Raw genomic sequence first — 71,577 nt, 5'->3', positions numbered from 1 at the left:
ATTTCATGCCACTGGCATCCTCTAGGACAAAAACAAAGTTACTGCTCAGAACCAGCATTTATCTCCTGAAATAAAATGCCCACCGCACAGCACATGGTCCTCCAAGGAAAACCACAAGGTACTTAAATTCTGGACATTTAAGTAGCCAGTCACTTAGCAGGGGAAAGAAAACCAGTTCCCATTTTCACTGGGCCAGGGCATTGTTGTGAGCCAGAAATCAGCAGAGGAAAAATATTTAAGATACTCAAGGAAAGAACATTTGAGCCAAACCAACCTTTAAGTGTAAAGACCGTAGACAGAATGTTATAAACAACCAAGAACGCAGACTATTACTCTCAAGAGCTTCCACTAAACAAGCAGCAGAGAATCAGCATCAGACAAGTAGAGCAATGAGGAAGGCGTCAACATAGGGCCCAGAGGCAGCAGGACGCCAGGGCAAAGCGGTTATTAGATGGGGTGCCCTAGAGAAGGTGAGGGCCATTCCCTGCTGCAGAAAACACTCCATTCTCTAAAGGAAGGAAAGAGAGAGAATTGCCAAAGGCAGATTTAGGTTCCGGAAAGACAGTGCAGCTGATTAAGCACTTGCCTTAGATGCAGACAACCCTAATATAATCACAGCCACTACCACCTGTGATCCCGGAGCACAGAGCCAAGAGTAAACCTGAACATTGCCAGGTATGGCCCAAACCCCTCCTCACAAAATGTCCAATGAGTTCACCTTGTTTGTTTGTATTGTTAGCACTGTTATTTGTGATATTGTGGGGTGTTATTGTGGGGGAGGGCACAACCAATGACACTCAGGGGTTACTCCTGGCTATGTGCTCAGAAATCGCTCCTGGCTTGGGGACCATATGGGACGCTGGGGATCGAACCCAGGTCCATCCTGGGTCAGCTGCTTGCAAGGCAAACACCCTACCGCTGTACTATCGTTCCAGTCTCTGTAAATTATAATATTATTAATTATAGGGCTTCATGAACAAACCATCACAGCACCACATCCTCCACCAAAGTGTTTATTTCTTTCTATCGTGGTCTAAGCATCCTTCCCTTTCTCCTCCTCAGTCCCTACTTCCTCAGACCTCCATAAGCTCAGTTCTGTACATCAGTTATCAGGTTCTATTACCTTTGATCATTTGTTATTACCATGTTCTGGTTCTATATATCCCAGGTAGGAGAGATCATTTTGGATGTCCCTCTTCTGAATTCCCTGTTCTCTGGATAAGAACAGTAAGTTAAGCTGGTACTTCTTTAAATGCAAGGACAAGGGGAGGACATTTTCTAGCTCATTTTGGTATTTTATGTTGCAGGAAACAAACAGGCAAAACTAGGAAACTGAAAGTATTATGTGACTGTCTGAGAGTAAAAATACTTATCAGACAACAAACCAGACCTAAATCTATTTAAGTACCAAACCCAGGGAAATGTAACAGCATTCACTTTGAGATGTGGACATAATAAAACAATCTGACAGGTCTTAAGGCAAAACTCTGCAGCCTATCAATAAGTGTAATTGGACTTAGCTCAGCTCTTTTTAATTATAGTATTTGGTCATTGGACCATACCCAGTTGTACTCAGAGTTTGCTCCTTGCCCTGTACTCTGGGATCAGTTCTGGCAGTCCAGGGGGTGGGAGGAGTGGAATGGAGTGGGAGATTGAACCTAGGTTCAAAGTACTCTACCTTTTGTGTTATTGCTTCAGCCTTACTCAGCATTGCTAATTGGGATCCTCAAGACCACAACAGAATGTTTGGACTCCCATCACCACAATCAGCTATGTGCAAGTACAAAAAAATAAATAATGATTGTGGAACCATCCATCATTATAGTAACAACTACAGAGACAAATGAGAAAAATAATAGATAACTAATGGTGATACATTGAAAACAAATAAATGAAGGGGACAAGAATATGGCTCAAACAGATGGAGCACATGCCTGGCATGTAAGGCTCAAAATTCAATCCCTGACACCTCAGCACCCCCAAGCATCAATCACTATATGTAATCCTGACAGCCCCTGGCTCTGCCAGGCCCCAAGCTTTGCAATGCCAGTCTGAGCACTGAGCCATCAGGCTAAACCACCAGACAGTGTCACAGTGCGAATCCCCAGACATTCCAACCCCAGCACACTGGGGACGGTTTATTGGGGGAACAAGGGTGTTGGTCCACACTCAGCAGTGCTCAGGGTTATTCCTGGCTTTTTACTCAGGAATTACCTGTGACAGTTTCAGAGATGAGATGCCAGGGATCCAACCATGTCAGCCACATGCAAGACAATCACCCTACCCTCTGTACTATCACTTCGACTCAGCGCTCCCTTCTTTGCAGAAGTTGGTGGCGCAACGTGTGCAGCTCTTTGTGACAAATTTCAAAGAAAGTTGATCAAGTGCTACTCTGCACTCAGGGCTCACTTTTGGCCAGGCTCAGAGGACTGTACGGGATGCGAGAGATCCAACTTGGGTAAGTCGTATGCAAAATAAGCATCTTACCCACTGTACTTTCTCTCCGGCCCCAAGTAGAGGCCCTACTTCAATTGAAAAAAAAAATGAAATTACATTTTGGCTTAAAAGGCAGAATTTAACGTAATGCTATATGGCAGAGATATTCCTAATACAAAGATTCAGGAAGGTTATGAAGAAAGGATAGAAAAATTGTTTAAAAATAGATAAGATAATGACTGAAACCCAACTACAATCGTATTTGTAATCAAGCTGTTTAAATAAAGATATATATTAAAAAATAGGTAAGACCAGTAAATTGATGTAAAATAAGAAACATGAGTGATCATTCCAATTCCCAGTGTGGTAAAACTGAGGCTGGAGAGCAGAAAGAGGAAGAAGAACACTGCAGTCTGCTATGCAGAGAGACAAATTAATGCTTTAACTCTGGTGCTATTTCTGCCGGCAGTGACTCAGCAGCAATGGCCATAAAGCAGAGACCGTAGAAGATTCCAGGGGGAACTCACAGAAACAAGCTTGTTTGAAAAACAAAAAGATTAACAGAAGTATCTCAAACCTCAAACTAGCATAAGACTTCGAGTGCAAGGAAGATAGAAGCAATGAAAGGGGCAAGAGGGTTTCCATGGAGAAAACGGTAAACTGAGTTAATCATGATGGTGGGTTATTGGACAACCAAAGGCAAAAGCAAGGGACACTGATGGACCCCTGCCCCCAGAGTTTCTTTCCACGCCATTTTATTTCCCCACTTCCAGCATGTACCCCAGAGCAGCCTTCACAGGGTTTATTTGCCTCACACCCAGCACAACCCTGTACCCTCCAACCCACCATGCCCTGCACCTTCCCAACCCTCAGCTCCTCAGCATTTTTGGCTGGATCTTCTCTGAAATGCTCATCTTACCCTTATTCACTCCCATGCCTTCCTGAGTCTATCCACAGATGGTTCTTTGGTGAAATTGTTGGTCCTGCATGCTTGTCTCTACCTCAATCAACTACCAGGGAACTCAACTCATGGCAAAAGCATATGAGAAACAGTGAGCTGTGGACACATAGAGCAGGAATTAAGGAGTCTGCCCTACATGGAGCCCATCCCAGGCACCACATGTTCCCCAGCATTATCAGATATACCCTGGAGACTCCTGAGACATGCCACTGGGGAGCCCCAAAGTATTCCTGGTTCCACAAGATCTGAGCAGCACCTCATCTTTAGGCCCTTGTCCTGGCTGCTTCCTGAATCTCACCACAAAATATTATGAGATATATGAGCCTCACCTATCAGAGAGGGCTTAAAGCCAAAAGTGAGTTGGGGACTCTGCTGGCAACTGGAAACAACTTGCTGCCCAGCCAGACTCAAAACCATCTTGCAGCAGTCTCTGGGCATTGATCTTTGGAATTGATCCTCGGGGGTGACCAGATGGCCACAGCAGGCTACCTGCTTTTCTTCAGCTTTGTACACACAGGGCACTGGAAACAAATGAGGAGCAATCAGGCACCCAGTTAGCAAACAGAGGCTGGTTGAGAAGTAAATGTGAGTCAGCGTCATGAGAATATCCAAGGACACCAACAAGAGTGGGCAGGCCCTCCCACTCCTAGCAGGTAGGATGGTGCCATCAGGACCCCTGTGATAGGTACGATCTGTCACTCAGCTATGTTACTCATGTGGCTATGCACTCATATGAAAAGAGGGATCAGGACCCTCTTCAAATTATTGTGGAATGTTCCCAGGGAAAGAACCTGTGGAAAGGGCCTGGAGAGATAGCACAGTGGCATTTGCCTTGCAAGCAGCCTATCCAGGACCAAAGGTGGTTGGTTCAAATCCCGGTGTCCCATATGGTCCCCTGAGCCTGCCAGGAGCTATTTCTGAGCAGACAGCCAGGAGTAACCCCTGAGCATGGCTGGGTGTGGCCCAAAACAAAAAAAAAAAAAAGAAGAACCTGTGGAAAAGGCAGAGAAAAATAAGCATGAAACCCTCCATTTACATAAGAAAATCAGGAAGACAGATGGAAAAATGGATAGACAGAAGTGTTTTCCTACATGTATACATATGTATATACATGAAGCACATACTTATATACTACTGCTTACTTAAAAACAACAACAACAATGAAAGGACAGAAATAACTTTGTGGTTATCCCTGGAGAGAAAAGGAATAGGTCAGCAGAGACAGGGAGAGAAGTTAGAGTTCTCTGAATATACCTTGCTTTGCAAATTTCAGCTTTAGAATTTAGAATTTAGCTTTAGCAAAAATGAGGCCTGCACATGAAAAGTGAAATTATACAAATGGACCATAATTGTGTAACATAACCACCAGTTGGTATATAACCAACCAAGAAGAAATTATTCCAAGTAACTTAAGCACAGTAATTCCAGTATAGATCCCTAGTGGGATATGCTCCAGGAAAAAAGAAATTTTGAAAACAAGGCAAGCTATTCTGTAATCAAACTGTTAGCTGTAGCAATCTGTATTGTTATTCCAGGGACTGTTGTATGTGCTTATTATGGGACAAAGCAAATGAATAATTATGTTGATACCACTCAGTCAGAATTTTCAGTGTAAAGATAAGGCAATCCATGAGGTCAAATGAAAACTATAGTTCTGAATTTGAATAGGTAGAATTAAAGCCCCCAGAAGTACCAAGAACTCTGTCCAGTCTTGCAGCAATAAGAACCCTCTCTATAAATAACATTTCTCATTTAAAAGAACCAGGACTCACAGGAGAAAAGGATATTTCCAAGAACTGAGAATGTACAAAATAATTTGGTTTGGAGCATCATGTGAAATCATAAAAACAAGAAAGCTATTCAGTGACCAGAACCATGCCAAAAATCACTCAGCTACTGACTTGATTACCTTCCTACCAGCCAGAGATGAAAAACACAAAAGTCAATAGGGTGTAAGTTGGGGGGAGGTAGAAACTCTTCTTTCCTTTCAGGAGCCTATGTATAATAAAAGGAAACTCATTGGGGCCAGAGATATACAGCATGTAGGACACTTGCCTTACACACCCAGGTTTAGTTCCTGGCATCCCATATGGTCTTCTGAGCCCTCCAAGAGTAACTCCTTAGTGAAGAGCCAGGAGAAACCCCTGAGTACTTCCAGATGTGCCCTCCCCCACCCCCAAAAAAAAAAAGAAGAAAAATTCACTCTTCACTAGAGACCCATGCTAAAAAACTTATTTGGATTTATGTTTAGTTTGAATCATTTATTTTTCCATCTTTATTAAACAAAGGTTGACCCAAACCACTGCATACACTTAAAATGTATCATGTGTGGGGCCAGAGTGATGGAACACAGTAGGGCATTTGCCTTGCATGCAAGTGACCCAAGATGGACCTCCGTTCAATCCCCCAGTATCCCATATGGTCCCCCAAGCCAGGAGCGATTTCTGAGCGCATAGCCAGGAGTAACCCCTGAGTGTCACCAGGTGTGGCCAAAAATCCAAAATAAAATAATAAAATGTAGCATGTGGTGGTTCGATGTTGAATGATGATCTCAAACTGGGATTAGCTAACACCTCTACCACCTCACATAATTTGTTTCTTATTTATAATGAGAACATTTGATTTGTTTTTGTTTGTTTTTGTTTTGTTTTGGGGCCACATCCATTGATGATCAGGGGTTACTCCTGGCTATGCGCTCAAAAATCGCTCCTGGCTTGGGAGGACCATATGGGATGCCAGGGGATTAAACCGCAGTCTGTTCTAAGCTAGTGCTTGCGAGGCAGATGCCTTACCTCTTACACCACTTCTCCGACCCCATGAGATCATTTGAGATTGATTATCTTAGCAACTTTCAAATATATAACACAGTATCATTAGAGCCAGCCATGTGACTCAAGGGTAAAACACATGCCTTGCATGCAATGAGAACAGAATTTGATCCCCAATTTTTTAATAAAGTATTATTGGATCCGAGCAATAGTACAGTTGGTAGGACACTTGCCTTGCAGGCATCTGAACTTGGCTCAATTCCCAGCACCTTATAGAGTCCCCTGAGCCCTGCCAGAAGTGATCTCTGAATATAGAGCCAGGAATAAGCCCTGAGAACAGTTCTGAGTGTGGTCCCAAACAAAATACAGTATCACACCTCTCCATAGAATCTGCTGCATATCACAAGTGCCACTAACCCACCCATACTCCTCCATGATTGCCCCTTGCTCTCCATCCCCTTCTGCAATGTCCCCTCCATCCCCTCTGCAACCTTACCTCTGCATTCAGAACTCATGGATCCATTTTTTTTTATTTGGTCTGTCCCTTGGTTTTGCTTCTTTATATCCCACCTCTGAGAGGCTCATCAGTATTTGTCTTTCTCCTCCTAACTTACTTGGTTGACATGACATCCCTTTCAAGTTTCATCCATGTTATCACAGAAGGCGAGATTTCCTCTCTTCCTGGAGTGGAATTTTTTCCATCCCAAATAAAAACCACATCATCCTAGCCACAAATGAGTATCTGTGGTTAGGCACTTAGGTTGGGTGGTGTCCAGATCTTGGCTGTTGTATATAGTGTCATAATGAGCACAGAACAGTATCTTTTAGGAAAAAATAACTCATTTTGATTAAGCAGAGAATGCAGAGGAAAGGTACAAGAGATGACATAACTTCCCTGTATGAACTGTAGCTCTAGTTTGCCAAAGAACTACTGAGAGTCAGGTATAAAATAGGCCCAAGGGCCTTAGTCAGAGTACAGCAAGAATGGCATTTGCCTTGCACGCACCAACCTGGGTTTAATCACAAACATCCCATATGATCCCCCAAGCACTGCCAGGATTGATTCCTGAGTTCAGAGCCAGGAGTAAACCCTGAACACAGCTGGGTGAGGCTCAGAAACAAAAGAAAAAAATTAAAAGTCAATTTAAAAGGACTAGTTAATAGATTTAAAAAAAAAGACTGAGTACATGCTTTGCATGTGGGAGGCCTTGCTTTGACCCCAGGAACTACATGGTCCAGAAGCACTACCAGGAGTGACCTCTGTGGCCCATCCTTGCCCTGGGCAGGGGAGGAGAGAAAAGGTTTTCCCTTCTTTTGTTTTTGGGGTCATAGCCAGAAATGTCAAGGTTTATTCCTGGCTCTGTACTCAGGAATTACTTCTGTTGGTGCTCAGGGGACCATCTGAAATCCTGAGGATCAAACCTACATCAACCACTGGCAAGGTAAGTGCCCTACCCACTGTGTTATCACTCCAGTCTGGAAAAACAACCATAAGACCCAGGGGGAGATGGTCTAATGGATTGGAGCATCTGTTTTTGCATTTAGGAGGCCCAGGTTTGACTCCCAGCACCACAAGGTTCCCCTGAGTACTGAGAGCAAACTTCCAAACCTTAATCAGGAGTAACCCTGAAGACTACTACACATTGTCCTAAAACCAAAATATTTTTAATATTTTGGAAAGTATACTTGATTTGAAACATCACCATCACACATCTTCTAGTGAATAAAGAGGGTTTGGGTTTGGGGCTGGAGTACATGCTGAGCTATACTCAGACCTTACTTCCAACTCTGTACTCAGGGATCAGTCCTGATGGGTTCTAGGGACAACATATAGTACTACGGATAAGCCTGAGCCAGCAGCATGCAAGATAAGTGCTTTACCCATTGTATGATTTTTCTGTCCCCAAGAATGAATAGGTTTGAGCCCGGAGCAGTAGTACAACAGTTAGTGTGTTTGGGGAATTTCCCTTGCACTCTGCTGATCCAGATTTGATTCTCAGCATCCCATATGGCCCCCTGAGCACCACTAAGAGTAATTCCTGTGTGCAGAACCAGAAATAAACTCTGGTCATAGCCAAGTGGGCTCCCTCCCCACCAAAACATGAGTCGTAAGTCCTTACTGGCCACTAAGATGACCAAAGGAAAGTTTATGCTCCTTCTGATAGAGACTAACACCGTACCAGCTGGGAATAATCCTGTAAAATCCTACAGGAAATCAATCCTGTATTTGATAAAGTCTCTGGATTTAACTGCTAACACAGAAGTAATGCACATGGCAAACGAGATATGGTGTAACCAGCCATTCTGAACTGCTCAGGAAAGACTAGTCAATTAGTCAACCTAATGTTAAATTCCTGTACGACAGTCAGTGGGTAGGGTATTTGCCTTGCACATGACTGACACAAGTTCGATTCTCCACATTTCATATCATCCCCCAAGCATCTCCAGGTGTAATTCCTCAGCATAGAATGAGGAGTAACTCCTGAGCACTGCAAGGTATGGCCCAAAAATCAAAACTAAGGGGCCAGAGCAGTGGCGCAAACTGTAGGGCTTTTGCCTTGCACACACTAACCTAAGATGAACTGCAGTTCAATCCCCCGGGGTCCTATATGGTCCCCAAAGCCAGGAGTGGTTTCTGAGCGCATAGCCAGCCCTGAGAGTCACAGGTGTGGCCCAAAAACCAAAAAATAAATAAATAATAGATTACTATATAAGGATAAAATCGGTAAACTCCAGCTTTGGAAATTCTAAAAGAACAGCCTAAATTTTTCCTCTGAGATCAGAAAGGGAATGTAGATTAAACTCAGAAAATTAAAGGGGTATAAAAGTTCCCACTCCCAACTGCAAAATCATCATACTTTGGTCTAACCTGATTTCTGATACAAATAAAAAAAATTAATTTCAAGAATGAATGAAACTGAGTCAGAACAATAGTACAGGGGTGGCGGGCTTATCTTACAGATGACCAACCCAGGTTCTATTCCCAGTATCCCATATGCTCCCCTGAACCCTTCCAAGAATGACTCCTGGACATAAAACCAGGAGCAAGCCCTGAGCATAGCCAGCTGTGAGCTAAAAACAAAAAACAAAACAGGGGCCGGAGAGATAGCATGGGGGTAAAGCGTTTGCCTTTCATGCAGGAGGTCATCGGTTCGAATCCCGGCATCCCATATGGTCCCCCGTGCCTGCCAGGAGCAATTTCTGAGCCTGGAGCCAGGAATAACCCCTGAGCACTGCCGGGTGTGACCCAAAAACCACAAAAAAAAAAAAAAACACAAAAATAATGTATTAAACTGCTGCAAAAGTTTTATCACCAGGTAGAAACTTGATTATATTAGGAATTGTTTCATCTTAGGTTTGAGAATGCTATTTTTTTTTTCAAGAGTCCTCAGCTTGAAGGAACACTGTAGTTGAGATTATGCAGGTAAGGCACTTGCCCTTCATTTATCTAATTCAGGTTCAATTCCTGGCATCACATATGGGGTTATGAGTCACATCTGGGAGAACTAGGGGCCAGGGACCTAGCTGCTGCCAATTCCGGACCAGTCACTTGTTCTTGTGTGACCTTGGGTGAGCCTGGTGAAGAGAACAGATATCTGAGAATAGGGTTCCATCCCCACCGGCTCCAAGGCATTCACAGCCATAGCAGGAGACAGACTAACACACCCTCTGCTTCCTTTTGTCAGAGGTGGAAAATGCCAGCTCTCAACAGCACCCTCAAAATAACCGGGCTCGAGCAGGCCAATTTCACTATTTCTAATCCTTCACACAGGCTTTGAAGTTCTACTTTAAAACACAAAAGGAAGTTCTACTTTAAAACACAATATGACTCAATAATAGAGCATAATCTTTCTGTGTGGGTTGATCTGATACACACACAACACACATTCACACACACAATATACTTCACTCATTCACACCCAAAATACACACTAATGCACTTATTCAATTTACACATTAACTTCACACACACCACTCATTTTCACACACAAAACGAATCTGTCTCCTTGATTTGGCCCACACTTGTGCAAGTCCAATTTTGTGGGTACTGAATCTTTGTACCAACTTTGTACCAACAGTGACATGTAACCCTGCAGGAGAGGTCTTAGGAGGTGAGGCTTGGGGAGACAATGAAATCCTGGGGCAGAGCCTTATACAGGTGCCCCAAGTTTCACCTCAGCTCTCTTGATAGGTAAGGTCAATCTGCGCCAGATAGAGCCTCTGCCAGGAACCAAAATAGCCCTTTGTGCTGATTCTGAGGGCCATGGCAATACAAGGAAGGAAGGAAGGAAGGAAGGAAGGAAGGAAGGAAGGAAGGAAGGAAGGAAGGAAGGAAGGAAGGAAGGAAGGAAGGAAGGAAGGAAGGAAGGAAGGAAGGAAGGAAGGAAGGAAGGAAGGAAGGAAGGAAGGAAGGAAGGAAGGAAGGAAGGAAGGAAGGAAGGAAGGAAGGAAGGAAGGAAGGAAGGAAGGAAGGAAGGAAGGAAGGAAGGAAGGAAGGAAGGAAGGAAGGAAGGAAGGAAGGAAGGAAGGAAGGAAGGAAGGAAGGAAGGAAGGAAGGAAGGAAGGAAGGAAGGAAGGAAGGAAGGAAGGAAGGAAGGGAGGGAGGAAGGGAGGAAGGGAGGAAGGGAGGGAGGAAGGGAGGGAGGGAGGGAGGGAGGGAGGGAGGGAGGGAGGGAGGGAGGGAAGAAAGATGGGAGGAAGGGAGGGAGGGAGGAAAGAGGGAGGGAGGGAGGAAGAGAGGGAGGGAGGGAGGGAGGGAGGAGGGAAGGGAGGAAGGAGGGAAGGGAGGAAGGGAGGGAGGGAGGGAGGGAGGGAGGGAGGGAGGGAGGGAGGGAGGGAAGAAGGATGCGAGGAAGGAAGGGAGGGAGGAAGGGAGGAAGGAAGGATGGGAGGAAGGAAGGAAGGAGGGAAGGGAGGAAAGAAGGGAGGAAGGAAGGGAGGAAAGAAGGGAGGAAGGGAGGAAAGAAGGGAGGAAGAAAGGAAGAAAGGAAGGAGGGAAGGGAGAAAGGAAGGGAGGGAGGGAGGGAGGGAAGAAGGATGGAAGGAAGGGAGGGAGGGAGGAAGGATGGGAGGAAGGAAGGAAGGAGGGAAGGGAGGAAAGAAGGGAGGAAAGAACGGAGGAAGGGAGGAAAGAAGGGAGGAAGAAAGGAAGGAGGGAAGGGAGAAAGGAAGGGCGGAAGGAATGGAGGAAGTGAGGAAGTGAGAAAGTGAGGAAGGAAGGAAGGAAGGAAGGAAGGAAGGAAGGAAGGAAGGAAGGAAGGAAGGAAGGAAGGAAGGAAGGAAGGAAGGAAGGAAGGAAGGAAGGAAGGAAGGGAGAAGAGGAAAGAAAGAAACAAGGGAGAATCAATGCAATCTCCCATTCCTTCAGCCTAAATCTGGACAACAGAGCCTGAAAGGATCAGAGCAGACAGCTCTGAGTAAGGATGGCTGAGAGCCCTCTGGAGAGACAGGTGTGCCACCCAAAATGAAATGGGAAGCCCAGGAATAGAGAACTGAGGAGGCCATTAGGGTCTAGAGGAAGATGAGAGCAGCCTCTGAGCATGTCCCTGAGAGGTCTGGGGCTCGGGTATATGAGGTCAGCACTGTTTTCTGGGCTGTGCCAAGTGCCAAGGACAGCTGCCAGCACTCCCACTCACGATGACCCTGACCATCCACTCATCATGGAGGAGGAGGACAGAGTGTACAGCCTGATTCTCAGCCACTCAGCCTGACTCACCGCCGCTCGGATGGGGCATGTCTGCCATCAGAGCAGCCAGAGCAGCACCTGGAACAGAAGCTTCAGCCTCGCATCACCAAAATGGTAGGGGAAGGGGGCTCCCCTCTGAGGGATGTGGTTGCAACCCCAGTTCCAAAGGCCCAGAGGAAGGAAGGGCTGTGGTGCCCCAAATTCACAGCAGGAGTTTCTGCATGGAGCCTCAGGCAGCCCTGTGGTCCTGTGTGCTCAGCTCTCAGGGGGCACTTGAGGCTAAGTAAAGTGACATCCTCACCGTGATTTTCCCAGCTGCAGCTGAGAAGTTGTGAGTGCAGCTTCCTCGACCTTCCATCATCCCAGTCTTGTAGGTCGCTGTGACTCCACTGGTACAGGGCACAGAGCAGCCAAGCTTCTCTGTGTCTCTGGGCTGGCCCTGCAGGCTGTTTTTCTAATGACATCTGGCTGGGCTTTCTCGCCAGTTCTAGCCCTGTCTTTTGCAGCCAGACCTTATGCTACTGCTAATTTTAAAGTAATGTAAGGCAGACCTTCTGCTCTGGTTTCACAGCAAAGGCTCGTCAACTTAGTTCCAGCGTGACTATAAAATAATGAAGCCAATTATTTTAACAAATGTTTCAGAGAGCCGGAGTGATAGCATAGCAGTAGGGCATTTGCCTTGCACGAGGCTGACCCAAGATGAACCTGGTTTAATCCCCTGTATCCCATATGGTCCCCCAAGCCAGGAGCGAATTCTAAGCAACCTCTGAGCACCTCTGGGTGTGGCCAAAACAAGCAAACAAAATGCTCCAGAATATGTTCTCCAAAAAAATGAAAATAGTGTTGGAACAATAGTACAGGAGGGAGGGCAATTTTTCTGCATGTAGTCGACACAGATTCTATCCCAGCACCCCGTAGGGTTTCCTAAGTCCCTCCAGGAATGATCTCTGAGCCAGGAATCAGCCCTGAACAATGCCAGGTGTGGCTCCCAAAACCAAAAAAAATGTTTTTTAATTAATAAAAATAAAATAAAAGTCTCTTGAAAACCCACAACCCCAAATGCATTTGGATTTTGGGAACAGAGAGCGGCATGGGGTCACCTCACACATAGCTGTTCACTTCCCCAGGGCCTCTCCCACTTGGTGACAAATGGAACTGAGAAACCCTGTGGGACTCATTTTGAGGAGAGACCATCAAAGGACACAAGCAGCCAGCATAGAGGAGCCCAGCCAAGCAAGAAGCCAGCACTCAGCCTGTCCCCCTACCGAGGACAAAAGAGGGAAAATTTAGAAAAAATGCAGGGCTGGGGCTCCAACAAAGAAGATTTGAGTCCCTGAGACCTGCAGGCAAATCCGTAGGGAAGGCACTTATACTGCCAGAAATAGGGAGACAGAATAGAAAAGGCAGAGGCAGTAGAACAGGGAAAGAACCTTGTGTCTGGAGCTGGGGGGGTGGGGGCCTGGAAAGGAAAGGGGAACCCCACAGTGAACATGTCCTAAGAATCTTGCTGCTCCGTGCATCTGTTTAAGCACCAGAGCAGGTGTCAAGAGAAAGAAGCACAGAATTCCTTTCCCAGGCAGCAGGACACCACCTGAGTCTGGATGGCCCATTTAGAAGACCACTCATACACGCATTCGGGCGTTCACTCACCAGTGGCAACTATGAGCAGGCACATGGCCAGGCTCTCAGCATGCTGCCTCCATGCCCCTGAAGCTGAAATGGTGACTCCTGGGGTCTCACGTGTTTTCTTGGATGACAAGCATTTGCAGGTACCCCCTGCAGGCCCAAACCCCCCCCCCAGCATCTTTATGCCTTTGTGGGGTTGTTAGAGGATGTACACTCACGAATCCAGGGAGCAGCAGTCCCTCCCAGTCCCCAGGACTCTCCACACCCTGGCCCCAACGTTGTGGGTGGCAGGGCATCCCTGTGTCCCCACTGCCCTGGCCACTCAGCCCTCCCCCAGCTGGCACTGGGCTGCCTCCAAGCCTCATGGTGTCCGTGTCCTGCCCCCAGGTGGAGAGCTTGATGGTGTGTCTTCATGTCCCCAGAATCCTGTGCTAACCCCAAGTGTAGGCATCCCACAGGGACCCAAGCCTGCCAGGAAGGTCTGTGAGAGAGCACCCACACTGTGCTCAAGGGGACGCTCTCACACAGACTGCACACCTCACTCCACCCCTGGCCTCGTTTTCCTTTCTCTGAACTCACTGGCCCCTCCAGACACAGGCACAATGAGCTCATGTATGTCTCTCCTATGGGCACAGCAAGGACCATCAAGGATTGGATTCTGTCCTGCAAGGTCTGAACAGATAATCCACTGCTCTTCTTTGTTGTACAGGAAAATAGAAGTGGAGCCACAATCACTGGTTCTTGGGAGTATCCCAAACCTGTTCTGGATCATCCCATCAGTGTCATCCCCACCAGTGCTCGGGAGCTTGCAATGTTGGGAACCAAACCCAGCAACCTGCTCGCAAAGCTGTGCTCAGCCCCTTCAGCTGCCTCTTTAAAACAAGTCGGGGGGGGGGGGGGGGAAACAATAGTACAGTGGATAGGTCATCTGCCTTGCACGCGGGTGACCCAGGTTTGATCCCCAGCAACCTATATGATTCCCTGAGTCCACCAACAGCAATTCCTGAGCTCAGACAGGAATAAGCCCTGAGCATCACCAGGAATGCCCCCCCTCCAAAAAAAAGGAAAGGAAAAAAAAGGGGGGGACCAGAGCAGTGGTGCAAGTGGTAGGGAGTTTGCCTTGCACGTGCTGACCTAGGACAAACCACAGTTCAATCCCTGATGTCCCAAATGGTCCCCCAAGCCAGAAGCGATTTCTGAGCGCATAGCCAGGAGTAATCCCTGAGCATCACCGGGTGTGGCCCAAAAACAAAAACAAAAACAAAAACAAAAATTCAGAGATGCTGCCAGGGATGAATTTCACCCCAGCACAGCAAGCAATTGCAGCCACTGCAGCCAGAGACAGGGTCTCCTGGGCATGCACACAACACCAGTGCAGGGTTCGCACAGACAGGCGCTTATGCATGGGCATGGAAGCATGTGCATTTGCCCAAATATACTTGTAAATGCACCAATGTGCATGAATACATGGTCTATATGTGCACAAGCATGCATAGAAGGGCACATGCATACATGAATGTATAGGTGTGTGTACATATACATGCATTACTACGTATTACATATTACATACATATGTGTGCTGGCATGGGCAGGTGTACAGGGCACTTGTGTCTATACAGATGTATCAACACACAAACTCACAGAAACCACGTAGGTGAGCAGCTCAGGTGAGAGGTCGCTAAAGCACTAGTCAGCTATAGGTGGGGCGTAGGTTTTCTCACTCCAGGTCTGGGTTAATGGTCTTGGTTTTGGTTTTATTTTTTTGAGGGGTCACACCTGGCAGTGCTCAGGGGTTACTCTGTGCTCAGAAATCACTCCTGGTGATGCTCAGGTATACTGGAGATTGAACTTGGGGTCAGTCATGTGCAAGCCTTCCCATTGTACTGTGGCTCCGGTTTAAGACTGGGTTAAAAGAAATGAGGGAAGGGCAAAGCAGCTGGACCCAGGTAAGTGGAGTACGTGGACAGACTGTGGACAGACACTCACTGTGGACCCAGCTTTAGGATCTAACAGTTCCCCAGCAAAGCTGTGTGACCAGAAGGAACTGGTGCCAGGCTGATACCTCTACAATCATGACCATCCAGGTGGTCTTTGCATCCCAGGATCAGGGTCATGAGGAAGCAGTAACCTGGGGGCATCCTAGAGGTGACCAGCAGCACGGTAAAACCAGAAGAATGGGGGCTACCCTGTGGGCCCATAGCAGACACCCCACTGCCTGCAGCACCCAAACACACTGACATGTGTGACTATGAGCCCAGGAACAGCTGCACAACCAGCATTACTGTAGTCTTGTCAGGATAATGATTTATTATTCATAGTCATCAGCATCTTCAGTAATTATTCATATGATCCTTAATTATTATCCTTAACAATAAGAGCAGTAAATAGCAGAAAAGTCCTTGAGGTGCACTAAGGCCCAGGGCCGGCTGCCTCCGGGCAGTTAGACCAGCTAATGCCCCCTGGGCAGTGAAGGGCCACAGACCCCCAACCACTGCCCGGCCCCACCCCACCCCTTCTGGGAGGCACCAGAGGAGATGGTACCCAGGCCAGGTGGTCAGCGCCGTGCCTTCCTGTTCCTCTCTGTTCCGAAGCCACGGCCTCCTGGGCAGAGCCTCCTGGGCAGGGCCCCAGCCATGTGCTGAGCCCTGGATGAGCCACGCATCCACACCAGGCGATGCCACTAACTGCCGGGATCTGAGCCGTGTCTGTGCAAGGGCTGGGAGGTGAGGGCTCCCAGCTGACCCGGCAGGGAGAGGCGTCTCGTGGGGCCATCTTGGGGGAGCTCTGGGGCCCCAGGGGGGTGCTCTTCACACGCCATGAACTGGGAAACCTGCAGAGAGTGTAGAACTGAGCAGACTGCACCCAGAGAGGGGGAGTAGCTGCAGAGAGTGCGGGAACACAGAGGGCCTTGCAGGGCAGCAGCAGGACACAGGCCCCAAAGGGTGGACAGAGACAGTGTTCAGCAGGCAAGAGACAAACGGGGGCATGTTTGGAGTCTAGGGGGTGTGGGGGGGGCACTGAAAGACACAGTGAAGACCACTGCTGCTTCCTTCCTCTGGAATGTACCCTCCAGCACCCACATACAATAGGGGCCCCCCAGGACAGGCACAGGGACAGATGGGAGGGGTTTGCGGGTGCTGCTGGCTGCTGAGATGCTGTGGGGGTGGCTGAGAAGGGAGACTGGCACATCGCTGACGTGGGCTCTGGTGTGTGCAAACAGGAGCCCTCAGAGGCATATGGGAGGGAGAGCAGATGCCAGAGAAGGGGGGCAGAGCCCAGGCCACCTCTGAGAATTAGAGGATCCTCTTATTAGAGGGGGAGGGGAGGGGACCCAAGCTCCTGCCCCTTTCTTCTGCAGCGAGGTCACCCGCAGTCTCCTTCGCAGCAGAAGAGAGAGGGGTCGCCCAGATGTGCCACCCTGAGAGTCAGCCAGGGGTTAATCAGAAAGACAATTCTAGAGCAGCTGGGGAGGCTGGGGTGGGTATGGAACAGCTGCAGCGAGGACTGAGGGACCAGTCTTGAACACAATGACAGTGTCCCCAAGGCAGGCTGTAGACCACAACATGGGCACCAGGAGCAGGTGACACCCTGAATGGGGCACGGGGTGTGGTTAGCCTGCCGTGTCCAGCATGACCAGTGCTGGGTACTTGGGTAGCTCTAGAGTGGGACAACCCGGGGCAAAAACAGCAGGAAGAAGGGCTGAGTATAGTCCAGTGAGTAGGGTCCTTGTTTTGCATTGAATCCAGATTCAATCTCCCATATTCCCATACAGTGCCCTGCCATCAGCAGAAGTGATTCTTCAGTGCTCAGGGCCTGACACCACACACCTGAACACCACAGGGTGTGGCCCAAAACCAAAAACCAAAACAAACAAAAGAAACTTCAAGAATGGGGGTGCAGCGGCCATACCTGAGAAAGTGAGTCCAGAGTGAGAGTGGGGACGGGGCTGCCGGGCAGCAGAGGGGAGGTGGAGGCAGGGCCAGGGCCCGGGGTGGTCACAGCACTGTAGGCGGGCGGACCCAGTGCCATCTGCCTCTGCAGCAGCTGCAGGACTGTGGCCATGTCTGCACTCAGCCGGCTCTCCAGCCTGGGCAAGAAAAAGAGAGGAAGCTCTGAGGTTGTGGGGTAGACCTGGACCATCCCCCACCAGCCTTCTTCAATCCAAGGGCCTCAGTAGACAGGCTGACAGAAACCCCAGAAATGCGGCACATGCGTCCACACACACTCATTGTCCACCCCTCCCTGGCACAGGGGCAGTAGCCATACCTATTGAGCTGCCGTTGCAGGGCATCCAGCCTGGTCTCCACATCCCCCCATGACCTCCGGCCTGGACTGGCAAGGGGAATGCTGAGCAGGCTGGGGGTAGGTGCAGGGCATCGCGGCAGCTCCTGGTATTGGCGACCACGACTGTCCCCCCAGAAGCTGAATATGTTGGACACTCCTGAAAAGGCCCCTGGAGTAGAAAGGTAGGGTGAAGCCAGGCAGGTGGCGACCCACACCCACCCCACCCCACCCCCGGGCCCCGACATACCTGACAGTGGGTTACAGGTATCTCGGCTCTTCTCACCCTCCTCAGCAAGGGGCTCCCCGCCCAGGGGCTGTCCAGAGGGCCGGGGGCTAGAGAAGGGTACCAGGTGCAGTGGGCTGGCACTGCGGCCGGGGTCCTCATCCTCACTGGTTTCGGGGCTGGAGGGGCCACTGGAAAGGCTCACTCCCCATGGGCCCCCTGGCCGGCCCTGGCCACAGAGCCCTGGCCCTGCCCGGCCTGGGCCCAAAGCTGACATCTCCCCTGGATGTTCTGGGTCTGTGGGAAACAGAGACAAGCCTGAGAGAGGTGAGGAAGGGGAAACGGAGGAGGGAAAAGGGGAAAAGGAGGCTGGTCTGGGGGCCAGAACAGAGTTCCTGGACATCTTAGAAAAGTGGGGCCAAGCTGCAGTCTCTTTGGGAACCCTGAGCCCTCAGCCTCTTCCCTAACCAGCTCAGAACAAGGCCCATCAAGAACCCTGCAAGGGCCCAAGAAGGTCAGGCAGGGCACTGGAGGACACTAAGAGGGCTTCCTGAATTTGAGTGTACCTAAAAGAACAACTGGACTGGGGCAGGGCCAAGAATAAATGTGGAGCCCTGCCCCCTGCCGGGGCTCACCTGGCCTCTTCTGCCTCCTCATCCTTTCTTCTGGAACTCTGCCCTCTTCCTTCACTCCAACCCCTCCTTCTCACCTGGCCACTTCAACTCCTCTATTTCTAGCACCTCCTTGCCTTATGCCCATCTCTCCCCTCACCTAGCCCCGCCTCCTAGCCTAGCCATGCCCTCTCTCTGCCCACCCCTCACCATTGGCATGCACTCACCCTTGTCTGTGCGCCTTCGGAAAGACAGCTTGCGTTTGCGTTGCTGGTTGAAACCGCCCTGGAGATCCGTGCTGCCAGGAGAGCCAGGGATCATGTTGGTCTGCAACCAAGAGTAGCGTCAGGGTCCCTGCATCTCCTATCCCCCCCACGCCCACCCACAGCTCCTGCCTGCCATGGTCAGATCCAACCAATTGGGGTCACAGATAGGACCTATGCAGTAGGTACTCCCTTTCCTCTGCCCCTGTAGCCTGTCCCCAATGGGGCGTCCACACTGCAAGCAGGACAGAGCAGGTTCCATCTGATACATGGACCACTTACGTCTCGCAGGTTGAAAGTAATTTCCAGACTAGACCAGAAGTGGTCGGAGAACTCCGGATACATGTCCAACACCTCCAGTAGATCATCACGATGGATTTTGTGCAGGTCGCAGTAGGTGAGGGCCCGCACGTCACCATTGGACTTGCCAGGCCGTGCATAGAGGTTTAGAGGCTCCCCAAAGATGTCATTCTTCCCTGGAGGTGGCAGAAGGAAGAAAACTCACAGGGGGCACTAGGCAGGACACCTCACTTCAGGACCTAGCGAGCATCCATCTGTCTGCTCAACTCCTAACCAGCCTCCAGCTCATAGACCAAGAAAGAGCCATTGTCCCCAAGGCTTCAAGGAAGGCAGGACATAGGGCAGGTGGGCAGCTGCACCTAGGATACACTTAAGAGTATCCCAACCCTGGGATGGGCCAGCAGATCAGCCTGCTGTTCAAGATCCCTCATAAACAGTGCTCCTTAGGCCATCCATCTCACAGCATTAATGAATGGAGACCAGTGTTTTGTTGACCCCAAGTAATCAGGGAGAGAACACCACAAAACTGCAGATTTTATTGTGTTTGGGGATTGTGAAAAAGGGGCAAATGTATGTGTATGTTTCTACTAAGATGAGAAATAAAAAAGTTAACCCAGCCTCAGGAAGCATCACAGGGCCCAGGGCATCAAAGGCACATGAGTATAGGTGCCCCTGAACAGGCCTGGCAGGGAGCAGGGGTAGAGAAAGAGGACCAAGCCCTGGGTTCTGGAGATAGCCAGGGCTGGGTACAGGGACTACAGGCAACTTCCATAATGAAGCACCCTGGTTTGGTCCAGTTTTAAGGGAGCCAGATTTGCTTGTGGGGAAACTCCAGAAAGAAGCAATATGGAGGGCTCTACATGCAGCAGCTCTGCTGACCCCACGGAGAACCTAAGGTTCCTGGCCCACCACTCTAGACAGTGTCCCCAAGTCAACAGAGGCACTTGGGGGGGGGGGGCCACATACCCAGAATGGCCACAACAACATCACCCCGCAGGATCTCGATGGAGCCCCGGGAGATGAAGTAGAGGGCGGTGAGCAGATCCCCAGCGTGCACCAGCGTGTCCCCTGGAGGCGCATGTGTGGTCTTGAACTTCATGGCGAGGGCCCGCAGGCAGCCCTTGGTGGCTGCCCGGAAGGGCTTGCAGTGCTGCAGCAGTGAGCGATTCAGGTGCAGACAGATGTCAGCCTGTAGGCACTCGGGGAAGCCCTTCAGCACCTGCAAATGTGAAAGGAGCTCAGTGTATCCTCTCCTGGAGGCTCAGCGCACCCCCACTCCAGAGAGGTGGGGGCAGAAGGGAGGAGCCTATGAGGGCCACACCCTCCTTGTGGGATGAAGCATTTTCTGAAGGTGATGAGCAGGCTGGTACCAGGCTCACTGGCCCAGAAGTCCCTTGGTAAGGGCAAGTTCTGCCCCAGGAGCTCTCAGGAAGAATCCCAGGAGGGAGACAAAGGGAAGTGGACTCAATGGAGCCAATTATTTCTGAGGGGAGTCCCCGAAGTCTATGGCCCCGGGACTTACTGCATTCATATCGATGCCATTGGTGTAGGACCAGGCGTGCTGGAAATACTCCTCCAGGCGCTGGCGTAGCGGGTTGGGGATCTGGTGGAAGCGGATAAACTCCCGCACGCGCAACATCTGAGTGTGATAGCGCGCAGTGCCCGAGTAGAGCCGCTGGATGATGGCTGACACGTTGCCGAAGATGCTGGCGTACATAAGGGCTGGGGCAGGGCGAGGGGAGCATCAATGGCAGAGAACTGATCAGAACCCGATCAGCTGCACATGCCATCGCATCCCCGAGTACAGAGGTACAAGACGCGTGAGATGCACCAACACAGGAGCATCAGCACTTCCAACCAAAGGACCTGCCTGGGTAGATGTCCAGGCCCCCTCTCCCACTCCAGCTCTAGTCTCTCAGAGTCTCTAGTCTCAGGGACACCCTCTGGCCTCCCCTCCTCCCTCTCCAGCCCTCTCCAGCTCACTCACAGCCGATGAGCATGACGCAGATGGAGAAGATCTTTTCTGAGTTGGTATTAGGGGACACATTGCCAAAGCCCACGCTGGTGAGGCTACTGAAGGTGAAGTAGAGCGCCGTGACGTACTTGTCCTTAATGGACGGGCCCCCCAGGCCACTGCTGTTATAGGGCTTGCCGATCTGGTCGCCCAAGTTATGCAGCCAGCCGATGCGTGAGTCCATATGTGGCTGCTCCATGTTGCCAATAGCATACCAGATGCAGGCCAGCCAGTGAGCGATGAGTGCAAAGGTGCACATGAGCAGGAAGAGCACAGCCGCACCGTACTCAGAGTAGCGGTCCAGCTTCCGGGCCACACGCACCAACCGCAGCAGCCGCGCAGTCTTCAGCAACCCGATCAACTGAGGGGTGTGGGACGGGAAGACTCAACAGGAGTGACGGAGCATCCCCTACTTTCCCAAGCCTCCACTTTCTGACTGAAGTGCTTCCCAGGCACATCATCTCTATCACCCTGATGCCACTTTATAGACACTGGGCTCCTGCCCCCTACCTTCCCTCCCCTCTCTGGGTGCAACCATGGCACCGAAAGATGTGACGCCTAGCTGAGCCTGAGGTCCCAGCCCAGAGCTGCACTCTGGCTGCCAGGGCACGTTCTGCTAGTGGAACGGCAGTGGTATGTTCAAATGAGCAAGGAGAGAGGCAGCAGTTGGGAAGAGCTACTACTGAAGTAGGTAGTTGTGGCTTAGCAGAAATATCAGCAGCCTTCCTCCCTTCCCACACCCCCTGCCTCCTCTAGGCACACCCCTGGCCAATCCCCTAATCCTCTGGACATGCCCACATTTCCGTCTCCTGGTGCCAGACCTATATCTCCTCTGGCCATACCCTCTCTGATCCTCTCCCACCTCTGGCCACACCCCCACACCTGGCCACTCCTATGACCTCTCTGCAGACCCACCTCCTCAGAGCCTGAGCCAAAGATGAGCAAATCAAAGGGGATGGCGGCCACCATGTCGATGAGGAACCAGCCTTTGAAGTAGTGCACGGCAATGCGGCCCGGATGGCTCACCACCTCCTCGTTGGCGTTGACGTAAGTGGTGCGGAAGTTGATAAGGATGTCCACAATGAACATGATGTCCACGATGAGGTCCACCACAGCCAGAGGCTGGCAGGTGTAGCCGCAGTCGGCATTCACCGCAACCTCTTCTGTCTCCTTCAGCAGGAAGGCAGCCGAGTAGGGCGTGAAGACAGCCGTGTAGATGACCAGAAGTAGGATGAGCCAGTCCCACACTGCCTTGAAGGGGCTATAGTGCAGGATGGTCCAGCGGTGGATGCGTGGTGCCTGCAGCTTGTACTCGGGCAGCACATCAGCACCCAGGGATAGGACCTGGCCAGGAGGGCAAGAATGAGGGACTTCTAGGTTGGTTACCTCCAGAGAACAGGGCCATAGAGTGAGGGGCAGATCCAGGTTTTCACAAGAAGGCCCAGCCTCAGCCACTGGCCATCTCCTCTCAGCACAGGGACCTACCAGCTACACCTAGGGCCAGGCACCAGGCAGTGAGATACTCCCTCCCCACTAGCCCTGTCCCCCTTCCCCACCTGTGAACTTCCCTGCATCCTGATCTCAAATACACACACTTCAAACCTCTCATGCACACACATGAGACAGCCTACATGTAGCATGCTACCTACATACATATCACACATATGCCAATCTACACAACAGACCACATGCTGCATTCAGACCATCCATACACATGTCATGTGCATATGGCACACCACACACAATATACATGACACAAACCATGTCTCAGACCCAAAGATGCTCCCCCTGGGCTCCAGCTCTTGTGGGGCCAGACACTGGCAGGGAGGTAGGTGGAGGCATAGCGCATGCGCACACATACACATCACCCTTCTGGGTGGTTGGAAACTGAGACACATGGGTCCTTTATGCTCCTGGTCCCAGGATCAGAGTTCCCAGCCCAGGGCAGCCCCTGGTCCTCACCTGTACCCCACAGTGGCACACAGAGAACCTATACCCCAGTCCTACCCATGCCTATACACTCAGGGCACCACACAGGCTCCCTTTACCTCAGCCCCCCACAACTCAGCTTTAACCAGGTGCTGCCCAAGGTTTGCCCACCCATGTGAGAGCCAATGCTTGGCCCTGCTCCCAGTACTGAGCCAGGGTCCCCTAGTTTCAGTCCTGGGGTGAGCCCCAGAGCTCCCCCTTACACTCAAGCCAGGCTCCCTAGAACCCTATCTATGGAACAGTCCTCAGAAGAGTTCCTAGGAGTTAAAGTGGGGGCTCTAGAGGCAGCTGGTGGGGCAGGAGGAGCAGCAGGAGCAGACGGGGCACTCCAGGCCCCAGATACACACTGCTGTCAGCCCAAGCAATCAAGTGCCAACAGCCAAGCCTGGACAAAGACATTTTATGGGCAAAAGTTTAAAGTGGAACTTGCCAGAACCCCCACAGAAGACAAGGGGCTCACTAGGGAGCATGCCCAAAGGGGCCGGGTCCCACAGCGGCTGAGCAGCCCCACCCCACCCCCAGCTGCCAGAGCAGAACAGCACTCAGGAAGGACATAGGGATGCACCCCCACCCCAAAATTTATGTGGAACAGACCCAGGCCAAGCACCCAAAATTCATCGCAAAGGAGTCAGCCCCTCGCTGAGTGAGCTACTGCCTCAGAGAGATAGACCCCAGTCCTCCACAGTACCCCTCACCTGCCCGCTAGAACGAGGTGAAGGGCAATGCATTAGCCTCTCTAGCCACCCCTGCATTGCCCCAAACCAGGCACTAACCGCAGCAGGGGGTGGAAAGTGGGTGCTGGAGGTGCCACTGGACCCATCCATACCTGACCCCTGCCCTCCCCAGATGGCAGCAGCAAGGCAGCCCACATACTAGGGGGTCCAACCTGGGGCATGGAGTATATTTTGTTGCCTTCTGGTGAAGCTTCCCTGAGCCAGCCTTTGAGGACTGGGGGTCAGTGGCCCCCCCTCTCCTCTTCTCTTTCCACCTGGCCCCTTCTTATTGCCCCTTTCCCTCCCTTTGCCTTGAGACCTTGCAGAGAGAGATGGTTAGGAGACACCATCCACAGAGCCTGTGGCCCAGAAAAGGGTGCACGGGACCTCGAGTGGGACGGACGAGTGGTGCTCCCCAAACTATCTGGGACACCTCCAAGCAGCTGCCCAGCCCTGGTCACCTACCTCCTGGGCCACCAGGCTGGAGATGCGCACAGCCCGCCGCACCCGGCCCTTCTGGGCCCGGGCCTGCAGCGCCTGGGACCGGCTCGCCTTCCCCGTTAGGATGGTCATGGCCTTGGTGCCCCCCAGCATGCCCCTTCTGGGGCCCGCGGGTCTGGCCAGCGCCTCACCTGCGCCCCAGCAGCAGTCCCAGCCAGGACTGCGCCCCAGAAGCCAGCGGCTGGGCGGCCAGAGCTGCCTCTGGCAGGCAGCCAGGGTCCCGGGGAGCCGAGGCCCGGGTTGGGGTCACCCTGGCAGTGAGCCTGGGCCGAGGCCCGCCGGCCACTGGCTGCCCATGGCCCACTGGTGCGGGGCCCCCCGCTGCCAGGGTGCTGAGCTCTGCCCGCTGCCCGGCCAGCAGCAGCGCCACTCGGAGCCTGGGCTCTTCCAGCCGGCCCCTCCTCCTACTGGGTCCCCACCCCCAACGCCACCCGGGCTCCCCCCACTCCCGCCTGGCCTGGCCCGCCCCGGCCTGGCCCGCTCCTGCTGGGGCGACGGCAGCAGCCTCCGCTCCGCAGCCCGTGCCCTTCCCCCTCCAGGCAGCCCGGCCTGTCTCCGCAGATTAATGGTCTCCCCGACACCCCCGCCCCGCCAGGCCAGTCCCCAGCCTGCCAGAGTCAGACACCCAGAGATGGAGAACCCGTCCGCCCGCCCGCTGGCAGAGCCAGGAACACGCGCGCACTCGGATCCCGCAGCGCCTGGCCCTGGGGCTCCCTCGGGCCGCCAGGCGCAGGGCCAGCCCCGAACCCCACTGCTCCAGGTGGGAGGCAGCGGGGTGCTCCCACTCCCGGCCCCCACCCCTACCCGGGACAGCCAGATAAGGGGACTGGGGAGAGAGGGAGCATTCTGCAGTCAAGGCCAAGGGGCTAGAGGCCTGGCAGAGCCCCAGAGAGACTGAGAGAAGGGCCAGCGGCAGGCGGGAGCATGTGAGGGATGTCAGGAGCCCCAAGGTGGCTGCTGTGCAGGGAACATGCTGTGCAGGGGGCTGGCTCTACCTTCTCTGGGTTGATCGCCCACTGCAGGACTTGCTGCTACTGAGCCGCCTCCCCCTCACCCCCATATGGGATCAGATGGGAGGGGAGGAAAGGAGAGAAGAAAGAAAGGGGAGAGGAGAAGTAGGGAAGGAAAGTCAAGGGGAGGGGAGGGGAGGGGAGAGGAGCAGAACGGAGGGGAGGGGAGAAGGTAAAGGTATGGAAGGGAAGGGGGAAAGGAAGGAAAGGGAAAGAGGGAAGGGAAGGGAAGGGAAGAGTAGAGAAGGGAAGGGAAGGGAAAGGTAGAGAAAGGAAGGAAGGAAGGAAGGAAGGAAGGAAGGAAGGAAGGAAGGAAGGAAGGAAGGAAGGAAGGAAGGAAGGAAGGAAGGAAGGAAGGAAGGAAGGAAGGAAGGAAGGAAGGAAGGAAGGAAGGGTAGGGAAGGGAAGGGAAGGGAAGGAAAGGAAAGGTAGGGAAGGGAAGGGAAGGAGGAAAAGGAAGGGAAAGCAAGGAGGGTAAAGAAGGGAAGCAAGGGGAGGGGAGGGAAGAAGGAAAGTAGGGAAAGGAAGGGGAGGGGAGGAGAGGGAAGAAGGGAAAGGTAGGGAAGGGCAGGAGGGAAAGGAAGGGAAAAGGGAGGGAGAGGGAAGAAGGAAAGTAGGGAAAGGAAGGGAAGGAGGGTAAGGAAGAGAAGCAAGGGGAGGGAAGGGAAAAAAGAAAGTAGGGAAAGGGAGGGGGAGGAAAGAAGGGAAAGGTAGGGAAGGGAAGAAGAAAAAAGAAGGGAAGTGGAGGAAAGGAAAGGGAGAAGTACCACACCAGACCTCTGGACACCACTAACACCCTACATGCAGGGCAGAGCCCAGAGACTGAAGACATTTGGTCCACCACCAAATTTCTCTTCCTAGTTTGATATCAGGCCCCTCCATCCCTCATGCTCAAGGCAGACCCCCATCCTCCACCTCTCATCACCTGGGCCAAGGAAGGATAGCAGACCATCTGTGTGACCCTGTGGGTTCCCCTAACCAAGACATCTTTTGCCTAAACCTCGGCCTCTCTCAGCACCCCAATGAGCAATCATCATCACATGAGGGGTGCCTTCTTCCCCTACCCTGACCCTCAGGACCTCCACGCCCTTCTGCACTTGACTGATCTGGGGTACCCCCACACTGTGTATGGGGCCCTGAGAGGTGTCTCTGATGGGGCCCTCCCACTCTCCACCCACTCCTAGGAGAGCCATGACTGGGAGCTGGACCCTTACCTGAGTGACCTTCTCAGTGACATTGTGGGTCCGTTCCTTTATCTTGGGGGCTATGATCTCCCGGTCGCTGGTGGGTGACGCCAAGAAGGGGTCACCTTTGAGGTCCACGAAGTTGAGGGTGATTTGGGGTATCTTGCTAATGGTGCGGTAGCGTACGAGGTCCGAGTCGGATGTAGAGTTAAGCAAGCCACTGCGCAGAGGGTGCATGGCCCCTACAAGGAGGTGAAAAGGGGGGGAGGTCAAGACAGCAAAACGGGGGGGGGGGAGGGCAGGGGGCACAGCGCCTGGGGGGGTGCAGATGACAGAGAGGCATGAAGGCAGCAGGCAGGCTAAGGAGGAGATAGTTGGCAGAGCCAAGGCAGGACCTCCAGGGAACTTATCTCTTCACCTACTGGGAGGCCAAGATGACACCTCTGCCTCTCCCACCCCATGGACACTCATGCTCAGGGCAGCTCCAGGTCCCATCCACATGGAAGTAAGCAGTGCTTAGCCTGGGCCTAATGGCATTAAGAGGACTGGTCACCCGGCCCCCTCACCGGTGCTGGCGTGGCGAGGCGGCGGGGGCAGCGGCCCAGCACGCATGGCCTCGATGTCATCGGCCGACGAGGCTCTGCGCACGCTGGCACAGCTCTCCCGGGATCGCGTCCGCGCCAGGCTGCAGCTGGAACCCGAAGCTTCGGGGTTGAGACTGTGCGCACGCGGCGAGGGGTGCGGGCCGAGCGCACCCGCTACCACGGCAGCCAGGGATGGAGAGCCGGGTCCGGGCCGCGCGCAGCGCTCCTCCGCCGGCCCGGAGCCCGCCACGTGGTTGTCGAGGGCCGTCACCTCGTCCAGAGCCAGCGAGTCGCTGCTGGGCGCTGTGGGCGTCAGGTCCACGTCCACCACCACGGCCCCCGCGCCGCTGCCGCCCGTGCCGCTGGGACGCACAGGCGCCTCCCGCGCCGTCAAGGCCAGCAGCGCGGGCAGCTTCAGGCGAAAGGTCTTGGCGCGGCCTACACGGTAGAGGGCAGTGCTGTGGAACTGGGAGCCACACTTGGGGAGCTCTCCGCGCGCCCCGACCTCTCCAACTCCCCTGGTTCTCCACATTGTTCCTCACCCTCAACTGAGGCCACTTCTGGACCTCAGCATTGTCATCAGCCCCAAGAAAACCAGTAGCAACAGAGGCCGGTACCGCCCCAGCAATGAAAGAGGGCACTAAGGTACTGCCGCCCTCCTGCATGCCCCCTACTCTGCTCAACAGGTGTTAGGAAACGGGGGTTAGAGACAGAGCAGAGCTGGAAGGGTCCCGGAGGCCTGGTCATGGGGGCGAAGGAAAGTGGTTCCAGGTCTCCCACAGGCCCTCAACTCTTCTCAAGGAGTTCTGGCTGCTACTGGGAGAGCACGGAGATGGGGTGCAGGAAAAACAGATAAGGTCTTATCCCCCCAAGACTGACTCACACACACACACACACACACACAACACACACACACACACACACACACACACACACACACACACACACACACCGCCATGTCCTGGGTTCTCCCTGAACTCTAGAAGACCCCAACTCCCTTCCTTCCCTTCCTGCCAAGTATCGGCCTTGGAGAGATCTTGGTGTTCCCGGCCTGACCTTATGCACACACCACAGCTGTACATACCTGGGGCCAGCCAGCTGGTGGGGGGGGCTGCGGTGATTGGTGTCTCGGGCCGGGGACCCCACCAGGTCCTTCTCCATCACCACCTCAAAGTTCAGGATGAACATGATGACGGCACCGTCTTCATTCTTCACGGGCACCACGTCCACCAGGCACAGAAAGCAGCTTCCTGCCAGCAGGAGGGAAAACTTGAGGGGCACTGGAGCCCCAGCAGTAAGCAGAACAGAGAGCCCCGACTTGTAAGGGGTGCCCCCCTCTCTGCCTCTTTTAGTGGGCACCTGCAATGTTGGGCCTCTCCCCCACCTCCCTTCTCCTCATCTCCTCCTTGGAGCCCCTGCTCCCACTTCTGCGTGTGTGTGTGTGTGTGTGTGTGTGTGTGTGTGTGTGTGTGTGTGTGTGTGTGTGTAAGAGAGAGAGAGAAGAGAGATAGAGAGATATATATGCTGTTTGGGGACTGCAACAGGGATGTTCATGAGTCACTCCTGGCTCTGAGCTCGGGAGTCACAATAGAACCTCGCGCTGGGAACTCCAGGGTGAGCATCAGCCAGAGTGCCCCATGCCCGAGGGTTATAAGCTGTGGCCAGCTGGGAAACCCTTGTGCTACAAGGGATTCTGGGAATGCGGCCACTCTCATAGGGAATGTGGCAGGGAAATACCCTTGGTTTCTTATTTCTCAGTGTTGTCTGCCTCTCCTAGTGCCTCAGCAATTCGTTCACTACTGTGTGCTTTGGGGCAAATGCGGCTATGCAGGACTGAGGGCTACAGTGGCTTTGGGCCCCACACACTCAGTATGTGTCCCCTTGGGGTGTGCACAGTCCTCTCTCCAGTCTCCACAGTCTCTCTCCAGCTTAGATCCCAATTGCTGTCAGTCCCAAAGATAACTCAGGAGCAGGAGCCAGAGACTCCACCATGTGCCATCATAGTGAGTTCCCAAAGCCCAGGACTAAAGCAAATTGTCCTTGCCAGAACAGCTGCTACAATTATCCCCATCTATTGGATTTGTGGCTATCTGTACTCAGGGATGACTCCTAGCTCTGCGTTCCAAGATCTGTGCTCAGAGATGATGCCTGACTCTGTGTTCAGGCATCTGTGTTCAGGTCTGATTCCCAGCAGGGCCCAGAGAACCCTGTGTGGTGCTGGGAATAGACCCAGGGTCAACCATGAGCAGGCAGGTACCCTGTCCCCTGAATTTTTCCTTCCACTCACCCTCCCTGGCCCCCAGAGCCCACCTAGCAGGTGAGATCAGTTCCCTTGGCTAGATAGGACCATCTTTGCTCCTGGCAGGCAGAAACTTCTGTCTTCCTTTACTGATTTCTGAGCTCAAGCCTTTCCTAGATGCCCATGAAGAATTAAAACTTTGTTCTTGCCCTGGGCCTAAAGCAGGTGGGGAGGGTGAGGAGTGAGGGGCACACACACAGATACAACATGCCTACCACATACTATATACACAGTACACATATCACCTACCATATGCACATGGATCACATGCCAATATGCGTATGCATGGACCACATATGCCACATTCCATGACACAATACATGTGCCACATGCTATCCATATACAGGCCACGCATGCCACTTACCATACATGCACTATATGCTATATGCCATCCAATGTGGATACCACATAGCATACATAAATGACATATATGTCATGTGTATACATACATACAATGCTATGTGCTATATACACAAATTCACTGTGCATGCCACATACCATCCATGTGCACCACACATCCCACCTATACATACCATATGCCACATAGAAAACATGTACCACAGACACACCACACATGTCACATACAATATACATGTGCGAACGCAGGTCGTGCCACACACCAAATACATACATCATGCATATCACATGCATGCGTGAATGTACCACACATACCATATACCTGCCGACTTACACTGTGACCTACATGCACTGTGCACATGTACCACATATATGTGTGTGGTATATATGGTCTGCATGTACATGTGTGTAGTGTACATTTACATATGGAGTATACATATACAAACCCAACACACCACACATATCATGCAGCACACTACCTATATGCACATATATATGCAACACAACACCATACACATACTATATACATGTATCACATGTGCCACACATATACACAAGCACCATATAGACCACATAGCACATACGTGTGGGGCAGATGTGGGGCAGAGGCTGGGGTGTCTCTAAGAGCTGCAACACTAATTGTGGGGGCAGATCCTCTGAGATCAATCTCACCATCCAACCCATGTGGCTCTGCCTCTGGGACCTGAACAGCACTCACTCCCCACAGCAGCCACTCTTTAACTCTGACCTGTGGCCTCTGACACAGTGCTGCGGAGCATAGCTGTAGGCTAGGAGTTGCAGGGGGCTGGGCCCAGCTGGATCGTCTGGCACCCGGACAGGCCTGAGAGTTTCTGTCCTAATATGGTGATGGGCAACAGGGCCTGAGCGAGTGACCAAGGAAAGTACTTCTCTGGAGACCCCAACTCCCTCCCAAACCCGGGGTGTGGGCCAGGACTCCTTCCTCACCTGCAGGCATCAGGAAGGGTGCTAAACCCAGAGGAGAAAGTGGGGTCCTCAGTTCAGCACCTGGGGTCTTGGTGCCCTGGGCCTGTCCCCATTCAGCTTTCTCTACCCAGGGCCAGACTGCTTTCTGCTATAGACTAGCCCTGCTCTTAGCCCCAGGACCCCACTCCTGACTGGGGCCCACCTGGCTCTAAGCCCCCCTCTAGCTCCCACACCCACTTCATTCTCCAACCCCTTAGCCCTGTACCACTGCAGACATCCAAGGAATTCTTCCTTCACTTAAGCCTGCAGAGCCCTGGCTATTCTAAAAAACTGTGGGCTGGAGCTGGCCTGACGGCTGCTGAGGGCGGCTGGGGCCCCGCTGCCTCCACAGGGCTGGAAGCAAAGTGGGCTCCTCTACTAGGCCACTGAGCTCAGAGGTACTGCCATCACTGCAGCAGACATGCAATACATTGCTGGGATTTCTGGAGGTACATTGCAAGTACCCGAAGGGTCAGTCAGGCTTGAGGTGGGCATAGGGAACGCTGAGCTGAGATGCAGCACGGAGCAGTAGCAGCCTGGAGAGGAGGGGTGGATGAAGCCCCCCAACTTGGCAGCTGAGAAGAAGTGTTGGGAGCTCCATGCCCTCATGGCTCGCTCGCACAGCGCTGAGCAACGTTCGGCACTCAGGTAGGCTTGGGTAGGCTTCTTCCCACCTAGCCAGTCCTTGCGGTCTCAGTTGGGAGTACACGGAACTGGCGCTGCAGTTGCGTCTGTGGCCACATGGCGGCAGGACACGGCTCGCGCCAGAACTCCAAGTCAGCCCAGGCCAGGGCAGGCATTGGGGAGGAAGGGGCCCAGCTGGCAGCCACTTCCTCACTGTCCTGCAGACATTCTGCTCTCTGTCCCAGAATGACTTGGGGAGAAAACCTGCCATGCAGATGCTCAATGTTACTCACTCATGTTGAAACAGAGAACTATGGGGTGCTTGGAGCAAAGCTTAGCAAAGGCTTAGATGGCTGATGGACAGACAAGGTCACAAGGTTCCCCCCACACCTCTTCCCAAGTCCCAGGGAAGACATCAGCCTCCAGACAGGCCAGGGGCACTGGGTCCCAGGGGAATGGGACAAGCTGTGACAGGAAGGCAGACACTGATATGCAGCAGCAGGCATGGCAGTGCAAGGGGGCACCGGGCTTGGATGCTTCCCCACACAAACAGGTCAACTCAAGGCCCAAGGGGTCTTGAGCAGAACCAAGTTCCATCCATTGGAACTCCCCTCCCAGGGGTCCAGACTAAACTGAGATGAGGCCGAGCCCCCTGCTACAGCTGGGCATCCTTGATTTGATCTGAACAAAAGCTGTACTCAGGAGTAAGGCCTTATCTCTCAGGCAGCGCTGGAAGAAGTTGAGGCCCAGGGCCAGAGAGACAGGTAAGGCATTTGCCTTGTATGCAGAAGATCGGTGGTTCTAATCCCGGCATCCCATATGGTTCCCCGAGCCTGCCAGGAGTGATTTCGGAGCGTAGAGCCAGGAGTAACCCTTGAGTGCTGCTGGGTGTAACCCAAAAACCGAAAAAAAAAAAAGTTGAAGGCCCCAGGCAGCTGCCCAGGTCAGGGTGAGTGGTGGGTGGGATGTCCTCCCTGTAAGGCTGACTCTGAAACAGAGCGTCAGGCTAGGTGATTCCAGTCCCCACTGCCCACCTGGGCCAAGCACAGAGTTGGGGAGGAAAATAGAAAGTATCCCCAGCCCCCATATAAAGAGTCTGAGCCTCGTATTCCCCAAGGAACAATGAATGCGACTCAGGAGTCAGCTTGTAGTGACAGATGGCCCTTGTAGAAGCATCCACAGCTGTCCCAGGCAGGGGCCAGCAGGAAGGTGACCTCCGGAGGCGGTTGTCTTGGCCCTGGCGGCTGGCTGCTTCCCTCCTGGGGCCCAAAGTCACACTGAGGCAAGAGGCTGGGGCTGCAGTGGGCCCGTCGCCCCCAGCGGGGCTGTCTCCGGAGCGGCCCGGACTGCGCAGTGTCAGGTTATATTTAGCCTGGTGGCGGGTGACAGGGAAGATGCAGCAGGAGCCGCCTCTCTGGCCAGGGGCCACCGTATTGCTTGTGTGCTTAAGAGGGGCAGCCAGGGACCCGGATAATGCTGGGACTTTGCAGGCTCAAGGTATAGAGCAGGAAGAGTGGGAGGCTATGCAGTGAAGGCACGTACGTATGCCTATGTGCACACACAGCATGTATATTTGTATGTATGTGCACATTCGTGTATACATAGGAGCTGGAGGCAGCCTCAGCATTGCAGTTTGGATTACAGGGAGCCTGGGTCACGGAGAGCATCTCCAGACACCGCCTCCACCAGTCTTTCTAGCTTGCCACCTTCCTTTGAACCTGCAGGCCACAGAAGGATTCAAGGGCCACTGCACAGAGAAGGTGAACTCCACCCAAAACCACTGCATGCCAGAGGCATCTTTCCACAACCCCTGCCATGGCCTCAAGAGATCAGCTCTTTCCAGAAAGTTGTCTGGCCCAGGCCTGCCTGGGAGATCAGTCTTGCTCTTGCGGGAAGAGGGGTCAGGTCCTGCAAAACTGAAGCCCCATCTTCACAACCAGGAGCTGCTAACTCTCCTCCTGCTCTCTCCTCCTGCCTCCCTGGCCTCACCCTATTAAAATCCCGGTCCCTTGGCAGGCAGACCTCAGCACCTCTACAGCCAGAATCACCTTCCCACCCCACAGTATCACAGCATCCACCCCATTCCATCCTTTCAGTAACCTCCACCCCATCCAAGATTACCCCATCAGCAAGCATACCCTAGAATGTTCCATCTGGCTCACTGGATGCTTCCTCACTGAGAACTTTCTACTGCCTAGAGCCCAGAGTAGGGGATCCCTAAACCCAAGTTTCTGAGGTAGGGAGGTTGGGGTTCTGCTGACCTAGGGGCAGGTTGTGGATTCTCATAGGAAGGACAGGGTGTAGCAATGTCCCAAGGGCTATGAAGCCCTCAGGACATGCCATTTCAAAGCCCCTTGTATGGGCATGGTGGTGGGCACTATGCAGGCATCAGGCACTGCAGGAAAACCAGCCCTCCAGAAACAAGGAGAAAGTGGGTGCAGGGATCTCACTGCCATATCTGCCCATCTATAGCTCCTTCACCAGGCCCACACACAGTTTCCCAGGGGGACAATGAGGGGCCACCAGGGCCACTGACCAGAAAGATCCAGCTTCCAACATCCCCAGAGACAAGCCCTCGGCCCATGACTAGTGCTCCCAGCGGCCACCAGTCATCCCTCCTCCTCCATGGGGACATCCAGCACAGAACAAAGACACAAGGAGGCCATCTCAGAAAACGGAGGACCTTTGTGCATCAAACATACAGGCCATGGCCATCTCCCCAGGAGCACAGTAAAGCAACCATATCAACATGGGGAGTCCTACATGTCAGAGAAAGGTATAAACCCACACACGGACTCTACCCAAGCCTACAGAGGCCACTATGAGATGAGATGTCCAGAGAGCCCCAAAGCAGAGTATAAGGCACAAAGGGCAAACAAACTTTAAACTGATAAAGGACACAAGCATTATCAGCTGAGTGGAACCAGCCCAGCTTCTCAAGTGGGTGAAATGAGATAGATGAGGAAATTCTCCCCCAAATGCATCTCTATAGATCAATCTCACTGTCATCAAGATTAGGGGGATTTGGACAGAACGATAGCACAGTGGGTAGGGTGTTTGCCTTGCACATGCCAACCCAGATTCGATTCCTGGCATCCCATATGTTTCCTCGAGCACTGCCAGTAGTTGATTCCTGAGTGCAGAGCCAGGACTCAGCCCTGATCACCAGGTGTAGCCAAAAAAAAAAAAAAAGTTCCACAAGGGTGTGTATTTTCAAGAACTTGGTCAACTTTCAGAACCAGAGAGATAGTACAACAAGCAGGGCACTTGGCTTGCATACAGCTGACCTGGGTTCCATCCCCAGCATCCAGGCCCGAAGAGATAGCACAGCGGCATTTGCCTTGCAAGCAGCCGATCCAGGACCAAAAGTGGTTGGTTCGAATCCCGGTGTCCCATATGGTCCCCCATGCCTGCCAGGAGCTATTTCTGAGCAGACAACCAGGAGTAACCTCTGAGCACCGCCGGGTGTGGCCCAAAAACCATCCCCAGCATCCCATATGGTCCTCTGAGCCAGGCCAGGAGTGAGAACTGAGTACAGAGCAGCACTTGCTCAACTTTCTCTAAGGTCAGTCACAAAGAGTTGCATGCATAAGTTCCACCAACCCCTGCAATGAAGGGAAGGCAGCACCTCCAAGCCAAGACACACTAAATGCCAGTGTGGTTTTACCACAAGGCTTGGATAAGAAGGGAGAGGAACAGGCATTGCATGATCACACTCATTTATGAAATATTTAAAAAAGAAAAAGATAGTAGAGCAGCAGAAAGCAGGTAGAGCTTGCATGTGGCCAACCCGGGTTTTTGTTGTTGTTGTTTTGGTTTGGTTTGGTTTTTGGTTTTTGGGTCACACCTAGCAGTGCTTAGGGGTTATTCCTGGCTCTATGCTCAGAAATCGCCCCTGGCAGGCTCAGGGGATCATATGGGATGCCGGAATTCGAACCACTGACCTTCTGATTGCAAGGCAAATGCCTTACCTCCATGCTATCTCTCTGGCCCCCCCAATCCGGGTTTGATCCCGGAATCCCATCTGATCCCTTGAGCACGGCAGGAGTAATTCCTGAGCTCAGAGACATGCATAATTCCTGGCAAAAAAAAAATAATAATAATAAAAGTAATATGGTAATACCCAAAGACAATAGAGACAAGGTCCAGAAAGATTGGACCATAATAGAGAATGTATCCCAAAGAGGGGGGGAGTGCAGTTAGGTAGGGCAGAGGAGGGAACCCTGTGACAATGATAGTTGGAAATGATTACTCTGGACAAGAATTGGGTGCTGAAAGTAGAGCAAGTGATATGCAAGATTCCCCTTGAGTAACAATATTGCAAACTACAATACCTGAAAAGAAAAAAGGGAAGAGAAAGAGAGAGAGACAGAGAGAAAGAGAGAGAGAGAGAGAGAGAGAGAGAGAGAGAGAGAGAGAGATGTCTGCCATAGAGGCAGAGGATGGGGGCAACATGGGAGAAAACTGGATTATTGATGGCAGGTGATGTGTACTGAAGAAGGAAGAGTACTGCACACTGTATGATTGAAACTCAATCATGAACAACTTTGTAACTGTGTATCTCACAATGATTCCATTAAAACATGTATTAATTAAACACGAAGAAGAGAAAATAAATACTGGGTTCAGCGTAGGGAGTAGCATACCAGTGGCGTGGACAGAGAGGAAACTAACCCAGGGCAACGGTGGCCCCAGAAATCAGGGGAAGGAGCCTGTGTTTACTAGGAGTGTTGGGAAAATTGGCTCACAGCTTGGAAAAAAATACAACTTGATCCCTCTTGACATTGCAGACAGAGGTAGGCTCAGGAGAGACTCAAGACCCAACCGAGAAAGGCACAATTAAATTAATCGAAGGAAATGGAGACCTTGGCAACCTGAGGAATTTCTTCATCAAGATTTCAAAAGCACAGACACTATTTTTATTAAAAAAAAAAAAAAATCAATGAATGTGCTAGTCTCGAGACTCAGACTTATGGCTGGATAAACTCTACAGAAGACAGAATGGCAGATTTCTGCAGTATTTGAGAACAAGAATAATAGGGCCAGAGAGAGCGAACTCAACTAGCTGAGCACATGTTGGATGCCTGGGTTTGGTCCCCAATTCAACATGGTCCCCCAGCATGGCAAGAAGTGATCCCCCAAGCACAGTACTGGGAGTAACTCCTGAGAACCAAACAAAGACCCCAGAACAAAGACATTTATTTGGGCCCGGAGAGAGATAGCACAGCGGAGGTTGCCTTGCAAGCAGCCGATCCAGGACCAAAGGTGGTTGGTTCGAATCCCAGTGTCCCATATGGTCCCCTGTGCCTGCCAGGAGCTATTTCTGAGCAGAAGGCCAGGAGTAACCCCTGAGCATTGCCGGGTGTGGCCCAAAAACCAAAAAAGAAAGAAAGAAAGAAAGAAAGAAAGAAAGAAAGAAAAGAAAAGAAAAAGAAAGGAAAGAAAGAAAGAGAAGAAAGAAAGAAAGAAAGAAAGAAAGAAAGAAAGAAAGAAAGAAGAAAGAAAGAAAGAAGAAAGAAAGAAGAAAGAAAGAAAGAAAGAAAGAAAGAAAGAAAGAAAGAAAGAAAAGAAAAGAAATAGTACATACAGCATGTAAGAAGCTTTTCTTACACACAGCTAACCTGAATTCAATCTCCAGCATCCCAATGGTCCCCAAAGCATCATCAGGAGTGATCTCCGAACACAGAACTGTGAATAAACCCTGAGCATCACAGAGACAAGTCCCAAAACAAAACAAAAGAGAAAGATCAGAATATACATATCAAAATATAGTCAGATATTTTACTAGATGCATTTGGTTTCTAGATTACACTTGAGCAAATCCACAAGAACCAAAGAGAGGGGTTGCCCTTTGCTGCAAACACTTCTGTGATAACTGCCAGCAGGAAATCTCAGCAACAGTAACTCCCAGAGCCATAAAGTCTAAGTTTCAAGGACTCACAGGAAATCAAAGAAATGCAAATGAATGAGGCCCAGAGCACTTTAGCCCCACCTCTACCCCCACCCCACCCCATCAGCCTCCAGCCCAGAGGCCACCGAAGTCCACTGTGGCACAGAGAGAAATAAGCTCCCAGCAATATTGAGAGAACAAGGAAGGATTGGTGGGATTGGTGACAACCAGGAGATAGTTGTTCCAATAGCCTCATACTCATACCCAAATCCCAACATTCTCCTCTTAATATGAGCCCAAGAGAAGCTGGGAGTGAAGGTGGTCATAGTGGTGCTCATTATGACAACGACTGATCAGTTGGTCTATAGAGACGGGGGGGGGGGGGGTGCTCCCCAAGGAGCATGAGCATGCAGCAGACACAGACAACACAGTTATGCACTCACCAGCAACTGACAACCTGACAAGGATGCACACACATCCTTGGAGAGAAAGATAAGTGAGCACTGAATGCAGTATCCAGGACATATCATTTGCACAAATTAATCCTCAGCTCCTTACCCAGACAAAACACACATTTGCAAGAACATATGTGAGCAGCAAATGCACAGGAAGTGGATTTGAATGGTTGCGGGGCGGGGGGGCGGGGGGGAATGAGGTGTGAAAAGAAAAAGCAGGGCCGGAAAGGTGGCGCTAGAGGTAAGGTGTCTGCCTTGCAAGCGCTAGCATAGGACGGACTGCGGTTCGATCCCCCGGCGTCCCATATGGTCCCCCCAAGCCAGGGGCGATTTCTGAGCGCATAGCCAGGAGTAACCCCTGAGCATCAAACGGGTGTGACCCAAAAACCAAAAAAAAAAAAAAAAAAAGAAAAAGAAAAAGCAATCTTGCAGGGACCAGAGGGATGTGATTGTGCATATGGCTGACCCAGGTTCAATCCACAGCATCCCCCATGATCCCTGGAACATCACCAAGAGTGATTCCTGAATGCAAAGTCAAGAGTTATTCCCGAGCACCACCAGGTATGGCTGAAAAATCAAATCAAAACAAAACAAAACACAATTATGAAAATACTAAGGCCTTTGTGTTTCATCCTATGGCAGTCTGGCTGGGGAGCAGAATCTAGAAGGAAAGTGTGGGGGCGGGAGAAGAAAGGCAATGACCCAGGGAGGTGTGAGGCTGGACATGTAGCATGGGTTGGGTTTGGGGGGGATATGTGGTCACAGGGGTGGACATTCTGCTTAAAGCAAACAGAAAAAGCCCAGGCACAGGTCCCACCTACAGGCATCTGCACCTGTACAGTGCTGGCAGCAGGTAAGTGAGGAGCTGCAGAGTTTGGAGCAGCAGAGGGGAGTTGGAGGCCAGTCTTTTGACCAGTTCCCATGTGCCAGCAAGACAGCTCAGAAAAAGAACCCTGACAATCAAGGTTCTGAGCCTTCCCTGCCCGGCATTGCAAAGAGTGAAAAAATGGGTCAGGGTCGACTGCGGCACCCAGAGTTGGGCAAAGTTGGAAGGGTGGAGAGGACTAGCTCCAGCGCAGGAGACAGTCTAGTTGACAGTCTAGTCATAGTTGAGAGAGATCCCTCTACCCCTCCAGGCTGCCAATAATAGACCCCCACGTGTCAGGGCTGGCGGACCCCCAGCAGATTCTCAGGACCTGAGCCCTACCTTCAAAGATTCTCCCAGCCCCACTGTCCAGGACCCTGGGGCCCAGACTGGATGGGACTCATGTAGGGCCACACAGCTTGCTAGCACCAGAAATGCCTTTGCATCACAGACTTCCACTGTTGGCTGGCGTCCCAGAGCACACTGCCTCCCTCATTCATTTATTCATTCATTCATTCATTTGGCCTCTCTGAGACTCCCACCCACCTTAGCAGGGTGACTGGGGAAAGGCAGGCATGGCAACCTCACCAGGACTAAGGATCATGAAGGCCCCTCCTTGGCACTCTGTCTCACAACCAGAGAGGGACCCACATGCACAGTTGTAAGGATAAGGCAGGGACATTAGGAAGGCTGCCTATCTCTCTGTGACCAAATCATCCCACCCTGCTGGGAGACAGTATCCCCTGACCCAGGGGTCTTCAAACTATGGCCCACGGGCCACATATTGTATTTGTTCCTGTTTGTTTCTTCACTTCAAAATAAGATAGATGCAGTGTGCAGAGGAATTTGTTCATAGTTTTTGTTTTTACTATAGTCCGGCCCGCCAACGATCTGAGGGACAGTAAACTGGCCCCTGTTTAAAAAGTTTGAGGACCACTGCGACCTCTCCTCACAGGGCTGCATGTGTCCAAGGCTGTCTGCCTGAGCAAGATCTCTGAGTTTAGAAGAGAAAGAAAAAGCACAGCCTTATGGAAAACTCTAGAATCTCACTAAAGCCTGGTTGCCCTTTCAGGGGACATTCTCTGAACCCAGCAACCACATCAAAGGGACCCCAACTCTGGGATGAGGCTGAATACATCCCCCATCTCAAGCCTGCCTGTTCCCCAGCCAGCCTCCTGCTCCTGGGCTCACCCCAGCCTCAAGGCCACCTTCACCCCCAGCTCCATCCCTGCTCTGTGCAAATATTTACACAGCTCTGCTCAGGCTCTGCAGACACAACTCGAGGACACTCTGCAGAGTCCCTGAGTCGCCAAGGCCAACAACACTGCACCACCACCGTCTCCCCAGGGTAGAGGGGGCACCCCATCCAGCCCTTGCTCCCATCACCAGCAGCTCTGCAGCGTGCCCCTCCCCTACCTCCCCCAGTTCTCCAAGGCCCCCAAGCCCTGACCAAAGGAGGGGGCTCCTAGGGGCTCCCTGGACAGGGGCGGCCTGCTGGACTACACCCCACCCCCACCCCGCTCAGCTGTTCAGTGGGGGCCCTCTGACCCTGTTACCAGGGCAACCAGCCTGCAGCTGGAGTGGAGAAGCCCTCACACTCTCCTCTGGAGGCACCGTCCCCTCCCACGCAAGGCTTCCTGGGGACACGGGGACCTGGAGACCTGGCAGGGGAGTGGGGATAGGAGGAGAGGACAGACAGAAATCCCAGGGATCATGGGAAGGACACTGAAAGGGAGGCCCAAGAGTACTGAAAAAGGACAGGCAAGGGACAGACACTGGAAAGCAATGAGGATCCCAGGGATAGAGTGGGGGTTGACAGATATGTGCCTGTGGAAGAGACAAAAGATCATTGCCAATAGGAAGCAGGGGGGGGGGGGAATTGGAGCCAAGAACAAGGAGGACACCTCTGCCCCACCCACCCAGCCCCAATTTAACAATGAGCGCAGGTGTGTCCCGCAGCACCTGGAAGGACACCCCTCCTTGGAGCCCAGGATGCAGGCCCTACTGCCTTCAGAGTTGCAAGCACGAACGAGCACGGGACCAGCAAGCCTGAGCACCCTGTGTCTGTCTCTCTGCAGCTTCTTCAGCTCCCAGCAGTCCCTGCCACTAAATAATGGGGCTGTCTGGCGGCGGGTGCTGAGAATGCGCAGAGCTGGGCCAGAGGCATGGACACAGCACAGCTGTCCCCGGCAGCGCCTGCCAGCAAGAGGCCCACCTCCTCCGCACCCACATCCCCGGGCCAGCTCCGGCAGTGAGGCCAAGCACAGAGCACTGGCTTGGGCCTGGGCATTAGGTTGTCTCTACCTCCTATCACGGTGTGTGTGGGCACCCATCTTTGACAAACAGGAAAGGGGATGGAACAGGAAACTGTGCGTCTGGGGCTCAAAGTGCCAGTCCGGGGACAAGTGGTGTTCCGCAGGCCTGAGTCAATGATATACAGGCTTGGTCCTACTGAAATTCAGGTAGAGTTAAGACAGGCTGGAAGAGGCTGGTAGAGACTTTTTCCAGCTGCAACCCCATTTGGAGCAGGAATCTGGAGAGGCCAGGTGGCAATGCCTGTTTTTAGGGCCATGTCCACTGATTCGCTGGTAACTGTACCCCCTCTCAGCCTGTCCTCCTGTAATTCGAGCGGGCTGGATGAAGTGATCCTCAAGGTCACCCAGATCCCAAGATAGTCCCTCTGTAGATGGGTCTCAATCCACCCTCTCCTGGAGAATACGGACAGACAGGAGGAAAGACAGGAGAGGCGTGTGGGCACAGACACGTGCAACCATGCAGGCAAAGTTTCTCAGATCATGCTGCTTGACCATGTCTACCCAGGAGGCAGGAGAGACAAGGCAGTGAACCATCAGTCCTGTCTCTCACAAGTTCGGCTCTAAGACCGCCACAGTTGCAGATGCACATTCAAGGCATACATCAAGGGATTTGCAAACTTCCCAAGCAGCCACCTGAATGTTCAGAGGCTGACAGCGGCTGCCAAGCTCTGCTGGGACAGATGGCAGGGGTGTGAATCTGGCCCCCACTCTTACATTCCCAATGATGGGACTTTCGGTAGTTTCCCCAGAACTTCAGTTTCCACTTCCATAAAAAGGAGATGGAAATAAAAACAGTCTTGGCTTCCTGAGGTTGTTGAGCAGACATTCTGCCCAGTGGCCAGCCCATGGGTGTAGCCCAACGCTTGTGTTTGGTGCCAGATCGCCAGGCTGATAGCCATACAGGGTCCTTGATGAAGGAGCCTCAGTACACAAACAGATGGAAGTGACCCAGAAATATCACAAGACGTATGGCACTTTCCTTGTCTGTGCCTGACCCTGGTTTTATCCCCAGCACCCGTGTCAACCAAGGCCCACCAGGAGTGATCCCTGAGTGCAGAGTCAGGAGTATAGCCTATGGCTCCAAAACAAAAACCTAAAACAAACCAAACAGAGACAAGAGATCCTGCTTGAAGAGGCCCTTTTGCCTCCCAACCAGAACCCCACTTGCCATGAAAGAACCCTCTTTCACGGGTCCCAATGGCACCACCAGCTTTCAATCTGTGTCTGAGATGGACACACCCACAAAAGCAGGGAGTGCAAAGCTGTTCCAGATAGCCTCAGCCTACTCCAGACACAGGCTAGGTACCCAGTGCGCCTGCTCCCACAGCCTCTGGGGCCTACTCTGGCTTGTTCCCTGTTAGGTCAAGACCCTGTGGTTGCACTCAGCTCCCCAGGGGCTCAGGCAGCTCTCCTGGGGCACAAGTTGGGGAAGCAGGGCCTACCCAATCCCTCCCATCCCAGCACCTGCAGGACCCCAACAGCCTCATGACTATGCCCTGGCTCTGTGCTATGTCCACCCTGGCAGGGGCTGCAGCTGTGGGAGGTGCGAGCAGCCGTGCCCAGGGTTGTTTATCCCCTCTCTGCTCTCCAGAAGCCACTCTCCGGAAGCACAGAACAGCTGGGCAAGGAGGTGGTGGCTGAGCTGAGACACCTGGTGCAGGGGTGTGTGGGCGGGGCGCCCCACAATGAGGTCAAGGGAACAGAGATTGTGGGAAGACAGGCCTGGCAGCTCTCACCTGTTAGGGACTGACAGGGGCGATGGATTTGCAGGACTGTACCACAGCTTTGGGCCCTCCCTTCTGCCATGGTCCACACATCACATCTGCCACCCCTGCTACCCTTGCAACACACATACTCCAGCCCTTCACCGCCTAAGAGGAAGGAATCTGAGGCTCCAGATCATCATGCAAAGTGGTACCCCCCCAAAAAAAAAACCATTCCTCCAAAGTAGGGGATCACCACCACCACCTGCATACCAGCTTGGGTCATGCCCCCAAGGGCACCCATCAAGGCTCCCTCCAACCCCATCAGCCATGTCCCCATCAACCTAACCCCGCCACCCCTCAGAAGCCCCCTCCTGCAAATTCCATGAGGTCCCGCCCTCCAAGAAGCCCCGCCCACATATTGGGTCACGCCCACTCCAAGAGAACCCGCCTAGCTCAAGCCCCGCCCACCCTAGAGACCCCGCCTATCCCGGGCTCCACTCGCCTGAGAAGCCCCGCCCTCCTTAGAGGCTCCACCCACTGAGAGACCCCGCCCCTCTCGGGGACACGCCCACTCCAGGAGGCCCCGTCCACCCTAGGGACACCGCCTATCCCAGACTCCCCTCGCCTGGGAAGCCCCGCCCTCCCTGGAGGCTCCACCCACTTTAACGGCCCCGCCCCTCCCATGGACCCGCCCACCCTAGGGACGCCGCCTATCCCACACTCCGCTCGCCTGGGAAGCCCCGCCCTCCGTAGAGGCTCCACCCACTCAAGCCATCACGCCCCTCCCAGAGACACTCCCACCCCGGAAGGCCCCGCCTACCATCCTTCCGGTAGAAGGCGATCTCCACTTTGCGCTCCTCGGCGCCCAGCAGGGCCTGCGCTATCTGCGCGGCGGCGCGGCGCTGCGTGCGCGGCCCGTGGAGGAAGTCGCAGGTGCAGGGCCGCTGCATCACCTCGGCCCGCGAGTAGCCACACAGCTCGCAGAAGCCGTCGTTGCAATAGATGACGGCGCAGTTCTCCACCCTCGCGTTGGCGATGATGAACTTGCGGCCTGGGTCGGGGCAGGGAGGAGGGTGAGGAGCAGACCCGTGAGCCGGACCGTCCTGGCTGGCTGGCCGGCCTCGGGGGACTCCCAGCCAGCCCTGCCCAGTGTTCTGGGGTCACGCACAGTGTCCTGGCAGGAGGGGGGAACCCCTGCCCTGGGGACCCAGCAGATACAAGCTTGGGTCCCCAGCAGAGAACTGTGGCAGCTGTGTCCGCCCGCCCGGGGAAAGGCTTCCCCCAGGCAGGCTGCCAGCCGCCCGTCAGCCGCCCCCTCAACGACCGGGGCCAAAGCCAGTCTGGGCGGGTGTCGGCAACGCGTGTCAGCAGCAGCCACGGCGGAGGGATAAACACTGGGCCTGGAGACCCAGCCGGGGAAGGGGAGAGATGGCTGCCAGCCCTCCCTTTGCACCAGCTTTTTTTGCACCACCCCCACTCCACCCCATAGACTGTGGGTACTCCCTGGGCACTCCTTACCAGGGATCCCTAGGAAATCCCTCCCCCAACTATCGGTGTACCCTACCAGGTCAGTTCTCCTGGGACTTTTTGACCCCCCACCCCAGGGCAGCAGGGGCCCAGGAGTGAGCATTTAGAGGAAGAAAGCGTACCGCCTTATGATGCTTTTTTGTCATTTACCACTCTGGCCACCTCCAAGGGGGGAGCATCGCTGTCCTGTCTAAGGTCTCAGGGAGACTGAGCCTATGGGCAAGTACACGGCCATCCAAGCATTGTGGAGCTTGAAAATGACAGGCAGCTTTTGAACCCAGGTCAGGCAGAAAGTGAAGGCTTTAGCTGGGAGAGAGGTTGGGGGTCTGAGGGAGGGGCATATCCCACAGGCTAAAGCCGAAATAGGAAGCTTCAAGTTTCATAGGAAGCTAGAAATGCTACAGCTGGCAAGCCTTAGAAATAGATCCTTGGAGCTCAGGACACGCTGAGAGACTACGAAGATGACCCAGGAAAGAGGCCTTCTCTAGGGATAGGAGCCTGCCTCTTGCTGCTCTTTGCAGGACAAGGATCCCCAGGGCCCCATTTCAGCAGCACTTGGCTCACCTCCTCAAGCCTGTCTCAGGAGAGGAACTGGCAGCAAAGCAGCAGGGACGCTTGCTTGTGCCAGGGAAGATACTCGCAGGATAAAAGCTTTTCACCAACAGCAGTTTCCGGCCACTCAACCCCTGAATAATGGGGCTCTTCGTAGGGGAAAAAAACTGCCCCTTTCCTGCATAGGCTGCTGCAACCTTGGCAATCTCCCCACTCCCTGCTCTCTGCCCCCAGCGAGGCCCCAGCTAGGGTTCGAACCTCAGCTGTCTCCTGCCATCCTCTGCACCCCCTTAAGCTGGCCTGCTCCAGGAAGTTACTTTTTGAAAGTCAGGTCATCCTAGGTCACATCCCCAGACCATCAGCCCCGGGGAATTAGGGATTCCTGTGGCATGGCAAACCTCTGGGCCTGGCTTTGGTCTCCACCTGAGTGCTAGACAGCTCAGTAGCAGCCAGACATGAAAAGGTACCTGGCCCTTCTCACTGGCTGGAGAGAAAAGCGAGTTTCTTGGAAGGCAAAACCCCACCCCCAACCTTCACCCAGATCCTGAAATACCAGGTAAAAGGGGGAGACCACAGCAGCTCTCCTGTCCCAGCGAAAATGAGCTTTAGCTCTAGGTCACAGGGCAGGCAGCTATGGCAGCAGATTTGAAGTCCAAAACTCCAACCCAGGTTCTTCTGGACTGAGATGAGCTACACAGGCCCTGGAGCCTCTGGAGCCTACTCCTCCTCTTCCCGGGAGGATCATCTTGTTCCTCAGCTTCAGACAATGCTGCCCCTGACGCTGACCCTTCCCTCCTCCATCCCAGGGACAGGCACACGTTGTCCTGGACCCATAGGGTCATGGGCAAAGAATGTCATATTGCCCACTCGCCGGGCCTGTGGCAGTCACACACCCCCGTGGCACAGACAGCCTGGGGGCTGTGGGGAGACACAGGCCCGCAGGGTGGAGAAGGTACTCGTGCCCATAATAATCTTTGGCAGACCCTACTGGAAGCATCCCCTAGAAGGCCAGGTACGGGTAGGTCTGTAACCCCCACAAAGGGGACAAGGGGAAGCCCAGCACTAAGCTTGTTTCCCTCGCAGCTCCATTTCAGCCTGTCACTTCCAGGTTCAGTTTGAGCAGTACCGCCAGAGCAGGGTCAGACCTAGGTTCACACACACACACACACACACACACACACACACACAAACACTGGGCAGGTTCAGCATGCAGCAGACTTGCTTTGTTCACTCTCCCTCGGGAGTCCCAGAGAACCCAAGGCCGCCCTCATGCCCCATTACCGCCACCATCCCAGCACCCCCACCCAATCCCAGAGTCACACACTGCCCTGTCCAGAAAGCCTGAGCTGACCCCCACCCGCCCACCCTCCCCCTCAATTATTCTGTAGCTCCGGAATACCTCAATCCAACCCCTCCGCGACCCCTGGCCAGCACCTCCAAGATCCCAGCCAGCCCCCAGGTGACGGGGCTCTTGGTGGTGACAGCGGGCACGCCCCCCAATCCGCACTCGGGGTGGGTGGGGGGACCCGGACCTCCCCGCAACCCCCTTCCAGAGCCCTTCCCCCACTCACTCTGGCCCTCAAACTTGCGGATGATCGTGTCCAGGAAGGTGTTCTGCGGAGCGACGTGGCCCCTTCGCACCGGCATCCTGCGCCCATGGGCGAGCCGGGCGGGCCGCCCCCCACCCTAGCCCGGCCCGGCCCAGCACTAGGTTCCGGGGTGGGAGGGGGCCCGCCCGGTCGTGGTCCCCCAAACCCGCGGCCACGCGCCGAGACCGGGCAACACCACCCGAGGGGGGATCCCCGCTCGCCTCCCCGGCTCGGGATCGCGGTGCGGGCCGCCTGCACACCTGTCCGCGGACCCCCTCCGAGCCTCGGGCCCCGCAGCCCGAGCGCCACGGCTGCCGCTGCCCTTGCCCTTGCCTGCCCGCCCGCCCGCCCGCCCGCCGCCAGCCGCTCCGGCGCCCGCGATCGGGCTGCGCCTGCGAGTCGACTCCCGCCGGCCGCCAAGGGGTTAACGCGGCGCGCGCCCCTCGAGCTCCGGCCCCCGCCTCCCGCCCCCCAGCCGCCGCGCGCCCGCAGCGCCGCCCTCTCCCCACCCCGCGCACACACCCCGCGCGCCCGCGCCGCCCATTGGCTGCGCCGCGCCCTGCGCGCGCCCCTCCTCGGCCCCCCCGGTTCCGAGGGCCCGGGAATGGGGGAAGGGACCCCTCGGGAGGGGAGCCCCGAAGACAGGTGCGACTGCTGGTCTCGAGGCTCCGGGGAGGGGACTGGGGATTCCGCGCGCGCGCCTAGACACACACTTACGCGCGCGCGCGCAGGACACACACATACACACATATATGCAAACACTTGCACACACACACACACACACACACACACACACACACACACCTCTGAAAGGGCTGGACCCCGACCTGAAGCCGGCTCCCCCACGCCCTGATCGCCCCCCCAGCCCCACTCACCCAATCTCCAGACTCACCCACCCACCCACCCTCACTCGAGTTCCATTAAGCACTCCGCACCCTTTTTAGGGGTGTCTCTGGCTAGGCTTGGGGGAGATCTGGGTAGCCCCTGGGAGTGTGAAGGGTGAGTAGACAATAGCTGCAGGCCCCAGGTCAGCCCAGCCCAGCCCAGCCGCGGTTCGAGATAAGAATGGGGGAGACCTAGCCGGGATCTGCACGCAGCACAGGGACGCCCCTCTCCAACGCATCCCCCCTGCGCGCGCGCGCGCAAGCAGCCATCCTGGGTTTGTTTACGGGGCTGGGGGCTCCCTGTGCTGGGAATGACAGTCTGACACTAGTTGTCAGGAATCTAAGAGAGCCGGCGAGCACCGGGTTCCAGCCGGGGGATCCCCGGTATGAAAGGAGCTGACCGCCCTCCCCTCTGCAGCGCAGGGCGCCAGCCTCGCAAGCCAATGGGCGGACTCGGGGCCCCGAGGCGCTGCGGCGGCCCAGCCCCTCGAAAGCCCTGGCCTCGCCGCAGGTCCCTCCCCCAGCCAGCTGGCTCGCTCCAGCTGCGGCTCCCTTATTTAGGCAAAGAGGCCTGGGGATGGATGCTCCAGGTCTGCTCCTCGTCTGCCCGATGCCTGCCCACTGCTCTTCTGGGTCTGAGTGAGGGTCTCGGGGCGCGAGTGTTTCGGGCCAGAGCAGCCGGCAGGGCCCCAGGAGGGCCCCAGGAAGGAGTGATGACAGCTGAGACCGCTGGGGAGGAGTCAGCAGCCGAACGGGTGGCCTGGGTCCCCTCCCCTGAGGATCGGAGCCGCCTAGATGGATGGGGCCATGTGGGGGGCCCTGAGGGTTTGCAGCTGCCTCTGTCCTTGGAGAGAAGGGGTGGGCCTTGTCACTAGGGAAAACCATCACGGAGGAGGGGGAACAAAAGGCAGGGCGTGCCTTTGTGAGGGAGAAGGGCCCAGAGCAGAGAGGCCTGAGCCCGACCCTCTTTCTTCAGGCTCACCTTCCACAGGGAAGGCAGAGTAGCAAACCCCAGGGGCTCCTGGCCAGCTACGACGCCCCTTTCTTCATGCGGGTGGGTGGGTAGTGACTCAGGGAGGCAGCGGAGGAGTGGATGTAGCTTCCCCAGCTGATGCTAAAAAAGACCAAAGGCTCCTGTTTGCAAAAGCATCTCGGCCCTCTCCACACCCAGGGTCCAGATGGGCATACCAGGCACAGACGGGGGTCCACCGACCCCAGAGCAGAGTGTCACCTTGCCTTTGGCTGTCCCAGCCCCTTCCCCACCCAAGCACCACCCCTAAGGTGAGCCGCATTTGAGTGGATGCCCCCTCAACTCCGTGCAGGTGATCACTGATTGGCTGCAGGAATGTCCCAGGCCCAGCCAACAGTCTACACTCTGGTCCCCAGGTCTCCGCAGAGGTCTCTGCCCTCGTTCCTTGAGAGAACAAAAAGACCAAATCCAAGCGCTTCCCAAAAGCAGCCCTACTGAACAGAGAGGTGTGGAATGGAGGCATCCTCCCTAAAGGTGTCATTGGGGGTCACAAGTGCTATCACCAAAAGCCAAAGGAAGAAATGGGTTGAAGAAGAAACCCCCATCTCTCTTCCCACTACCCCAGAGCTGGATGAAAGAGACAGTGCCTATCTGTAATTCCCAGAACAGTCACCCCAGGACCCCAATAGGACATTCTCAGAAAAAGCACCGCCCAATCTTGACTCAGTGGAGGAGGTTGTGAGACAGTTACATAAGCTCCTCCCAGCTCCCCAAAAGGCCGGAAGCACCCACCCACCCCTCTTGGCAGAGACTGGGGGGGGGGGGTCACACCAGGACATCCTGAAGAGGCTGAAGACAGCTCTACTGATGAACCCCTGGGGAGCACTCAGGCAGGACACAGCCCAGATGGGGCCCCAAATAGTGAGCGACACCCATGGGGACCAGAAGGCTGTTCCAGGCAGACAGGAGGGCCGGGGAGACAATCAAGGAAGCAAGTTGCTCAGAAGCCTCTGGAGAAAGGTCAGTGAAGTCCCTGCCCAGGGGACAAGCGGGGCACCCAGAGGAGCTTTCCCTGCTTTTGGTATGGTGTTCTGAAGGGAACTAGAATGGAAGAGAGGGAGCTAAAAAAAAAAAAAAAAAAAAAAAAAAAGTGGTATGTTTTTACTTCAGAAGTGAGTGCCCTGGCTTACAAAATCAAGAAGGGAAGGGGAGCACTTGAAAGGACCCCTGCTAACCCCAGCATTTCTGGGAGGTGAACCTCCAAGCCCAGCCCCTAACAAAATCCCCTGCCAGCCCTCTGCCCCTTCTCAGTGCAGCATTTCACCAGATAGTGAGTCTCAAAAGAACAAGACATTGGCATTTGGAATTTGGAATTCCTGTTCCTCACTTTGATCTGCTACTTGTTACATCAACAAATGTTTGCAGGAGACCTCCTGGATCCTGGGCCAGATATTGTGGAGGGATTGGCAGCTCCAATGGGTTCCTTCCCCTATATTCAGTCTCCTAATGGACAGAATCAATACTGTGGGACTCCCAAGAGGTATCTACACCCCTGAAGATTGGAATAGAGCAGTGCACAAGCCCGGAGAAAGTGACCCAGGAAAAAGGCACCAAGAGCTGAACTGGTTATCTGATTTTGGGGCAAACTCCTTGGGTATACAGGCAATTCAGTGAGAGGCTTGAGACAGAGGCAGGAGGCTGGGATGTTTGCATTTTGTCCTGCACACTGAGGAACACCTTGAGCCAGCTGTACCGGACTGTCCACCAGCAGAAAAGGCAGGTCTGTCTCTGGCATGGATCTGCTAAAGCCTGTGCATTTAACAAAGTGTGTGTGATTTGGAGAAATGGAGGTCTTTGCTTCCACTTCACAACCCTTGGCGGCCTTGGTTCCATTCCCCTAGCTGCACCTGTATGGTTCATCATGGTTCATTCATGGTAGCACACATGTTTGCTAAGATTTGGGGGAGCTCATTCATTCCTGCAAGCAGTTGGTGTTGGCTGTCAGGTGGGGCATAGATACCTCTGTCAACACTTCCTACAGGCAGCCTGGCTTCTCCAGGTATGGTGTCTACATTCCCAAGGTAAGTGTCCATCTGGCAGCCACTGTACCACCTTTAATTGCACAGCTTTGAAAAGTCACATAAAATCATTTCTGCCATTATCCCAGCCCATCAGGGGCAAGAGAGGAGGTTGGATCCAGACTTCTCAATGGAGGTGGTACCACTGAGCTACAAGAGCATGTACTGGAGAGATAGGATCTATTCCACAAAGCAAGGTGGTAGTCCATGTGAGAGGAGGAGGGGACTCAAACCCGGTCAGAGGGGCAGGAGAGGGGTTCAGTAAAGGTAATGTTAGGAGAAGCGCTAAATCTCATTTTCTCTGCCTGTAAAATGAGATGAAAAAAGCTGATGTCTGTGACTCCACCCTGGGTTTAGGTGTATTTACCTGAGACCCGCCCATTTCTGGGCGGGGGTCTTGGAAACCAGATGTTACGTTAACCATAATTGCAAGACCCCGCCCATTTCCTGGGAGGGGTCTTGGAAGGGGTAGATAAGGCTTTGACTAGAGAGGATTAGGGCTTTTGGCCTTTTGGCGCTTTGGTCTTTTGCTTTTGGTCTTTGGCCAGCATGGAGGTCAAAGGGAAGATGGCTGAAAGGAGTTAAGATGCAGGGCTAGCTAAGAATGGCTGAATGCTTAAACGGTTATGATATAGGCCACACATGTGGTATGAATAAAGCTGATACTTCCTGATGCCTGTCTGAGTGAGTCTGACTCCTGCCGCTACCTCCTGAAGATGATGACCTGACGGTTAATGGAGGATGGAGCCACGTGGTACTGAGCCTAAGGACAAAGGCCTCCATCCACCATCCAAGTCCATCCTAAGGGCTTAATGCAACAGATGTCAGCCATCCGGGCCTGTGATTCCCCAATTCTGCTTGCATTTGCTCCCTGCTCTCCAGACTTCATGTTCCTGGCTTCAAGCCCCATTTACTGCTCAGATTCTGCTCTGCATCCTCAATGGCCCTGGAGCTGATGGCAGGAACTTCCATTCTGCTGTGGGATATGGCACAAACAGATGGACAAGTAGTTCAGACTACAAATTCCAGGAGCTTAAGGCCTACCTGGGGAGGGGAAACTAAAGATGTCATGACAAATGACAGCAAATGACACAATGGGACCATAAATCCAGGACAGGAAGAGCCCTGAGTCAGAAGCCTCCCCCAATGTTTTTGTATCTCAGAATAAGCATGAATATCTCCATAAACAAAACTTGACCCCACCCACTATATTGGACACTGAATGCTTGAATGAGTATGTATCCAAGCAGAGATGGCCAAGGGGAGGGACCTGGGGAGAATTGAAGGATGGGGCCCCATCTCCTCAGACACAAGGAAAACGCTGAAGCTACAGAACCACTCCCTAAAAAGGCCTATGAGAGGGGCCCTGGTACTTTGATCCTCCTCTGTCTCCCCTTAAACAATTCTGAGCCATGGGGCCAGAGAGATAGCATGGAAGTTTGCCTTGCATGCAGAAGGACAGTGGTTTGAATCCCGGCATTCCATATGGTACCCCCCCCCCAGCCTGCCAGGAGCGATTTCTGAGCGTGGAACCAGAAATAAACCCTGAGCGCTGCCGGGTATGACCCGAAGACCAAACCCCCCAAAAAACAAACAAACAAAACAATTCTGAGCCTGACTTGACTCAGAGGCAGGCTTGTTGCTATTAAAACAACTAATGATTGCTTGTAGAATCACTACGCTGACTGCACAGGAACCTGGAGTTCAGTGGAGGGCGCCTTTGAGAAACTGAAACAACTCATGAAGTGACCCTTGTGTTGTTGCCATCAGCCAGGGAGGGGAAGCTGATCTCTCAGAAGATCACACTCTCTGCTGCTCCAGTCCCATCTCCTGGTACTCTGTCTCTGTCCGAGGTGCTGAAAACCCTGCACAGCCGGAAACCATGGTAGGTAGCTTAGGAGGCTAAGACTGAAGTGAAATACTGTAGTCACTCAAAACTATGGAAAGGCTAGACAGCAATTCCAGGCGGCAGTGCAAGAGTCAGGGGTAGATATGTACATCCCCACCACCAAAACAAAACAAAACAAAAACCAGACGCCACATACATATCTATCATCTTCCAAGCAGAAAAATGATCCAGCTCCAAAAGAAAATTATGCCGCTGACTTCCCAGGTAGACTGGTCAATGTTGACAATTCTGGGGCCTTTCTCAGAATGTGGAAGGATAGATTCCCCCTTTTTGCCCAAAGTTAGAGTAGCCCACTGCCATCTTCATACCTTCCAACAGAAACAACACAGCTAACCTTATCAGTCTGCCAAGCCTCCAAATTTGTTCTAGATCTGTAGATCCTGGACAATGCTGTTGCAAACTTTTATGGTAATGTCATCCATCTAGTATCATAGCTAATATGATGGAAAAATTTCATAGAGGACAACCAAGCCCAGTGAGCCTAAAAGGTAACACAGAAGACACAACTAGCATAAACCACAGGCCAGTAAATCACTTAGTAACACCATTGAGTGATAGAACAATTATTACAAATTGACACTTATTGATCTAAGGATGTTTTTTGGTTTTGGGGTCACACCCAGTGGCACTCAGGGTTACTACTGGCTCTGCACTCAGAAATCGCTCCTGGCAGGCACGGAGGACCATATGGGATGCTGGGATTCAAACCACAGTCCAGAGAAATGCCCTATCGCTGTGCTATCTCTTCAGCCCCAATTGATCTAAGCTTTGATAGTTTCATTTGAATTTGCATTGTAACAAATAATATGAAGTAAATTTGTTTGTGCCTTCAAGGGGACATGCGGGGGGGGGAGATGGGGGACATTGGTGAAGAAAAGGTCACACTTGTGGTAGAATTGGTGCTGGAACATTAAAAACTGAAACAGGGACTGGAGTGATAACACAGTGGTAGGGCGTTTGCCTTGCATGCAGCCAACCTGGGATGGACCCAGTTTCGGTTCCCAGCATCCCATATTGTCTCCTGAGCCTGCCAGGAGCGATTTCTGAGCATATGGCCAGGAGTAACACCTGAGTACCACCAGATGTTGCCCCAAAACAACAACAACAAAAAAAAAACTGAAACAATTGTATTATGGGCAACTTGGTAAATCATGGTGTTATAATAAAAAACAATGTTAAAGGGACGGAGCAATAACAATGGGAAGGGCGCTTGTCTTGCATATGGCTGACCTGGTTTGATCCCATCTGTTCCCTGAGCACCACCAGGAGTGATTACTGAATACAGAACCAAGAGACCAGGAGTAAGCCCTGAATTCTGCTAGATGTACCCAACCACCGCCACCCCCGAAAAATCACAATGTTTAAGAAAAGAAATAGCTCAAGAGTCTGGATTTAAACACAGAGGTGGAAGAAAGAGAAAGTATAGCAGGGGACCGGAGCGGTGGTGTAAACCGTAGGGCGTCTGCCTTGCACACGCTAGCCTAGATATGGTCCCCCAAACCAGAGCGATTTCTGAGCACATAGCCAAGAGTAACCCTTGAGTGTCATCAGGTGTGGCCCAAAAACCAAAAAAGAAAGTATAGCAGGTAAGGTATTTGCCTTGTACTTGGCCAAACCAAGCCTAATCCCAGCATACCATATGATCTCCCAAGACCCACCAGAAGTAATCCCTGAGTGCAGAGTCAGGAGTAATCCTGAGCACTTCCAGGTGTGTCCAGAAAAACAAAAAGTAAAACACACAGCAGTGGTTATGTCAACTCTCCAGAATTGTACCCTGTTCACTCTACTAAGCTCATCAGGCAGAATTTAAAGCATACCCCTGCTTGAGTGAATCTATGTGCAGGGTCCATATACCAGTGGGAGCCTCAACCCTGAAAGATAATGGCCCCACCCTTGCAGTGTCCACAAACATGATAAGCCAGAGAAAGCAGCTGGCCCAGTCTCCCTAAGCCCATTCCCTCAGCTAACCAACAGACAAACATCAACTTCCATATGTAACAAACAGCATGAGAGTCTACAGACATGCAAGAAAACAAGTTATCCCCTGTGCTTAAGAAGATCACCATCCCTGGTGAGGCAAGATACTGACATATGTGTGAACAGACAGGAATCAAATTCAAATCATGACAACCTAGAAAAGATGTCGCATGGTCCTGAATCTCACCTTCCAAGGAATGGTAAACCATAACTGCTTGGATTAAGTGTAGGAAGGGGACCTGGAGAGAAAGTGCAGTGTGCAGGGCACTTGCCTTGAATGCAGTCAAACTGGGTTCAATTTCCTGCACCCAGGGCTAATATCTAAGATATACAAGGTATTGACAGAACTTAACAAGAAAAAAATCTAACCCCATTTAAAAAATGGGGAGGGGCCAGAGAGATAGGGCATTTGCCTTGCATGAAGTCGATCCAGGATGGACGGTGGTTCAAATCCCAGAATCCCATTTGGTTCCCATATGGGAATGCCATATGGCATCCCATGATGAGCACAGAGCCAGAAGTAATCCCTGAGTGCCACCACCAGGGGTGACACCCCTAAAAAAAACACAAAAAAATGGGGAGAAGAAATGAACAGATAGTCCCTCAAAGAAGAAATGCAGGGGCTGCAGAGATAGCGTGGAGGTAGGGCATTTGCCTTGCATGCAGAAGGACAGTGATTCAAATCCCGGCATCCCATATGGTCCCCTGAGCCTGCCAGGAGCAATTTCTTAGCGTAGAGCCAGGAATAACCCCTAAGCCCTGTCAGGTTGACCCAAAAACAAACAAACAAACAAAAGAAAAACAAAAAAAGAAGAAAAATACAAATGGCCAAAAGACACATGAAAGGGCTGGAGTGGTGGTGCAAGTGGTAGGGCATTTGCCTTGCAGCACTAACCTAGGATGGACTGCAGTTCTATCCCCCATCGTCCCGTATTGTCCCTCAAGCCAGGAGCAATTTCTGAGCTCATACCCAGGTGTAACCCCTGAGCATCACTGGGTGTGGCCCAAAAAGCAAAAAAAAAAAAAAAAAAAAGACACCACATCACTAGTCATCAGGGAGATGCAAATCAAAATCAAAACAACAATGAGGTACCATCTATTGCCACACAGACTGGCACATATCACAAAGAACAAGAACAATCAGTACTGGTGGGGATGTGGGAGAAAGGAACTCTCATTCACTGATGGTGGGAAAGCCGTCTAGTCCAGCCTTTATAGAAAACAATATGGAGGGGGCTGGAGAGATAGCACAGTGGAAGGGCAATTGCCTTATACATGTGGTTTGAATCCTAGAATCCTATATGGTCCCCAATGCCTGCCAGGAAGAATTTCTGAGCACAAAGCCAGGAGTAACCCCTGAGCACCAATGGATGTGCCCCCAAAACAAACAAAAACCACCATAGAGATTCCTTAAAAAAACTGAAAACTGAGATCCCATATGATCCAGCTATACCACTCCTAAGGATATACCCTAGGAACATAAAAAAAAAAAAAACAATAACACAAAAATGCCTCTTACAGACCTATATGGATTGCAATGCTATTTACATAGCCAGAATCTGGAAACAACCCCAAATTCCCAACAATAAATGAGTGGCTCAAGAAACTATGGTACATTTACACAATGGAATATTATGCAGCTGTCAGAATAAAAGATGAAGTCATGAAATTTTCCTATACGTGGATGGACATGGAAACTACTATAGTGAGTGAAATAAGTCAGAGGAAGAGAGATAGACACAAAATAAAATAAAAGCCATTATTGTAATAATACACAGAGACCATAAAGATGAGAACTGGAAGGATCGGCCCACAATGAAGCTTCCCACAGAGTGTGGTAAGTCCAGTTAGAGAAATAACTACATTGACAACTATCAAGACAATGGTAGTGAATGAGAGAAATAGAATGCCTGTCTTCAATACAGATAAGGGGTGGGGGAAGAAAAAGTTGGAGAGCATTGGTGGTGGGAATGTTGCACTGGTGAATGGGTTTTTTTTTAAATAACTAAAACCCAACTACAACATGTTGTAATCGTGGTGCTTAAATAAAGATATTTTAAAAAATTCACTGCACCCCATGAGCCCTGACAAGAGTGATACTTGAGTTCAGGAGAAAACCATGAGTTCAGGAGAAAACCATGAACACCCCCAGTGAGACCCAATAAGCCCAAAAGTGTAGAGGTGATCAAAGAGATAATACAACAGGTAAGGTCCCCTGCCAAACATGGTTAGATTCCCAGCACCTAATATGGTCCTCAAAGCATTGCTAGAAGAGGTTCCTGAGCACAGAGACAAAAGTATGCCTTGAGCACCACAGGGTGTAATTCCAAAACAAACACAAACACAAAAGAAGCATAGAGATTTTTTTCAAGACCAGAATAGCACAGGCTTTAAAGGAGAGGAGGTGGGTCGGAGAGACAGCATGGAGATAAGGTGTTTGCCTTTCATGCAGAAGGACGGTGGTTCGAATTCTGGCATCCCATATGGTTCCTAGTGCCTGCCAAGAGCGATTTCTGAGCGTGGAGCCAGGAGTGACCCCTGAGAGCTGCCGGGTGTGACGAAAGAAAGAAAGAAAGAAAGAAAGAAAGAAAGAAAGAAAGAAAGAAAGAAAGAAAGAAAGAAAGAAAGAAAGAAAGAAAGAAAGAAAGAAAGAAAGAAAGAAAGAAAGAAAGAAAGAAAGAAAGAAAGAAAGAAAGAAAGAAAGAAAGAGAGAGAGAGAGAGAGAGAGAGAGAGAGAGAGAGAGAGAGAGAGAGAGAGAGAGAGAGAAGGAAGGAAGGAAGGAAGGAAGGAAGGAAGGAAGGAAGGAAGGAAGGAAGGAAGGAAGGAAGGAAGGAAGGAAGGAAGGAAGGAAGGAAGGAAGGAAGGAAGGAAGGAAGGAAGGAAGGAAGGAAGGAAGGAAGGAAGGAAGGAAGGAAATACCTTTGGCTAAAATAAAATAAATAAATAAATAATAAAATGGCTTTGGCTGAGCTAAGAATGTAGCCAGAACACATGGTCGCTGTCCCCTGGAGACCAGGAGTCCCACATGGAACCTTCTCAAAGGAGGAGAAAGTTAGTGAGAGGAGAAAGCTAGTGAGAAACCTAGTAAAGACCAAAGACCAATCACACCCAAGGACCCAGGGTATCCTGAAAGAGACTGTGAGCTTCCTCTCCTGAAAAGGAAAGGACTCGGAGAGCTCCCCCTTGTGGACATACGGACCAGGATGTGATATCCCAGCTGCTCTGGGACTGGGGTGGGTCATTTCCTCTAGGACTCAAAAACTCAGGTAACAAGAAGTGGGCCCAGGAGGGAAGCAGAACACCCTAGCCTAGCATAAACGTGCCATAATATCTCGTTGAATGGACTGTGGGAGGGTCGCTGGACTCAAAGGGACTGTGACCCTCAACCCAGGTCTCTCCTGAGGGCAGGAACAAGGCCCTAAGTGGCTGGAAACATCAGGGTTTGTTCTAGGCTTCTCTGAAGAGATCTAAGTGTTTCTCCTGTCCTCCTCCCCAAAACTACAAGAGGGCCTGACACCTTCCCATGGCCTGAGCAGTGGAAAGAACATCTGTGAGGCTGTGCCTAGTGAAAGTTGCTACAGAATTTTCTCACTGGGCACATATGATGTTCACTGCCCCATGACTCCCAGGAGACTCGCATTACAGCAACCAGGAAGGAGGGTGGGCCATCCTGAGGGAATAGTGAGGGCTACAAGCAATTCCTGACATCCCTGGGCTTCTAGGCTTCTAAGCAACCCAAGGCCTGAGACAGTACCCCACAGCCATCATGGCAAGGCTCAAGCTGACTCTAAAAACTCTTTGTTTTGTTTTGGGTTTGATATCATGCCTGGTGGTTTTCAGGGTTTACTCCTGGCTCTGTGCTCAGGGACCACTCATGGCAGTGCTCTGGGAACCAACCATGTGTAGTATAGGATATCCAACCACATGCAAGGAAAGCACCCTCCCCACTATACTACTTCAACCCTCACTACACTTTTTTGGGGGAAGTAAACACAAATTTTATTTGCAGGTACTGGGGAAAGGGGGAGGATAAGAAAGAGAAAATAGACGAAACTGAGGACCTGAAGGGAGCCCTGTCCTGTGCTTCTCTGTCTTTCCTGAATTCTTGAAGCTCTCCTAAGAGCCCTGGGAAGCGAACCCCCAAAAAACTACATTCTGAAGCTACCCAGTGAGCGAGTGACAACTACGCCTGCCCAGGGGGGCCCGACTGTGAAAAACTGTGAGTGCTGCCTGTGTGTGTCTGTCTACTAACCTGTTGCGTGAACCTCTTGGGAGTGGGCCGAAAAGAGGCTCCAGCAGAGCACTTTGGCTCCGCTTCGCTACGTGGCCATGCGCTCTTTCTAAGAAAAGAACACCATCGCAACAAGAAGGAAAAATCACACTAAGAACTGTGCTGGATCACAGAAGCAAGCATTTCTCTCTGGACTGTCTTCTCTGCTGCGTGCTCGGGCTTAAGATTTGATCCTGTGTGAGGCTTCATCCACGGAGGACTCCCCTCCCTTAGAGGCAAGTCGGCCCATCCTGAAAGGGCGGAGCCAGAGGAGTGTGCTGCCTGCATCATATAGCCAATGAATACCACCACAACACGTAGAAAAACCCACAATACAAGTGTGACAATGGGGAAACAACGCAGGCCAGCATCAGACATAGAGAATGAAGATGACAATTCTGATGACCAGATAATGACCAACCAACTAATCAACCTCTCACATAAGGACTTTAGACTAGCCATATGGAAGATCCTCAACGAACTCAAAGAAACCATGGATCAAGTTGAACAGAACACTAATAAGAACCAAGATAATGTGAAGACAGAAATCACAAAACTCCAAACTGAAATAACATGTCAACTAACAGGCCTGAAAAATTCAGTAAACGAAGTGAATGACAAAATGGATAAGCTCTGGGACAGGGTATCAGAAGCTGAGAATAGACTTGGTGCTGTGGAAGATGAGATACATAACAATTCCATACAGCAGGAGAGATTGGAAAAAAACTTAAAGCAAATGAACAGACAATAAAAAATTAGTCAAAGAATAGGAACAGATGAAAATAGAAGTCTATGATAAGATCAACAGAAACAACTTAAGAATCATTGGAGTCCCAGAGACCCAGGAAGAAAATTTCCAAGAAGAATCAACGGTCAAGAACATCATTAAAGAGAAACTTCTAGAGCTAAAGAATATATGTGATCAAATACTGCATGCTTGAAGAGTACCAACCAAAAGAGACCCCAGAAAAACCACCCCAAGACACATCCTAGTCACAATGAAAATTCCCACAGATAGAGACAGAATTCTGAAAACAGCAAAATCAAAAGGGGAAATTACATTCAAGCAAGCATCCTTGAGATTTACAGCAGACCTGTCACCAGAAACACTCAATGCCAGAAAGCAGTGGTGGGATATTGTGACAAGACTGAATGAAATGAATGCTTCACCTAGAATACTGTACCCAGCAAAACTCACTTTCCGGTTTGATGTAAGAATACATGGTTTCACAGACAAAAAACAGCTCAGAAACTTTACAGACTCAAAACCAGTCTTAAGAGAAAAACTGAAAGACCTAATTTAAGACAAGACTAACCAAAAGACACACCAAATTTTGGTATAAAGATGGCATTAAATCCCAGAACAATTCTTTCTCTCAACGTCAATGGACTAAATGCACCAGTTAAGAGACACAGAGTGTCTAAATGGATCAAAAAACTCAATCCAACCTTCTGCTGCCTACAAGAAATGCACCTGAATAGTCAGAACAAACATAGACTCAAAATAAAAGCCTGGAGAAAAATTATCCAAGCAAACAACACCCATCAAAAAGCTGGAGTGGCTGGGGCTGGAGAGATAGCATGGAGGTAAGGCATTTGCCTTTCATGCAGGAGGTCATCGGTTCAAATCCTGGCGCCCCATATGGTCCCCCGTGCCTGCCAGGAGCAATTTCTGAGCCTGGAGCCAGGAATAACCCCTGAGCACTGCCGGGTGTGATCCAAAAACCACACACACACACACACACACACACACACACACAAAAAGCTGGAGTGGCCATACTAATATCAGATGATGCAAACTTTATACTCAGGAAGGTTGTAAGGGACAAAGATGGACATTTTATATTAATCAAGGGGTATGCAGAGCAGGAAGAAATAACTCTCCTAAACATATATGCACCGAATGAGGGGCCAGCAAAATATTTAATACAACTGTTGACAAATCTAAAAAATAATATCAATAACAACACAATAATTGTGGGGGACCTCAACACGACTTTGTCAACACTGGATAGGTCAACCAGACTGAAACCCAACAAGAGTATACTAGACCTGAGGAGAGAAATGGAAGAAAGAGGCCTAGTGGATATATATAGGACACTCCATCCCCAGAAACCTGGATACACATTCTTCCCCAATGTACATGGGACATTCTCCAGGATAGACTACATGCTAGCACATAAAACATACCTCCATAGTATCAAGAGGATAGAAATTTTGCAGACTACCTTCACTGACCACAAGGCTCTGAAATTATTTGTGAATTCCAAAGGGACTCAGAAGAAACACTTTAACACTTTAAACAGCCTCATACTCAATAACCAGTGGGTCCGAGATGAAATCAAGGAGGAAATCAAAAGGTTCCTGGAAACAAATAACAATAAAGACACAAACTATCAGAACTTATGGAACACAGCAAAAGCAGTACTGAGAGGAAAATTTATAGCTTTGCAAGCACACATCAGGAAGGAAGAAGGAGCTTACCTGAGTAGCTTAATGACACAGCTAATAGAACTAGAAAGTGCTCAACAAAAGGACCCAAAAATAGGAAGACAGAAGGAAATAACAAAGCTGAGAGCAGAAATCAACGAAGTGGAAACCCAAAAAGCAATCCGAAAGATCAACAAAAGCAGAAGTTGGTTCTTTGAAAAAATAAACAAGATTGATAGACCACTGGCAAACCTAACAAAGAGAGAGAGAGAGAGAGAGAGAGAGAGAGAGAGAGAGAGAGAGAGAGAGAGAGAGAGAGAGAGAAACTTGATAACTAGTATTAGGAATGAAAAACGAGAGATCACTACTGATATGACAGAGATTCAAAGGGTAATCAGAAACTACTTTGAGAAACTCTACGTCACTAAAAATGAGAACCTGGAAGAAATGGATAAATTCTTGGACTCTTATAATCTTCCACGGGTGAAGGAAGAGGATGTAGCATATCTAAACACCCCCATCACCATTGATGAAATTAAAACGGTAATCAAATGTCTGCCCAAAAACAAAAGCCCAGGCCCAGATGGATTCACTAATGAATTCTTTCAAACTTTCCAAGAGAAACTACTACCAATCCTGGCAAGACTCTTTTATGAAATTGAACAAACGGAAACACTTCCAAATAGCTTTTATGAAGCCAACATCACCCTGATACCTAAACCAGACAGAGATGCTACAAAAAAAGAAAATTACAGACCAATATCACTGATAAATGCAGATGCAAAGATCCTCAACAAAATCCTGGCAAATAGGATTCAATGCCTCATTAAGAAGATCATCCACTATGATCAAGTAGGTTTCATCCCAGGAATCAAGGATGGTTTAACATCCGTAAATCTATCAACATAATACACAACATCAACAACAAGAAAAATAAAAACTGCATGATCATATCAATAGATGCAGAGAAAGCATTTGATAAGGTCCAACACCCATTCTTGATCAAAACTCTCAGCAAGATGGGAGTGGAAGGAACCTTTCTCAATATAGTTAAGGCCATCTACCACAAGCCAGTGGCAAATATTATCCTCAATGGAGAGAAACTAAAAGCCTTCCCTCTAAATTCTGGCACAAGACAAGGCTGTCCTCTCTCACCACTCCTATTCAACATAGCACTGGAAGTACTCACTATAGCGATTAGGTAAGAAAAAGATATCAAGGGAATCCAGATAGGAAAAAAAGAAGTCAAGCTCTCACTGTTTGCAGATGACATGATACTCTACTTAGAAAACCCTAAAGACTCTACGAAAAAGCTTCTAGAAACAATAGACTCATATAGCAAGGTGGCAGGCTACAAAATTAACACACAAAAATCAATGGCCTTTCTATACACCAATAGTAATAAGGAAGAAATGGACATTAAGAAAACAACCCCATTCACAATAGTGCCACACAAACTCAAATACCTTGGAATCAAGTTGACTAAAAATGTGAAGGACCTATACAAAGAAAACTAAAAAACTCTGCTCCAAGAAATAAGAGAGGACACATGGAAATGGAAGCACATATCCTGCTCATGGATTGGCAGGATTAACATTATCAAAATGGCAATACTCCCGAAGGCTTTATACAGATTTAATGTGATCCCTCTAAAGATACCCATGACATTCTTCAAAGAAGTGGATCAGGCACTTTTCAAATTCGTTTGGAACAATAAACACCCTAGAATAGCTAAAGCAATCATTGGGAAAAAGAATATGGGAGGAATTACTTTCCCCAACTTTAAACTTTACTACAAAGCAATAGTTATCAAAACAGCATGGTATTGGAATAAGGACAGGCCCTCAGATCAGTGGAATAGGCTTGAATACTCAGAAAATGTTCCCCAGACATACAATCACCTAATTTTTGATAAAGGAGCAGGAAATCCTAAATGGAGCAGGGAAAGCCTCTTCAACAAGTGGTGTTGGCACAACTGGATAGCCATCTGCAAAAAATTGAACTTAGACCCCCAGCTAACATCATGTACGAACGTAAAATCCAAATGGATTAAAGACCTCGATATCAGACCCAAAACCATAAGATATATAGAACAACACATAGGTAAAACACTCCAGGACATTGAGACTACAGGCATCTTCAAGGAGGAAACTGCACTCTCCAAGCAAGTGAAAGCAGAGATTAACAGATGGGAATATATTAAGCTGAGAAGCTTCTGCACCTCAAAGGAAATAGTGCCCAGGATACAAGAGCCACCCGCTGAGTGGGAGAAACTATTCACCCAATACCCATCAGATAAGGGGCTAATATCCAAAATATACAAGACACTGACAGAACTTCAGAAGAAAAAACCATCTAATCCCATCAAAAAATGGGGAGAAGAAATGAACAGACACTTTGACAAAGAAGAAATACAAATAGCCAAAAGACACATGAAAAAATGTTCCACATCACTAATCATCAGGGAGATGCAAATCAAAACAATGATGAGATACCACCTCACACCACAGAGAATGGCACACATCACAAAGAATGAGAATAAACAGTGTTGGCGGGGATGTGGAGAGAAAGGAACTCTTATCCACTGCTGGTGGGAATGCCGTCTAGTTCAACCTTTATGGAAAGCGATATGGAGATTCCTCCAAAAACTGGAAATCGAGCTCCCATACGATCCAGCTATACCACTCCTAGGAATATACCCTAGGAACACAAAAATACAATACAAAAACCCCTTCCTTACACCCATATCCATTGCAGCACTATTTACCATAGCAAGACTCTGGAAACAACCCAGATGCCCTTCAACAGACAAATGGCTAAAGAAACTGTGGTACATATACACAATGGAATATTATGCAGCTGTCAGGAGAGATGAAGTCATGAAATTTTCCTATACATGGATGTACACGGAATCTATTATGCTGAGTGAAGTAAGTCAGAGAGAGAGAGAGAAAAATGCAGAATGGTCTCACTCATCTATGGGTTTTAAGAAAAATGAAAGACATTCTTGCAATAATAATTTTCAGACACAAAAGAGAAAAGAGCTGGAAGTTCCAGCTCACCTCAGGAAGCTCACCACAAAGAGTGATGAGTTTAGTTAGAGAAATAACTACATTTTGAACTGTCCTAATATTGAGAATGTATGAGGAAAATGGAGAGCCTGTTTAGAGTACAGGCGTGGTTCGGGTGGGGAGGAGGGAGACTTGGGACATTGGTGATGGGAATGTTGCACTGGTGATGGGTGGTGTTCTTTACATGATTGAAACCCAAACACAATCATGTATGTAATCAAGGTGTTCAAATAAAAAAATATATATATAGATATTTAAAAAAAAGGAGAGAAAATAGGGCTGGAGAGATAGCATGGAGGTAGTGCGTTTGCCTTGCATGCAGAAAGACGGTGGTTCGGATCCCGGCATCCCATATGGTCTCCCGAGCCTGCCAGGAGTGATTTCTGAGCATAGAGCCAGGAGTAACCCCTGCTGGGTGTGACCCAAAAATCAAAAAGAAAGAAAGAAAGAAAGAGTAACAAGAAATATGTTCAAGAGAGAATGTGACTTCTCCAAAGGTCCTGGGACACAGCCCAGCATCAAATTAGGAAAATCCACATCTCAAGAGGGACAAGTGGTTGGGCACCACCTACCTTGGCAACACATGTGACCTCCCACACTTTGGATTTGTTTTTGGGTGACTCCAATAGTTCTCAGAGCTTACTCTTGGGTCTTTGCTTAAAAGACCCTTAGGGAAGGGTTGGACCAATGGCGCAGTGGTAGGGAAATTGCCTTGAACACGGCTGAACCAGGAAGGACCCTAATTCGATCCCCCGGAGTCCCATATGGTCCCCCAAGCCAGGAGTGATCTCTGAGCGCATAGTCAGGAGTAACCCCCGAACGTCACCGGTGTGCCCCCCTCCAAAAAAAGGGACCCTGAGAAATGTGCTGTGGATAGAAATTGGGTCAGATATATGCAAGTCAGTATTTTACCCGCTGTCCGCTGGTTCCAGACTCCTTGGTTTTGCTCTGGATCCAAGGAATGAAAGGACATTTTAAGTCTCTGTGGGAGAAGAAATCCTAATGTGCTTGGGTCCAAATGAACTTCGTGGAAGATGAGGAGACTGGGGGCAGATGCGGAGGCAGATCAAAGAGAGACCCCTAGGCACCTGCTTGTACATCCATGTATGGTGTCCAGTGCTCACACACACTTCCAGGCATGCATGTATATATATGCTCACACACATCCGAGTACATGCTAGCTCCAAGATGTACACACTAACACACATATACACATATTTATGCCCTTATGCTTACTCCTACTCATATATACATCCCAGACCTGTGCTGTATCTTTCACACAGCTTCTGCTCAGGCTTTGGGTTTGAGAGGAAGCAAAAATCTAAGTTACAAGAGAGTCAGGCCTGGGTATACTCAGGCTTCCCACAGGCAGCTGGCACAGGATCGCACCCAGGAAGTGTAGCACCTGTGCCCCATGTGAAGCCTTGCGTTCCAGGCAGGAGCCCTCCATCGACACCCACCAGCACCCCAAGAAAGGGTGCCCCATTCTTCAGCATCTCTCTCTCCTACCTAAGCCTGAGCAATAGGACAGTGTCCGGGGCACTCACCTTACACACAGATTTGATCCAAATTTCATCCCTGACAGCCATATGGCCCCTGACAAGAGTGATTTCTAAGAGCAAAGACAAGAGTAGCTCTTAAGCACTGCTGGCAGACAACCAAACTTATCTACCAGCCTGGGAGCAGAACACAGCCAGGATGTCCAGAGTGAGAGATTTACTGGGGAGGGAGGGGGTTTGCCCACACGAGGCCTAAAGCTCTTTTGTGAGTTTTGTGCTCTGGGGAAGTGTAAGTCTCCCGGCTTTGTCCCCCTTTCCTGGAATCAGGGGACCCCAGTTTTGCTGGAACTTCAGTGGATGAAGCCATCAGAGTCCCTCCCTGTCTAGAACCTCAGACTCCAGCATCTCTATATTAACTTTGCTCTCATCGTCCCATAGGCTCCCTGCTGCCCCCGCGTGGCCTCCTCTAGAAGGGCGGTTCGCTAGGAAAGGCCCAGGACCAGCATTCGGAGGGAGGGGACCCTCTTTCAAATCTGTGCCACTTCCCACCTCAGAACTCTCATGCTTGGAGATCCAGACAAGGGCCCCTCTCCCGTGTCTTCCTGAATACTAAGCCAGGCTCTCTGATCCCACCTGTCCAAAGGCCTGAGTTTCATCCGGGGGAGGACCCTGACGTCCTGAGCTGAGGCAACTGCCCCAACCCACTGTCTAGGCGCCTCCACCCCTCTGTTTCCCTGCTTCCTCCTATATTCCACACCCACGTCTTGACAGCAGGCAGGAAGGAAGCTGCTCATAGTGGCGAGGGTGGGGCACTTCCAGTTCACACTGAACAACCCCGGCTGAACTATAAAGAGGCAGGGGCTTCCGCTCCCACCAGCCACTGCCCTCCCCAGGGACACCCAACCCAGCCCCCACAGGCCCTGGGCCAGTGCCAGTACTCCCCATTGCAGGACCCCTGAGCTCTGATCTGAGAAGGCTGGAATTAGGTTAGCTGTCTTCCTTCTGACAAAGCAGAGGAAGTTGAGTGACCAGGTACCTTCTCACAGAAGAACCCCAGTAAGCCCCTCTTTGACCCGGGCTGGGTTGACTGCAGGCCGGGGCCAGCCACTCAATGGCAGAAAGTCCAGGAACCTAGAAGCACTTATACCAAATCTCTGCGAAGGCCCTTTCAGTCTGAAATCTCATGATTAAATTTTTTTAATTTTAGGGGCTGGAAAGATAGCATTGAGGTAAGGCGTTCATGCAGAAGGAGGGTGATTCAAATGCCAGCATCCCATATGGTCCCCTGAGTCTGCCAGGAGCAATTTCTGAGCGTAGAGCCAGGAGTAACCCCTGAGAGCTGCAGGGTGTGACCCCCCCCCAAAAAAATAAAACAAAGAAAAAAAATTTAATTCTAATGGCTAGAGTAATAGTACAGCAGCTAGGACACTTGCCTTGCACATAGCTAACCCAGGTTCAATCCTTGGCATCCCATCTGGTCCCCAAGCACCACCAAGAATGATCTCTGAGAACAAAGCCAAGAGTAACCACTGAGTACTGTCAGGTGTGGCCCCAAAATCAAAATACCTTTTAAAAAAGAATGGTCCCAGGGCTCTCAAACACTGGTTAGGAAACACACACACACACACACACACACACACACACACACACACACACACAATAACTTAAAGTGGGGCCGGGCGGTGGCGCTGAAGGTAAGATGCCTGCCTTGCCTGCGCTAGCCTTGGACGGACCGCGGTTCGATCCCCCGGTGTCCCATATGGTCCCCCAAGCCAGGAGCAACTTCTGAGCACATAGCCAGGAGTAACCCCTGAGCGTTACCGGGTGTGGCCCAAAAACCAAAAAAAAAAAAAAAAAGATAACTTAAAGTTCTACTTCTGGGTCTTAAAATCTGCAAGTCTTAGACATTTTGGAGGTTCTTGTTATTATTTATAAGTTATGGAGACCTCACTAGGAGGTGTCAGGGATCAAATACAGAGCCTCACACATGTCTGGTGTGTTGTCTGTCCCTTGAACCTGGTCTCCAGTTTTGGTTGTTCTAACCCCAGAAATAATTCTTAAAGCCACACTTTTAGAGTACTCAGTTCTAAAATGCCTGAGCAGGTAACCCACCTGCTGGCCAAGTCTCCCCCAGAAAATAGTGGGAAAGTTGTCAGAAGCTGTCAAGGGCATTGGAGTAGCAAAAATGCAGAGTCCTAGTCAGCATAAAGAGCACATGATGGTTTCAGCCACATTTTCACCATGGAATGCCCTTCTCCTCCCATGGCATCTGCTTCTACTTTCTTCTTCTGCCTGCTCCCCTTTTCTGTGAGTGAATGTCCTGCATCCTGCTGCCCTGATCACCAAAGAATGTCCCCAGGGCCCTGAGCCCACTCCCCTTGTTTCTGCTCATCTTTTAGCCTGATCCTTTTGCTGGAATCCCTTCATTGCTTCCAGAGCACCTTGGAAGGCTGTGTATGTTTTGCAGCTGAGCAAGCAAGACGGTAGAAAATCAGGCTTGAATGAGCAGACCTGGGTCTTCCCCAGGGACAAAGCCATATGCAACTGGCTGCTAAAAGCTCTGGGAGGAAGTAAACTGAGGATACCCATAGCCTGGTGGCAGATGGTAGAGCATGGTCTAGGAGTGTGGAGCATGGGCCACAGTTGCGGGGGGGGGGTCCCTGGAAAACATTCCAGAAGGAAATGGAACCCCAGATAAAGAGAGTGAAGAGGTGAGGAACTCCCAACTTCTGGACCAGGATTCAGGGAGCAGAAAGTCTGAGACTCATGAATGGAGGAAGCCTCCCAAGGAGGCTGGGCTGAAGGGTCAACACCATGGCACAGATATGGTGAGCCAGGCACTTTGGGGGCTCACACTGCATGTTCTAGATGCCTGAAAATAGTATAGAATCTCCACCCACAGAGAGAGAGCCCCTAGACCTCCAAGCCACCAGACAGGTTTGGAGGAAAGGGAAAGCATTAAAATAGAAGACAAAGTTCAAGGCAGCAGGAACCACAAGTGGCGCAGAAACATTAAAACACAGGGACTATAGGAACTGGTGAGAAAGTCCATGAGTCTAGGGAGCAGGGTGTGATCAGTGCCTATCAGAAAAGAAGGGTAGGGCCAGTGTTGGAGTGGACATGCCTTGGCCTAAGGTTTCAGGGGAGACAAAGTATGAGGTAAGCCCTATTTTGGGGATGGATCTGGAAGTCACATGGGGTGTAGAGGCCAGAGGCAGGGGTGGGGACAGATCTCTAGGCAGCAGTGCAAGAAGAGGTCAGAGGGTATAATCCTGCAATGCTGGGGTGGCTTTGTCTATGCAAGCCCTAGCAAGGGACGTTCTCAGCACACACATGAGCATACATGTTGTTTACAGTAATAGGAATGAAGCCTGTCTCCTTTGGGAAGGAGATCCAGGTCCCCATCTCATCCCCATCCCAGAGGAATTATTCTAGGGGGCCAGAACCTGTTAGCTCTGCCTCTAGCCTTGTCACGTTGGTGACAAGGTGACAGGGAGACAGGCCTGTCTATCTTGTCCAGGCCTCCTTCCTCAGACTGGCAGATAGAGCCCTTCTTCGTGGGACCCCAACATTCACAGCACAGCCTGTTCTTTAAGTTGACCTGCCCCATCACCACACATGCCAAGACCCACCCCTTTATCCAAGAGCACTCCAATATCAACAACGTCTATCAAAGGAATCCAGACAACGCAGAGCTAAGCTGGATTCCTGCCTGCCTGCCACCCGCCTCTGCTACTCCATCTTCCAAATTTCTCTTCCTGATCACAGACCATCCTGCCTATGCTCTCTCAGACCCATGAGACTTGGACCCCAGGGACCCATGCCCAAACCTAGTGGTCTCTCTCAAGCCCCTGGAGTGCTCAGAACTACAAGTCCCAGCATGCATAGGTGCCTGTGGTGTCTGCAAAGTACTTGTTTAATCAACTGCATTCTGGAAGTTGTAGTTTTCACTACCACACTTTTGGGAGGTCCCAACATCTCCTCCGGTGGGCAGTGCTGACCGGTCACCCCCAGGGGAGCATGCGTCACTAGATGACAGGGTGGGTGGACGCCCTGGATGGAAACTTCCTGTTCCTTTGTGTCCCCCACTTGAGTCATGGGGGGCGGGGGGTTCCAGGAAATAGGCTTGGAGGAGAAGGGATACCCTAGAGCCAGACCAGACACAAAGGGTTGCTGCCTCCACTGTGGGCTTGTGCCCCCTATAACCCCTAAAGGACTCAAAAGAAGGAGTCCAGATGCAGGGGAAGGGGCACAGGAAGGGCCTGGGGTGGCCCACAAAGTCTCTGGGGTCCTTGAACTTCTAGCCGTCAAATGCCCCTGTCTCAGGCCTTGACCACAGTCCCCTCCTCAGATGCCCCCTCCTCAAGAGCCCCTAGCTACTCTCTGCCACCCCAGCCTGTGTCAGGTCCCAGGGCTCTGCCAGACACCTGGGTTCCCACTTATCAGTCCTTGGAGCGGAACTCTGCGTCCGGCCCCCCACCCTGGGGCCGGCCCAGGCTCAGAGCCTCCAGCCAGCCTGGTTCCTGTCCCATTGTGTGGGGGACTGGGCGGGCCGAAGCCCGGAGCCCCCTCCCACCACCCCCTCCCCTTCCTAAGGAAAAGGCCTCTCGCCTCCTGCCTGGCACAGCGGAGGCTCCAGCCATGGGTAACCTGAAGAGTGTAGGCCAGGAGCCTGGGCCGCCCTGCGGACTGGGACTGGGACTGGGCCTCGGGTTGTGCAGCAAGCAGGGTTCACCCACCCGTGCCTCCGCCACTGAGCCCAGCCAGGCCCCGGCACCAGCTCTGGCACCCGCTCCAGCAACACCAGCACCTGTGCCAGACTCCAGGTGAGGTCCTGGGAAGAGGTGAGAGATTGATTCCCTGTCACTGACAGGAGTGGGGTGGGTGGGGGCTCAGTCCAGGTGCAGCAGACAGCGAGGGAGGGAAGGTTCCGAAGACACCAAAATCAGGCATGACAGGTGACAAGGTCAAGGTGCCTGCCTAAAGGTTTGAATGGCCAGTCTGAGTGCTATCTGGCCACCACCAGAGCTGTGTGGCTTGGTGCAAGTATTTTGCCCTCTCTGAGCTTCCATTTGGATGAAATACGGATCAGGGAGCATAGTGAGATTGTCGAGAGCTCCCCATAGGCTTTTTGTAAGGAGAGGGGATTGTTTAACCAGGCGAGGGTGGCTAAATCGAGTGGTGAAAGCAAAAGTCTTGCGGAAAAAGGCAAAGTTTGGGTAAGGAGACTTAAGCCCCAGTAGAAAGCAGGGAAAACAGAGCCTCTGAGGTCTTTTGTTTTTTTGTTTTCGGTATTGGTTTTTGGGTCACATCTGGCAGCGCTCAGGGGTCCCTCCTGTCTCTACGCTCAGAAATCGCTCCTGGCAGGCTCGGGGGACCATATGGGATGCCGGGATTCAAACCGCTGTCCTTTTGCATGCAAGGCAAACGCTTTACTCTGAGGCTTTTTGCCTGCCCCACGCTGATCACCCTAAAGTGACCATCAACCCCCAAAACTGCCCCAGCTGCAGTGCCCCCAAAAGGAGCCTGGGGACAGAAAAGACAGGTGGGTACCAGGTGGGGTGCTAGACCTGACAGGGCAGCTGGAGTTGGAGCAGCTCTGAGGAGGGCTGAGCCCGGTCAGCATGGGTCAGTCAGTCCCTCCCTTCCTCCCACTGGGCCGGGGATATGGAGGAAGTGATAAGGCGCTGAGGTTCCCTTCACACCAAGACTTCTGTCCTGAAAGCTGGGAGCCAGGAGGGAAATTGGGGCTTCTCAGCTCGCTCTGTCCCCCCATGCTTTTACTGGAGCAGGGAGAACCAGAAGATGAGGACTCCCGACCTCCGGGGGGCTCCCCATCTGTCATGTCAAAAGGCCACGTGCAGGGCCAGAGAGATAGCACAGCGGCATTTGCCTTGCAAGCAGCCGACCCAGGACCTAAGGTGCTTGGTTCGAATCCCAGCGTCCCATATGGTCCCCCGTGGCTGCCAGGAGCTAGTTCTGAGAAGATAGCCAGGAATAACCCCTGAGCATTGCCGGATGTGGCCCAAAACCAAAACAAAAAAAAAAAAGGCCACGTGCAGGGGCCGGAGAGATAGTACAATGCTAGAACGTTTGCCTTGCACACAGCTGACCCAGGAAGAACCTGGGTTCGATTCCTGGCATCCCGTATGGTTCCCCGAGCCTGCCAGGA

The 71,577-nt window shown here is 51.6% G+C and overlaps 2 protein-coding genes across 2 annotated transcripts in view; one reads left to right on the top strand and one right to left on the bottom strand.

The window, feature by feature from the left end:
• Positions 1-15,755: 15,755 nt before the first annotated feature.
• KCNH2 (potassium voltage-gated channel subfamily H member 2) lies at positions 15,756-46,714 on the bottom strand. Its single transcript, XM_049777450.1, is given in 16 exon segments — positions 15,756-16,307; positions 17,387-17,564; positions 17,744-17,930; positions 18,009-18,281; positions 18,823-18,922; positions 19,141-19,334; positions 20,125-20,377; positions 20,681-20,880; positions 21,146-21,533; positions 22,088-22,516; positions 26,600-26,811; positions 27,136-27,591; positions 28,238-28,265; positions 28,267-28,403; positions 43,469-43,699; positions 46,299-46,714. Coding segments are annotated over 16 exon segments (3,492 nt in total). The 5' UTR covers positions 46,375-46,714; the 3' UTR covers positions 15,756-16,157.
• A 23,332-nt stretch (positions 46,715-70,046) lies between these two features.
• The window catches only part of NOS3 (nitric oxide synthase 3), a 19,108-nt gene continuing 17,577 nt past the window's right edge, over positions 70,047-71,577 (top strand). The window contains exon 1 of the mRNA XM_049782660.1: positions 70,047-70,231. Within this exon, the coding sequence (XP_049638617.1) occupies positions 70,047-70,231 (185 nt within the window). The remainder of the gene's footprint in view (positions 70,232-71,577) is intronic.

The sequence above is a fragment of the Suncus etruscus genome, chromosome 1, assembly GCF_024139225.1.
Source record: "Suncus etruscus isolate mSunEtr1 chromosome 1, mSunEtr1.pri.cur, whole genome shotgun sequence".
Classification (NCBI taxonomy): domain Eukaryota; kingdom Metazoa; phylum Chordata; class Mammalia; order Eulipotyphla; family Soricidae; genus Suncus; species Suncus etruscus.
The sequence above is the reverse complement of the archived record's forward strand: the minus strand, read 5'-3'. Positions and strand labels throughout refer to the sequence as shown.